General features: G+C 38.9%; 1 protein-coding gene and 1 pseudogene across 1 annotated transcript in view; one reads left to right on the top strand and one right to left on the bottom strand.

Moving 5' to 3' along the window:
* CD86 (CD86 molecule) overlaps positions 1-7,866 on the bottom strand; it is a 26,773-nt gene extending 18,907 nt beyond the window's left edge. Inside the window, exons 1-4 of the mRNA XM_036746094.1 lie at positions 7,757-7,866; positions 6,959-7,011; positions 4,535-4,876; positions 2,277-2,588 (exon numbers count right to left, since the gene is read on the bottom strand). Of these exons, the coding sequence (XP_036601989.1) occupies positions 2,277-2,588; positions 4,535-4,876; positions 6,959-7,011; positions 7,757-7,761 (712 nt within the window). The 5' untranslated portion in view covers positions 7,762-7,866. The remainder of the gene's footprint in view (positions 1-2,276; positions 2,589-4,534; positions 4,877-6,958; positions 7,012-7,756) is intronic.
* A 15,524-nt stretch (positions 7,867-23,390) lies between these two features.
* Positions 23,391-45,233, top strand: LOC118837128 (annotated as a pseudogene).
* Positions 45,234-72,089: the final 26,856 nt, after the last annotated feature.

Genomic DNA, 72,089 nt, shown 5'->3' on the forward strand with positions numbered 1-72,089 from the left:
ACATGCCTACATGAGTCAGAAGAGATAAAACTGTTTCCCCATCAAAATGTATATGTCTGTCTGAGACAGAGTGTGATGGCAATCAGGGTGTGACTTTTTGCCTTTGTTTTTTTCATTTAGGAATGTTTCTCAGCACTAAGGCAGTCAAGTACCTCTGATGAGTGTTGCCTTTTTCTAACAACAATGTTACTTGCAGCTGCTATGGAGGTGAAAGACCAACAACAAGACCAATAATACCAGCACACAGGAGGGCTGCTAGCACAGGTTCTTTGATCTGCTTTTCTAAGGAAAGCAACTTTAAGGGGTAAACAATCTTACTTTAATTAAACATACAAATTCCATTCACTTAGTTCAGGGGGGAAAGTCAGCACCTTGAACTTCAGAGCAAATACAAACAGAAATTACAAACAGAGACAATATAAACAGATCAACAGACAGATTTCTGTCTGACTACAGCATACATAGTTACCAAAGAGAGTTTCTGTCTGTCTACAGCATACATAGTTACCAGAGAGAAAGAAGCAACAACATCTGCGTGTTCAAAGCTTGGGGTGCTCCTTGATGGCTACCCAGAGTCTCCACACCAACTCTCTTCCAATGAGTGTACCCTCAAAAGGAAATACCAACCTCAGAGCTTATGTATACTTCTTCAGGGTCAGAGGGTATCACAACCATGAGACTTAAACCCAAGTGACCTAAGCCTTCCCATGACTTAAGCAGGTCATCAAAGACTCTTGATTGAAACAGAGACTCTTGATTCAAACAAAGGACTCAATCAAAGGCACTTGATCATAGTAGTACTGAAAAGCACTCAAACAAAAAACAACAAAAAGTCCCACTTTGCTTGCCATAATATTTGATTGCCTCAGTGCTGAGAAGCGCTCCAGAACAAAAGACAACAAAAAGTCCACTTTGCTTACCACTACATTGGAAAGGCAAAACTCATCAGAGGTATCTGACTGCCTTAATGCTGAGAAACACTCCTAAACAAAAAACAAAGGCAAAAAGTCCCACCCTGCTTGCCATCACACAGACCCAAAAAGGTTTAGAGTCTTCCCTTACTGTGCCTGGCTACTGATTGCCCACTTTCAGTGCCTTGAAAATCTGGTCCCCCTTTTATCAGTCCTCTTTTACTTTTTTCCTTTTACCTTTCTGAAAATTCAACATTGTTGCCCACACCCTCTTCCCTTACACAGTACTCAGTCTTTCCATAGTTTCTGTAAAATTGTTCTCTACTGGTTTTCCTTCTTCTTATCTGATTGTTCCCCCACACACTTTTTCCTGCAGCCTAAATGTGGGTGCCTCTCAAGGCACTTTCTTGTACTCTTTTCTCTTTTCTTAGTATGCTCTATTGGAAATCCTATCCACTCCTATGGCTTCAATGACCATCTCTATGCAGATGACTCCCAAATTTTTACCCAGGGCTCCAAAGCCTTATTTCCAAATACCTGTGGAATAGATATTGCAGATATCCAGAGTACTGTCTGAAATTCAACACATCCCTCTTACTCAATTGTAACCTTGTGCAGATCAGGGATTATATGTTGTTTCAGCTTTGTATCCTTCAATACCCAGCCCATGGTACTTAATAAATATTTATTAAAGTAAGCTGAGTTGAACTGTTTGCACTGATATTTTTTCACTATTGATAAGCCTAGCTCTTTACCCATGACAGAAAATTGTTAATGTAATTGTTAATATGACAGAAAATTGTTAATACCAAATGTTACTTGCCAGTAACTCCCTTAATGACACTAATAATGTCAGAATTTCAGTGAGGTCTTTATATTCCTCTCTTAAATATTCACTTTTAATTAGATTGAGCTGAACCACATCCTAAGTTCCCCCACCCAGAGATTTTACCTTGTAAAGGAACCTAGCCTAATCTGGATCTCAGCTTCTAATGTTCTTGCCCTCTTCCATTGGGATTCATGGCATGAAGGGCAAAATAGCCAAAGTGAAGTGGTTTTCCTTGCTCAGATTGCCAAGGGCCACTGAGGTCTCATGACCAGGCCTTGCTAACTCATATTACTTCTTTCCCCTCTTTTCCTAAAAATATAAAAACCTTTCATGGGTCTCTTGGTTGGGAAATCCATTGTGCTCTGCACTCATGGGACATCCCCCAGGGTGAAAGATTTGCTACCCTATTACCTCAGTTAAAGACATTTATTCCTCAACTCACAGCTTTGATTTATTTCAGGACCTGAGACCCATAATTAACTTAAACATTTATGTTTACTACTCATTAAGAATATGACGTATTAAAGGATCCTTACTTATGAGCAAAGTCTCAGAGGTAAGGAGTTCCTCTGGCCCCTGGGTTTGTAGGAAACAGGTGATGTTAATCCAGATGGTAGAATCAGTGATGGGCAGAGACAAGGCAGTGGTAACATTGTAGAGTTGGCTGGTATCATCTTGGGACAGATGTATCTCTCCAAGATACATAGTTGAGTTTTTAGTCTCTACTACCCAGTAAATCTTCTGAGGCTTTGGATAGCCTTGTTTAGAAGAACAGGAAAAATTCAATACATTTCCAATTTCTGCAGTCTTGTTGTCAAGTCGCGTGATTTCAGGCCGACTGAAAGGGGCTAAAAACAGAATTGAGACATTAACATTTTTTTTATTTCATTCCAAACCTTGATGCACGGTGGCGGTGGGGGGGAAGAGGGGAAATTTTCAGTCCCTGACCAAAGAGAAGGGAAGGTAGGGATTCTTAGGATAACTTGGGATGGATAACTGATGTTGCCATGACAACAGTGCTGGACTGGGAATCAGAGGACACAGATTCAAATCCTAGCTCTATTACTTACCACCTATGTGACCTGGGCCTCAGTTATGTCATTGGTAAAATTACCTCTAAGATTCCTTCCAGCTTGGAAACTATGATCCTAGGATTCCAGTAACCCCTCTTTGCTCTGTCCTTTTCCAGGAATGGAAGTACACAAAACTTTTTTGAGTGGGGGAGAGGTCCAGATGTGTGATTTCATCAGCACTGGGAACTCCCAGTGAGAAAACTCCCTCTCTGAATGCAGATCAGCAACTACTATACAACTTCTAGTCTTATAGAACTTTGGGAGAGTGGCGGGGGAGGGGAAAAAGAGAGACAGCATCTGAACCCAAATCTTCCTGACTCTGAGGTTTGCTCCTTATCCATCTTCTTGCCTCTCATACACAGCATAGGGCTGGATAATAAGATAGAGGACAGAGGTAATTAGGTGACATCTTGGTGGGGAAATGAATATACTGATAAACAGTAGTACTCTGGAAGTCTTATTTGCCTGGGACACTAAAGGTTTCATTTCACTGGTCTCATAATCCTCTCACTTCATATTTTCACTAAGTTCACTTTTTCTCTTTCCAAAGAAATTATTTCTATGCCTATAATCATCAAGCTAGTTTGCAGGAACTCCTCCTTAATTCAGAATCTGGAACCTCAAGAACCTCTAGAACATCACACACACATACACACATTCCCCTCTATTCCTAGAAGTCATATTCTTCGGGTCTGGAAGTCAATGGATAATGACTCTTTCTGCCACTGGCAATAATTGGTCCTTGACTGTCAATATGCCAACCCTCTTTTCCATGCTTTCTTTCCCCTCTGTAAGATTTCTTCCAGCTCTAAATTGTTATTCAGTATTTTCAGTTGTGTCCTACTCTTTGTGACCCCATTTGGGGTTTTCTTGGCAGAGATACTGAAGTGATTTGCAATTTCCTTCTCCAGCTCATTTTATAGATGAGGAAACTGAGGCAAATGGGGTTAAGCGACTTGCCCAGGGTCACACAGATACTAAGTGTCCAAGCCAGATTTGAACTCAGAAGGATGAGTCTTCCTGATTCCAAGTCCAGCATTCTATCCACTGTTGGGGCTTAATAGCTGCTTCTTTCCAGCTCTAAATGCTTAGTCCTATAAGGTGGAAATTATAATACCTTTCATTTCCTGGAGAACCTTAGAAATGTCTATAATGTCCTTTATGCTGCATAGAGCTGTATCAATAGGAGATCTTATTTAAAAACTTTTGCTTTGCCCCCAGTTATAGATGGGTAACTTCTGGCCAGGAGAGGTGCCTTTTCTGTTGCTCTCCGTTTGGGTCACATGGTGCTAATCAGTGACCTCTACCAGAAGGTGGAAAGGAAGTCTTAAATCAGTCCAATGTGCAACTTGCTAGAAGCTCCAATGACATATCTGGAAGGGTGAAAGGACTGAAAATACTGGTTCCTAAGGGGACCAAAAGACCATAAAGCATTACGCCAAGCTAAGTTGTTAGGAACTGTCTTGTCACCAAAGTGGGGATTTATTTAACTATCTGTGTATTACATCTAGCCACAAATGTTTTTGTTCATTTGACTGCTCATTTCCTAAAAGCATGTTCTCAGTGATCTTACACATCAAATGGTAAAAAGCACCATGGACTTTTGGTTTAATTGAATCCCTGAATTCACCCCCAGTGGACTTTCCAGACATCTCTCCGCTTTGCCTTTACTTTTCTAAGCCTCACCAGGTAGCACCCAAGAACCATAAGTGACTACTTACCAAGGACAGACAGCAGAAAAGGCAACTGATGGATGATAACTAGTCCTTTGGGGCTAAGGTATTGCACAAAGCATGTATATGTCCCCTGGTCCACAATCTGAACATTGAGAAGATGTAAAATCAAGGTGGTTTGGGTAAACTTGGTGCGGTTAATGTAGCTGGGGTGAACGTGGTTTTGCTTCTCTTTTCCACGATATAGCTCATACAGAACATCATCTTTGGCACCTTGCCAAAATATCACTAGGTCTTCTGGGCTGATGGCTTGAGTATTCTTGAAACCACAGGGCAGGTCTGCAGTCTTATTGAAAAAAGCCCCAACTTCTAACTTTGTGGCTATGCCACCTAAATTGGGGAAGAGACAGACAGATATACAAAAAGGAAAAAAAAGAAAACTCACTTTCATTTATCCATAATAAATACATAATCCCTCCTCACCAGTGTCAGTATAAGTAAATGAAACCAGTACACCAGGGTTTAAATGGCCCCATAGGTAGGGCTGTGCTGGGAAAAAAAATGCCCATATGGGGTCAGCAGAGAGCCAGGCACAGGTGTGTGGAGCTGCTTAACATGATACTCAGCCCAGCTGTCTTTGCTCAGGCTGCCCAGACCAACCCTGAGCACAGTTCCTGATAACAGAGGCCTTAGGACCTAAGAAAGGGAGCAGCCGCAGGAGGAGGGAAGGCTATGAATCGGAATCAGAAACACTTAATAGTAATTTCCTTTATTAACCTCAGGGATCTGGTTAAAGCAAAGAGCTGGGTTTGGGGAATTCATAGGAAATTGGTACTTGGAAAGCTGATACACACTAGAGTTTTGTTATTTGTCAAAGCAAGCAGGCAAAAAAAGCCTCCACATACACTGTATGACAATATAAACAGATATGAGGTTCAGCCCTGTAGATGCAAGAAACTCACCCAGCACAAGGGGGAGGGAGTTGTGTTAGGAAGGAAACATGTTAGAAATTAGGGTTCAAGTATCAAAGTTATATACCCTAAAATGAGTTTGGCCTAGAACAGGTAATAGATGTCAGATGCGGGGGAGGGGAGCGGCATTCCTAATCAGACCCAGATGTGATAGAGAAATTTCAGGGGTTCCTTTATAACCCCTAGGCTCTGGTGAGTTCTGGGTGGGGAGAATTTCTTTATTGCAACCAGAAACTGAGAGGGTCTGAGTTGACAATCTGAGGCAGCCGGAGGGTGGTCAGGAGTTTTATCCAATCAGAAGCTACAACCATTAAGCACCTGACCCAGGGTTAACTAGGATCAGAACAGTGGAAAAGTACAAACCTGTCTTTCTTTGCCAGTATGCTTTGCACTAGGCCCACTTAAATGACTGCACATTGTTGTTCTAGTTTTACAACAATAAACATCAAACATTATAAAGGTTACAATTATCACATAATTATTTTTTTTTAATTTTAAGAGGGGAAAATGGAAGGGGGTGCAAATCCAAGGTCAAACCAGGTAGCAACACATTACCAGCTCTAATGGGAAGGAAATAGGCAGAATCCAGAAAATCGGGAACTTCGAGTAGAGTTCAAAGCCAAAGGCTCAAAGGACACTACTGTGTCAAAATCAAGTCTCGAGGATGCAGCAGGAAGGAGCTGCTGGTGCACCAGAGCTGTTGTGCTACCAACAAGTCCTTGAATAGCTAAAGAATATATTCACAGGTTGGGGAGTGGACAGAGAACTTTGACTGGCCAGGAGGGAGGGGATAGTTCACACCTGCAGGCCCACCTACTAAGAAGAGTGACTGCAGTCCTTGACCCTTAGAACCTGCCCAGTACACACTTCTGTACAGGTGGAGATTATAAAAACTCTATGCTCTCTTCACCGGCCCCGTGGAGCATCAACACAAAGCCAAGTCTGTGAAAGATAGAGGAGTAGCAAACTCATGTTCAGACCCTCTAACTATAAAGATTGACTTCCCAGCCATTGCACACGTAAGTCATCACTCATATCTGACAGACCCTCCCCCTTCACTTTCCTTTTGTGGGATTCCTGTCTTCCTTCAAAGCACAGCTAGGGTTCCACTTCCTATGTGAGGCCTTCCTAATCTCCGTTCCCAGGTATTAGCACTTTTTCCCAGTTAAATGATTTTAAATTTAACTTGTTGGCTTACTTGCATACATATTCTATCTCTCCAGTATAACATAAGCACCTTTAGCAGAGATGGTTCTTTTTCTGTCTGTAAACTCAGTGCCTGGAACATCATAGGCACTTTATAAATGTCATTTGAATTGAATCGGGAATTATGTTGGGAAATCTGTGAGACTAATGGTTGCTTTGAGACTAAAGGTTCTTTTATTTGTCTCAGGTCAGTCAGTGTCTATGTCTTGGCAAGGAGGGGGATGTTTATAACACCCAGACTTGAAGGAGTCAGTGAAATGATGCCGAAAACCCTAGAAAGTTAGAATGTTCTTACCTGAAAACATAATCATGAACACCAGCAAACCAAGTATTTTGCAGTCCATAGTACTGTCATTAAGGAAAAGAAAATGAAAATTAGTCAGAAATTAACCATTGAATCTTCATCTACATTTTAAAAATGGAAAGAGGATGCTTGGAGCCCTTTGGACTATAAGTGGGATGGGACAAAGATAGGGCACTCTGATTAATATTTAGAAATTAGACCTGCTTGTTTGTTTCTTATTGAGTTCACTTGACTGAACCGAATAAAATATCATACAGAGCATTATAAACTCATAGCCATTGTGAGGTCTGCCTTTGGGAGTAATGAACTTCCCATCAATATTAAATCCTCAAAAGGACACTGGACAACGATTTTTCAGTGATGTTATTGAAGGAATTCATGCCAGCTAGGTCCACCAACTTTGAGTCTTTCCCAATATTAAAATCAGTCTGTTAGGTGATAATGATTAGAGTTTGGTTTTGTTTCTTGGGAGAATATCTTAATCTGTCTTTTCATCAATGTAGATATTTCCCAGTGTGGAAACTCTCTCCACCAATGCAGATTGGCCGCTTGCATATAACTTAGAGTTGTTTAGGGTACTTAGAGTTCAAGTGCCTTGTTCATGGCGATGCAGCTAAGCTGTATCAGAGGTATCATTGTTGGTAAGTCTTGTCTAAATAAAGTACTCTTCTGATACCTTATTATTGCATGGAGATGGTTTTGGATGCCTAAAGATCTGCCAACAGAGCTCTGTTGCTGGAGGGTCCTAGCAAGCTGGAGAGATCAGGAAAGTGCAGAAAGGGGACTTACACCATGTTGCTTATCCAAGGATCAATCTAACTGGGTTCAGACCAAGTGATGAGTTTTTTCAGCCAATAGAAATCCATAAAGAACTGTCTGCTTCAGCACAGAAGGAACACCTGCTCAGAGATGAAATAGGAGATACTTAAAGCTGAAGTAATAAAATCATCCTCGTAAAAAGTAATTTTATATAGAACTTTAAAATTTACCCTTTACATATATTATTTCATCTTCCCGAAAACAATGAGAGATAGGTGCTATTATTATCTTCATTTTACAGGTGTGGAAACTGAGACTAAGAGTGGTTAAGGGACTTGCCCAGACTCACAAGGCTAATAGGTCTCTGGGGAAGGATTTGAACACAGGCCTTACTAATTTCACATCCAGAGTTCTATTGGCTATGACAACAAGCTGTCTAATATAACAATACTAATTATAATAATTACAATAACAACAATAATTAATATCATTATTATGTCATTCTTCATGGAGCAAAAAGCTTTCAGTGTATAGAGACCTGACCAAGAAAGTCAAAATCACGTGGGGAACAGATGAGGTACATGAAATCCCCATTGTCCTGTCTTCTATTGGGGTTGTACCAAAGATGCTTCCGGTGGCCTTGAAGAAGATGCTTTTACATCCTAGCCCTTTTATTGAACCATAAAAAGTAGTGATGCTATTCTCCTTTGAAATAGTCCATAGAACACTAAATATATAAGAACCACAAGTTAGCTAATTAGTCCAGGATGGTTTCTATCTGAACATCATTAAAAACTAGGTGAGATAATAATAGAAGATACTTTATTTCAGGAAGAAAGACATAGGTTTAGGACATACCTCTGATACATATTAGGTGTGATCCTGGGCAAATCACTGACTTTCTCTGCCCCCAGGCAACTCTCTAAGACGCTATGGTACAGAGTAGTTGCCAATTTCTACACACATGAAATCACAAGTCCAATAACCCCACCCCCCAAAAAAGTAGAGGGTGTGTGTTTTGGGGAGTAATGGCAAATCCAGCTGGATGTAAAGAAAAAGATTCCATTGTGGGGGGCTTGGACAATGTAGCAGAGGAATTTAGATTTTATTTCTATGGAAACCAGATGATAGTGGAAGGATCACTGAATTTTGAAGTCAGAGGACCTGGGTCTGAATCCCTGCTCTGCAATCCACTTACATTGTAACACTGGGCAAACCACTTGGCTCTCTGGGCTGCCATTTTCTCATCTGTAAAATGAAGGATTTAGACTAAATGACATCATCAATCCTAAGTCTTACCAATGGGACAGGAGTCAATGAAATTCTTTGTGAGCAAAGGAAGTGACTAGATGACAACATTGTTTTAAAGGTATGAAAATCCAACTCTCCACATGGGACAGGAACCCAGGGAAGGAAGGTGCTTTAACTATCAAAGTTTGATATGGTAAAGGGCCTAGACTAGAACTGCAGTCAGGGGAGTGGAAAAGGGATAGAAGGATAAGGCAGACACTTTGAAGAACAAGGAAAAAAAAAATCTGGTGACTGGATATTTTTTTCAACAAATATTTCTTGAGCACCTACTATATACATGGCCCTATGCTAAGTACACTGGATATAAAAAACAAAAATGGATTGTCATCTTTTTTCTACTCCATTCTCTAGTCATGAGCAAACAAACTTCAGCTTTGGAGGTTTGATCCTGAAGGGGGGAATTACAAAGAAAAAAGAAAAGACAGTAAATTAAGGGGAGGGGTACTCATCAGTTAAGAAATGGATGAACAAATTGTGCTATATGAGTCTGATGGAATGTTCGTTGCAGCCTAGGGGAAAAAAAGATGTTTTCAGAGAACCCAGGGCTTATGCATTGATATAGAGGGCAGTGAACAGAAACAGGAAAACCATTTAAACAATAAGAACAAGATAAAGAAAAACAGCTTTGAAAGACTTAAGAACTCTGATCATTACACAGAACAACCCCTTCCACAAAGGACCTATGGAGACCATTGTCTACCTCCAGACAGAGAGGGGATGGACTCAAGGGAGAGGAAGACATGTATCTTTGGACTTAGCCCTCGAGTGAATTTGTTTTGCTTAACAATGCTTATTGGCTATGAGGGATTTTTTTTCTCTTTTCAAAATTGGGAGGGGGGACTAGCAATGGTGGTGACTCACTCCCCACCTCAAAAAAAGAGGGATACAGAAACATCTTAAAACACATCCAAGAATGTCCAAAGGGCTATAAAATTGTGCATATCCTTCGACCCAGAAATTTCACGACAAAAGTGTATATCCCAAAGAGATTTTAAAAAAGTAAAAGGTCCTATATGTACGGATATATTTTTAGGAGCTTTTTTATGGTGACAAAGAATTGGAAATTGAGGGGATTCCCCATCAATTGGGGAATAGCTGAACAAGTTGTGGTATATGGTTGTGATGGAATACTGTTGTGCTATAAAAAATGACGAGCAGGGTGCTTGCAGAAAAATCTGGGGAAGACTTACATAAACTGATGCAAAGTGAAATGCGCAGAACCAGAACATTGTACACAGTGAGAGCAATTTTATATGATGATCAACTGTGAATGACTTAGCTATTCTTAGCAATACAATGATCTAAGACAATTCTGAAAGACTTACGATGAAGCATGCTATCCACCTCCAAAGAAAGAATTAAAGGAGTTTGAATGCATATCAAAGCATACTTTTTCACTTTCTTTATTTTTCTCAGGTTTTTTGGTCTGTGTTTGTTGTTGTTGTTTTGCAACAAGTCTAATATCAAAATGTTTTGCATGACTGCACGTGTAATTGCTTGCTTTCTCAAGGAGGGAGAAGGGTAGGAGGAAGGGAGAGAATATGGAACTCAAAATTTTTTTAAATGCATGATTTTTACAGTAAATAATATTTTATTTTTCCAATTACAAGTAAAAGTAGTTTTCAACATTCATTTTTATAAGATTTTGAGTTCTAAATTTTTCTTCCTCCCTTTCCCTCCCTTCCCCTGTCCTGAAGACAGCAAGCAATCTCATATGGGTTATACATGTGCAATCATGTTAAACATATTTCCACATTAGTCATATTGTGCAAGAAGAAACAGAACAAAGAGGGGAAACCATGAGAAAAAAATCAAAAATCAAGAAAACAAAAATAGTATGCTTTGATCTGCATTAAAAGTGAATGTTAGAAGATGGCGGCTGGTAAGCAGGCACTGGAGTGAGCTCCGTACCGGGCCCCTCCAAAAACCTATAAAAAATGGCTCTGAACCAATTCTAGAATGGCAGAACCCACAGAACAGCAGAGGGAAGCAGGGCTCCAGCCCAGGACAGCCTGGATGGTCTCTGGGTGAGGTCTATCCCACACGGAGCTGGGAGCTGGGAACGGAGTGGAGCAGAGCCCAGCCTGAGCAGCGTGAAACATCCAGACCAGAAGCCGGGCAGAGGGGGCCCTAGCACCCTGGATCAGTGTGTTGCAGCAGTTACCAGACCCCTCGACCCACAAACACCAAAGACTGCGGAGAAGTTTAGTGGGAAAAGCTGCGAGAGTAGAAGGAGTTCACGGTTCAGCTTCCAGCCCCGGGGGCAGCGGAGGTGGGGCAGCTATAGCTGTTGTTACTTCCTGCTCCAGGCCCACCTGGTAGGAGGAATTAAGTGGCGGATCAGAGCAGGGGTGCACAGCCTGCCGAAGATCTAAGCCCAGTTCGGGTTGGGGGTTGGGGAAGGAGTAGTGCTGGTGTGGCAGAGCTGGCACCTGCCCCCCAAACGTGGAACATAGAACTCTGTAGTCTACAAGCAGTCATACCCCACTGAAAAACTCAAAGGTCAAGTTAGTTGGCTGGGAATATGGCCAGGCAGCGAAAACGCACCGAGATTCAGCCTCAGACTTTGCATTCTTTCTTTGCTGACAAAGAAGACCAAAACATACAGCCTAAAGAAGTCAATAAAGTACAAGAGCCTACACCAAAAGCCTCCAAGAAAAACATGAACTGGTCCCAGGCCATGGAAGAGCTCAAAAAGGATTTGGAAAAGCAAGTTAGAGAAGTAGAGGAAAAATTGGAAAGAGAAATGAGAAGGATGCGAGAAAACCATGAAAAACAAGTCAATGGCTTGCTAAAGGAGACCCAAAAAATACTGAAAAATACACTGAAGAAAACAACACCTTAAAAAACAGACTAACTCAAATGGCAAAAGAGCTCCAAAAAGCCAATGAAGAGAAGAATGCCTTGAAAGGCAGAATTAGCCAAATGGAAAAGGAGGTCCAAAAGACCACTGAAGAAAATACTACTTTAAAAATTAGATTGGAGCAAGTGGAAGCTAGTGACTTTATGAGAAATCAAGATATTATAAAACAAAACCAGAGGAATGAAAAAATGGAACACAATGTGAAATATCTCATTGGAAAAACCACTGACCTGGAAAATAGATCCAGCAGAGATAATTTAAAAATTATTGGACAACTGAAAGCCATGATCAAAAAAAGAGCCTAGATACCAGCTTTCAAGAAATTATCAAGGAGAATTGCCCTGATATTCTAGAGCCACAGGGCAAAATAGAAATTGAAAGAATCCATCGATCGCCTCCTCAAATAGATCCCAAAAAGAAATCTCCTAGGAATATTGTCGCCAAATTCCTGAGCTCCCAGATCAAGGAGAAAATACTGTAAGCAGCCAGAAAGAAACAATTTGAGTACAGTGGAAACACAATCAGAATAATTCAAGATCTGGCAGTTTCTACATTAAGAGATCGAAGGGCTTGGAATGCGATATTCCGGAGGTCAATGGAGCCAGGATTAAAACCTAGAATCACCTACCCAGCAAAACTGAGTATCATGTTCCAAGGCAAAATATGGACTTTCAATAAAATAGAGGACTTTCAAGCTTTCTCAGTGAAAAGACCAGAACTGAATAGAAAATTTGACTTTCAAACACAAGAATCAAGAGAAGCATGAAAAGGTAATCAAGAAACAGAAATTGCAAGGGACTTACTAAAATTGAACTGTTTTGTTTACATTCCTACATGGAAAGATGATGTGTATGATTCCTGAGACCTCAGTATTAGGGTAGTTGAAGGGAATATGCATATATATGTATATATATGTTTATGTATATATATAAGTGAATGTGTATGTATGTATATATCTATGTGTATATGTATGTGTATGTATGTATGTATATATATATGTGTGTGTGTATATATATATATATATATGTAAAAGAGAGAGAGTAGACACAGGGTGAGTTGAAGATGAAGGGAAGATATCTAAAAGAAATAAAATGAAATTAAGGGATGAGAGAGCAATATACTGAGAGAGGGAGATAGGGAAAGATAGAATGGGGTGGAGTATCTCACATAAAGGTGGCAAGAGGAAGCAGCTCTGTGGGAGGAGGGGAGAGGGCAGGTGAGGGGGGAATGAATGAACCTTGCTCTCATCAGATTTGGCCTGAAGAGGGAATACCACACATACTCAGTTGGGTATCTTACCCCACAGGAAAGAAGAGGGAGGAAGATAAAAAAAAAATAAAAGGGGGGGGATGGTGGAGGGGAGGGCAGATGGGGGTGGAGGTAATCAAAACAAACACTTTGGAAAGGGGACAGGGTCAAGGGAGAAAATTCAATAAAGCGGGATGGGTTGGGAAGGAGCAAAATGTAGTTAGCCTTTCACAACATGAGTATTGTGGAAGGGTTATACGTAATGATACATGTGTGGCCTAGGTTGAATTGCTCGACTTCTTAAGGAGGGTGGGTGGGAAGGGAAGAGGGGAGAGAATTTGGAACTCAAAGTTTTAAAAACAGATGTTCAAAAAAAAAAGTTTTTGCATGCAACTAAAAAATAAGATACACAGGCAATGGGGCGTAGAAATTTATCTTGCCCTACAAGAAAGGAAGGGAAAAGGGAATGAGAGGGGAGGGGGGGTGATAGAGGGGAGGGCTGACTGGGGAACAGGGCAACCAGAATATATGCCATCTTGGAGTGGGGGGAGGGTAGAAATGGGGAGAAAATTTGTAATCCAAACTGTTGTGAAAATCAATGTTGAAAACCAAATATGTTAAATAAATAAATTTAAATTAAAAAAATACATAAAAAAGTGAATGTTAAAAATTTTTTTCTTTACATGTAATTGAGAAAAAAATGAAATAAAAATGAAATGTAAAGAATTACACAAAAGAAAAGAAATTTCAGAAAGAAGTTTACACAAATGGGACAACTTTGAAAGTATCATGTTGAATTTATTATATATGTATATATATTATACATGTGCATATTTAAAATCAAGCGGTATGGAATAAAGATTCACTGTTTTATGATATCTTCTTTTTATGATCCACTTTGTAGGTGGAAATGCTTCCTTCCTTTGTCTACACTTAAGTTGGAATTTTTAGAAAGGAAGGGGGAAAAGACGTATTTCCTGCCATTAATAACATTACAATCTGCTTTGGAATAAAATGTGTGCACAAATAATTAACTAAAGAATATCTGAGTGGCCTGAAGGATTCATGAAAGGATGGATTGCTTGTAGTTGGCAGGATCAAAGGAAGTCTTCATGGAAGGGGTGGCACCTGATGGGGGCCTTGAAGAGAAAGATTTTTTTTTTTTTTTTTTTTTGCTTTTTGGCAGGGCAGTTGGGGTTAAGTGACTTGCCCAAGGTCACACAGCTAGTACATGTGTCAATTGTCTGAGGCCGGATTTGAACTCAGGTCCTCCTGACTCCAGGGCCGGTGCTCTACTGACTGCGCCACCTAGCTGCCCCAGAAGAGAAAGATTTTGACAGAAAGACGGAAGGAGTCTGTTCTACACATGTGTGATGGCAGACAAAGTCACAGAGGCATGATGAACTAGAGAGATAACATGCAATTTGTTTTGGCTAAAGATGAGCATAGCCAAAAGGGACACTTTAAGAAATATTTTTGGAAAGGCAAGTTGGAGCTAAATTGTGGAAAGCCTTGAATGTCAGGCTTAGGAATCTACATTTTCTTTGTTAAGTAATAAGGAACCATGGAAGGGTGTTTTGGTTTGTTTGTTTCACTTTTTAAGCAGGGAGGCAACCTGCTGAATCCTATGCATTAGGAATATTACTTGGGCATTGGTGTGAAGCACATTGGTATGAAGGCCATCTCCAGTCTTCCTGATCTAGGTCTGGCTACTGAACTCAGGTGGCTCAGAAGGACAGGGTGAGGCTGGTGACTTTGCAGCACCTTGCCTCACTTAAAACCAATTCACTTGCAAGTGAAGAGATTCCCTTCCTCATGTCATCAGACCTCTTCCAGAATGAAGGACAAACAGCATCAGCCTCAGTATGGCCTCAAACACTTACTAGCTGCTTGTTACTCTGGACAAGTTGCTCAACCCCATTGACCTCAGTTTCCTCATCTGTAAAATGAGCTGGAGAAGGAAATGGCAAATCACTCTAATATCTTTGCAAGAAAACCCTAGAAAGAGGTCATGAAGATGGAAGGAGGAGTTGAGAACTAGAGAAATCAGTTAGGTTGGCAAAGGACTATTCCCCCTTATTGCTAATCCTGACCCAAGCAAAACTTTCCCTGTGCTCCCCTAGTCTGGCAAACTGGCAAAGTTGTAGCTCCAATTCCATTTCCTCATCCTGGGGCTCTGGACCTGAAGTCAAAAGACAGCCTCAGACTCTTACTAGCTGGCTGACCCAAGGTGAGTCATTTCCACCTCTGTCTCAGTTTCCTCATCTGTAAAATGGGGATAATAACAGTATCAACCTCCCAGGATTGTTGTGAGAATTGAATGAGTTAATATTGCAAACCCTAAGATGGTACATAAACGCTAGCTATTATTATCATTATTATTATTATCAGTCCTAACTCTTAGCCCAGGTTGAATTGTATTCTTGACTTGGTTTCCCAAAATTCTAAGTGTAAGAAATGGTGGGAGCAGTTTTGTTTCCACGGAGTTGAAAGTATCCCTCTCCCCCACTTCCCCCAGCTTTAGCCAAATGTAAATCACGTGACTGATTAGAACTAGTTCTAATCGGAGCTGTGATCTAGCAGGGACCAGACTTCCGGTTGGGTGAAAGGTTAGAGGCTTGTAGGCATGCTTAAACGAGCCGTTTGAGGAGGGCATGATGTAGACAGTTGAGGGTTGCATCTGGCCAATGAAGAGCCTGGAGGGAGATTCTAAGTTGGGGGGGTCAATAAAAGGACTGGTGTCCATCTGAGTCCTGGTACTCCCCTTTCTCTGTTCAGGGGATATACCTATTTATTCAGACTGAATAAATGTAAAATATAATTAAAATGTTCCTAGCTTCCCAACGAGTATTGTTTATTCCTAGACAATGTGACTATTTTTGTAACATAAGGAACAAATCTCGAGTGGCATCCTGCTCCCAGAAACTTTCTTCTACAAACTTTCTTCTCTTTTTTGTCTCTCCCTCCTGCCTTCCCATTCACTGAGCATATTAGCACTTAATGTAAATTACACATTCTAAGCACTCAATGAGTGAATGCTGACCACATCAACACAACACAGGTTTTTGGCATTAAAAATGAAACTTTTATTTTTGTTGTTGTTCAGTGGTTTCAGTTGTGTTCGACTCTTCATGACCCCTTTCTGGGGTTTTCTTAGCAAAGATACTGGAGTGGTCTGCTATTTCCTTCTCCAGATCATTTTACAGATGAGGCAAACAGGGTTAAATGATTTGTCCAGGGTAACACACAGCTAGTAAGTGTTTGAGGCCTATTTGAATTCAGGTCTTCCTTAATCCAGGCCTGGCTCTATGCACTGTACCACCTAGCTGTCCCAAACTTCATTTACTGGCTGATAAAAGCAAGGTTTAGGATAAAATCCAGCTTTTCCTTATAGGCAATAACCATGGTTATGGATCAAAGGTATGGACTCAATTGTCCCCCTCACATCTAGTAAATGATTAACTAACTCATTCTGGGAACATCATTTATTCCTATTGTCTGGATTGCCTGGATTTAGTCTCCAATAGTTGGTTTCAGTAGGGGAGGAACACTGAAATGGAAGACAGGAGTCTAATCCTGGCTTTGTCACTCATTAATCATGTGATCTAGAGTAAGTCACCATGCTTCTGGGATTCCACTTCCCCCTCATTAAAACAAGGTGGTGGATGTTCAGCTCTGAAGATTGTAAACCCCCAAGGTGAAGAACCCTGGAGGGCTGGGCTAGATTTTATGGAGACCACTCCAGGGATTAATGGGAAAGCAATGAAAGGAAACTATATCCTGCTCTGTTCACTAAGCCTTGTAACTAGAATGGAGCAGAATTTGGCTTCTGACTAGATAGTAAAGTGAGATTCTGTAGCTAAGAACTGCTCCCACTATCACTACTTCAAAGCAGCAAGAAACATCGCAGGCAATATTAAGAAGAGAAAGGGTAGCTAGATGGCTCTGGAGTCAGTAAGATCTGAGATCCAATATGGTCTCAGACACTTAATAGCTGTGTGACCTTGGTCAAGTCACTTAACTCTGATTGCCTGGGTGGGGGGGATGGGAAGAAGAAGAAGAGGAGGAGGAAGAAGAGGAAGAAGAGGAAGAAGAAGAAGAAGAAGAAACAACTTTCCTCCAGATAATGATCAGAGGGGAGGGGAAGGGAAATGAAGGCAGCCTCATGAGATTACCATTCCTAGTTGTGCTGGCCTCCTCCCACCCTGGGCCCCATACCTCAGATAGCTGCTCTCCAGTTACCTCTCGGGTTCTCCCCTCACCAGTGATTCAGTTGGTTTTCCCCCACCTCCCAGTGAGGACAGAGAGTTGAGAATTTTCCCAGCACCAGTGATCTTAACAATGGGCAGCACGGGATGGGGGAAGGGACCAGAATTAATGCCACCTTGAGCAGAATATAACTTCCAGGAAGAACACCGAGTGAGAGGTTTTGTGTAAACTTAACTGCCCTGTCCCCACCAACAACCTTAGATACTATTTTAACTTAATCTCAATCACAAATACATACCACATGATGTATCGATCAACAACACTTCTAATGGACTCCATCATCCCTCCAAAGCTAGAAACCAATCAAAAAACTAAAAGGGCAAAAATGTTAACTGTAAGAGGGTTAAAGGAAGGGTGCTTGAATAATATGGCTGAGTGAGAAAGCATGGCTAAACCTAACCTCCTTCCATTATCTACAAATATAAAGAATACATGAGAATAAAAGAGTACCAACAACAAAGAGTAGGAAATACTCCTAACAAGAAAAATGTCATAGAAAACTCAGCAAACCGATCACAAGAAAAACGAGGGAAAACGATGAGAAAAGGCTGACGCAGAGTCCCTTGAGGAAAGAGAAACTGCAGAAGTTATCATTAACACCCCCAAATACTATAACAACAGAACTGTAAGAGCCTCCAAAATGGGTCAGAAGAGCCAGGAAAGAAAAGGTGAAAAAATGAGGGTAGAAATTGGAACTCTCAAAGAAGAATTTTTTCAAAAATAAACAGAGTGATGAATTTGGAGGAAATGATGAAATCTCTTCAAAGCAATGGCTTCTCAGAAAAAGAGAATAGCAAACCTGGAAGTCAAAATGCAATGGTACGTGAAAAGTGGACAGAACACAAGAGATTATGGGTAGGGTCACTGGGAAGTGAAAGGTATTTTTATATTATCTGGACCAGAATGGATATTTCCTCATTTGAGAACAAACATTTTGAGGCAGAGAAAGCCCAGATGAAAGTCTTTAGGGCAGGAAGAAGAGGGACCTGCCAGGCCACGTTCAAGAAGATTGAAGGTTTTTCTATCTCAAGAAGAGAGAAGATTGTCAAGTCAGCAATAAAAAGTTTTTTTTTAAGGAAGTCATAATTAGGTTGTCAAGTCAGCAATAAAACAATTTCTTTTTGAAGGAAGTGGAAAGTCATAATTAAAATGTATAAAATTTACAAATGAGAGGCAGCATAGCATAATGGATTAAAAGCTCATTTCAGCATCAAGAAGACCTGGGTTTAAGTCCTGTCTCTGACACACTCTATGTGACCTTTACCAATTATTTGATCTCTCAGTGCCCCACGCACCCCTCTTTAGGGTTATTTTTAGGTTTATATTAAGTTCCAGATCTACATTGGTAGAGGGGTTTCTTTGCTAGAAGTTCCCTACACTAATGAAAGTACATATTTGAAAAAAACTTAAAAAAAATCAAAGACATGAAGATGAGAAGAAAACAAGAGCTCTCTACAAGCCAAGGGTTTGAGAATACAATTTGCAAAATCATCCTCAGAATCGCAGATCTTCTGAAAAATAAGACAAAACTTAAAAGCCCATATACTATACGTGAGGAAATCATAAAAGTTGCTTTCAAGCAGAGGAAACAGAAAGCAGACTATAGACTGATCAGATTCACAGATTGCCGACAAAGATAATCCCCGAGTCTATCAGATAAGCGTTGTGGCCATGTTTCTGAACATTGAACAACAAATACTTCTGGCTGCCAGGAAAAAGAAAAGACAAACCATTATTAAGGGAAAACTATCAAGATAATTTAAGACTACATCTAGGTAAAAATAAATCAAAGGAAAATTTTCAATATGATATTTTGCGAGGCAAAAGAGATTGTTTCAGAACTCCAAATTACATGTCCCTGCAAAGTTCAGCTTAATCAAGAATGAAAGAAGTTAGACTTTCAGGAAGAATGAAGATTTTTAAGAACTCTTTCACAAGAAAACACAGGTGAGAAGGACATTGTCTTTCTAACTCATAAACATAAGACAAGTGAACAAGCACAGTTAGCAAAGAAAAGAGATTATGTAATAAAGCAATGCTTATATGCTGTTTAGGGCAAGACAAGCCTATTTTTAAACTAATATTTTTTGAGGCTCATTGACCTCAATAATCTATGGGAAAACTACAAAGAATGTCCAAAAAACTAGAAAGAAGGAAGGAGGGGAAATTGACTTAACATTTTCTAGACTAGATTTCATATTTCCTTTTTAGGGAACAAATATTCTGAGTGCAAGAAAGCACAGAAGAAGGTCCTTAAGGCAGGGAAAAGAGGGAGCCAGAGATGCGGTCTTGCCAGGCCAGCTTTAAGCATATAGAAAGTGAAGAGTTTTTCTATCTCAAGAAGATAGAAGGTTAAGAGTTTTTCTGCCTCAAGAAGAGAAAAGGTTGTGGACTTTTCTATCTGTGTGTGAAGGTTGAGGCTGGGGAGGGGTGGCAGACTGGAAAAGGAGCCTTGAGAGAACAGGGAAAGAGCCCTGGGAAGCAGTACCAGGTTAGGGGGAATGGGAGTTGGGTCTCCAGCCTGTGAAAGGGGGCCCTTGGGATATTTTTGGTCTCTGCCTTTAGAGAATGAGAAGATTAACCAGGGCTTTGCCAGGAGTTATGTATTGGAGGGAGGACACTTCAGAAGATCTTCTCTAAGCTGGGCTTCTATTTCTCAGGACCATCTTCCTCCCCAGGAAAGAATCCTTGTCCCAAGGGTTTTCTGGTGCTGAAGGTGGATAGACAGGGAGACATAGGTTCAGAGGGAATGAGATAAAAGTCTTTTAATAGATAGGTGATGACTAACTGACTCTATTTGCAAATGTATATATTTCTGAATGTATACTTACCTTCTACCATGTAACATGACCTCCTCATGAATTCATATTTCTGGGAATGAGACTCCATAAATGAATATTAAAAAAAATTGAATAGAGACACGAGAGAGATCAATAATCACACTAACAGCTAGGCTGGATAGAGATGGTAGTAAAATTTTCTTCATCCCACTTTGAATGAGAGAATAAAGAAATATAAAATAAGAGATTATTCAAGAGCAAGGGAGAGGAATACTGAAGAGTATGAATTAAATTAATTTTTCTTGGAAAGAATGAACAACTCTAAGGTTCCACCCATCAGATTGGAGAATTTGACACACACACAAAAAGGAAAATGACAAATGTTGGAGGGCTTTGGGAAAACTTGCTACTCACTACCTGACAGAGAGGTGATGGACTCAAGATGTAGAATAAGACATACTTTCTTGGACATGACCAGTGTGTGAATTCATTTTTGCTTGTATGCATAGTTGTTACAAGGTTTATTTATTGTTATTGTTGTTGTCATTTTTAATGGAGACAGAGAGAAGATGAATTTTTATTCATTGAGAAAAATGAAATAAAAGTTTATTGAAAAAAAAGTTACTATAAATGAGTTCTATTCAGAGTGGAGCAGGATCCTAAACTATTTTGCTGGATCTTTTCCCAAAATCTGGATATATTGAGATGCTGTTGGTAGAGCTGTGAAATGGTACAGCCATTCTGGAAAACAATTTGGAACTATGCCCTCAGAGTCGCTAGAATGTACATATATTTTGAACCAGCAATACCATTCCTAAGTCTATAAAATCAGAGATCAAAAAAGGAGGAAAAGGACTTATATTTACAAGAATATTTACAGTATTTCTTTTTTTGTGGTGCCAAAGAATTATATGGGGGACTGTCCATCAATTGAGGATTTGCTGGACAAAGTATAGTATATGAATGTAATAGAAAAATTATTGTGCCATATATAAGAAATTAGGAAAAGAATGGTTTTGGAGAAACATGAGATGATTTGCATGGACTGATACAGAGTGAAGTAAGGAGAGCCAGAAGAACCATTTATGTATTAAGATTGTAATGCCAAATAACTTTGAAACTCTGATCAAAGCAATGATGAGCCACAATTCCAGAGGACCCATGAGGAAATGTTATCCTCCTCTGGATAGAGAATTAATGGAATCAGGACACATAATTCTCCTGAAGTCTAGATCTGACCATGTTCTTCTTATACTCAATAAATTCCACTGGCTCCCTATTGCCTCTAGAATCAAATGTAAGCTCCTGTTTGGCTTTTAAAGTCCTTCACAGCCTAATCTAATCCTATCTTTCTAACCCTATTATACCATTCTCCCTTTCTTGGACTTCACAGTCTGGCCAAACTGACCTTCTTGCCATTCCCCACACATGACATTTCATCTTCTGTATCCATTCCTTGACTGTTCATCTCCTATGCATGGGATCTGATCCCTTGTCACCTCCACCTCTTAGAATCCTTTATTTTCTTCAAAAATTTGTTCAAATTGTTCAAGCAACACCTTTTATATGAACTATTTTCATGTATCTCCCCTAGTTGTAAATGCACTGCCCTTCCAAAATTACTTTGTGCTTATTTTCCTGTTGTTGTTGTGGTTCATCCATTTCAGTTTTATCCAACTCTCCATGACCCTGTATTGGCAAAGATACCAGAGTGGTTGACCATTTCCTTCTCTAGCTCATTTTACAGAGGAGGAAACTGAGGAAAACAGGGTTAAGTGACTTGTCCAGTGTTATATAGCTAGTAAGTGCATAAGGGCAAATTTGAACTCAGAAGATGACTTCCTGCTTCCAAGGCCCATGCTTTATCCACTGAGCCACGTAGTTTATTTTCTATGAACATCTGTTATATTTTTATCTTTGTTCTCTTATCCTGTCATTTGGAGGATCTACACCAGAGAATACCTTTTCCACTCGGACTCTTCAAAGAACATCCTCCGTGACAGTGTCAGACACCTTTGGTGAGCATCTGTCTCCCTGTTTTATATCCCACATGACATTAATAATCAGAAGGTCATTGAACAAAATTGTTTCAATTGCCTCCTAATAGAACTAGTTTCATTAAAATCTGAGCTCAAATATCACTTTCTCCATGAGGCCTTTCCCAATGACCCCAGCCACTAGTGCCTTTTCCCTCCTTTTGCCTGCCCCAATTACTTTGCATTTATTTTGCATATGCTTAGGATCATAGACTCAGTTCTAGAAGGGTCCTTGGAGGTCATGGAATCCCTCATTTTTCAAATGGGGAAACTGAGGTCCAGAGAGGTTAAATGACTTGCCCAGAAACTAGTAAGTGTTGAAGGCAGGAGTCATACTTGAGTATTTAACTCAGTTCTTGACTCAGATATTGTTCTACCTGCTACCCAACAATGTCACTTAATATAGACTGATCTCAATCATAATGCACCACATAATGCAACAGTGATCAGTGATAACAGTAAGGACACCGTGGCTTTGTATACACAATAACATAAGAGGTATTATGTGTGCTTGGACTGATCTGGTTAGAGAGGGTTACAATGGGAAAAAGAAACCCCCAAACTTCCTGACTGTCAATTATAATAGCCTAGAGAGAAAAATAAAAACAGCAACAAAATCTTCCTTGAGTTCTAATAATACTTGATACAATTAGATAAGGCTTCAGCTTGATCTAAACTCAAAATATCTGTGCTATAAATGAATGAGTAAATGAATGAAAATCATCCTGATTTAGTTGTTTCAACATGTAAAAATAAAAGAAGTGTGGGTTGGGGTTGGGGTGGGGGGTGGCGTGGGGAGGTGTTCCAAATGGCTACTCTGAGAATCTTCCCTGCTCTAAATTCAGAATTACTCACAGCAATGTTCCAGAGCTCCTACCCACTAAATCACTCTCTCTTTAGACTAGCAGAATTTATCACATGACTTTTTATGGTAGAGAGAACAAAAATACTGAAAAACATATTTTAAAAAACCCCAATAAATTACATATAGCACAAACTATATCAAACTCAATCACTGAGTGAATGAATGAATGAAAAGCATGTATTAAGCATTTATCATGAGCCAGGCATTGTGCTAAGCCCTGAGAATACAAATATAAAAAGCAAAACAGTCTTTGTCTTTGAGGAACTTACATTCTAATAGGGGAAGATAGTACATGTCGGGGAGTCCTAACCAGGGACAAGAGTTTTGTTTTAGGAAGTTACAGCATTGGTGAGTGTAGTCACAGAGGGATTGTCAAATGTCAAGATCTTTCTAGGAACAATAGTGTTTATATGACTCTTGTTCCCAAAGCAAGAGACCGAAAGCAGGAGGTGGAGAAGGAAAGGAGGAATGGTGCATGCATGATGGGATGACAGGAAGACGACTAGAGTGCAGCGTGGTAGGGCTGGTCTGTGAGACAGAGTGAACTTCCTCCTACGGGGAGAGCACAGCCTGGGAGCAGGAGCTATTGGAACCAGATCTATAGGTGGAGGGTGCCCTAGGAGCATGGCATGAAGATGGCTAGAGATCAGTACTGCCTAAATCTCCTAGTCCCACAGGAAGGGTTAGGTCTCCCATGCTATGTAGCTTCATGAAGCCCTGAATCTTTCCCCAACAACCATTAGTACAAGCCGAATGCTTTCATAGAAGGGTAGAACGGAATGTGGCTCATTGGGCACCCTTGTGTGGTGGGTATTCTTATTTCTCCCCACTTTCATCTTCTATTTCAGCTTAGTCTCACTCCCTCTTTTTAAAATTCCTGCACTGAAAGATATGCCCTTAGTTTGTATGCCCCATGTAAATATACACCCTCCTCACCCGCCAGAAATTACATCCAAGTTTGTTTCCCTACAAACTCATTCTCTGCCCTCAAAAACTTCTGGGAAATGTAGTCCTAGCCTACCAAGACACAGGATTGTACCCAAGGAATATAGGACCTTGATCCCAAACTATCATGAGACGAGTGGACTAGACACTCTAAAGAGATTTCTTATATCAGATTGGGTAAGGGAAGATTTTGTACCACATTTTTATCTGGACAGGGAAAGGGAAAAATAAAGAAGAATAACAAATGAACATAAGAAATTTTGGATTGGGCAGAATAACTGGGGCTGGATGGGGTGGGGTGTTGCAAGGGAGAGCCTGTGGGAGAAGACTAGGACCATATCAGAGTAAGGAAACAAACTGCAGGATTAAGTGATGGTTTAAAAGTAGAAGGGGAAAAAAACCACAATTTAATGAGAAAAATATAGTCTTAGCAATTGTAACACTAAATATGAATCTATCAAACTCCTAAATGAAATGAAAGAGAATGGTAGACAGGATAAAAAAAGGAAACCCAATAATTTACTGCACAAGCATGAGATACACATCTCAAAGAAAAAGACTGAAACTGAGGAGATGACTTATTATGTTCTAAGGGATGCCAGAAAAATCAGGATTTGCAATCATAATTTCAGACAAGGTGAAGAGAGACAGAGAGAGAGAGAGAAGAGAGAGAGAGAGAGAGAGAGAGAGAGAGAGAGAGAGAGAGAGAGAGAGAGAGAGAGAGAGAGAGAGAGAGAGAATATCATGTTTAAAGGCATTATGGACAATGAAACAAAATCATTAATATTTATGTACCAAATAACATAGTCCCTAATTTCTTTTTTTAATTTTATCTTTTTTGATTTATAAAAGCCATTTTAATTCTTTCCTACTGTCCCCTCACATTGAAAAAGAAAAGAAAAATCAAAAGCCTTGTAATGAATAAGCATAGTTGAAGAAAACATTTTCTGTACTTGCCATGTCCAAAAAATCTCTCTCTCATTCCGCATTCTGAGTTCATCACCTGTCTATCAGGGGGCAGTACCTCAGTACCTAAGTTCTTAGAGGAAAAAGAAAATGAATAGAAAAAAAATACTGACAACAACAATAATAAAGGAATTCAATTTTCAAAGTTGTATAAATCTAGAAGCAAAATAAGCAAGAAAGAATACATACATATACATATATATGAAGAATTTTTGATGACATAGTTTAGGTAATATAAATACAGGTATAATTAAAATAGTTTTGAAAAACTGGACATTTCTGAATAGGAGCATTCAAGAATATACATATTTCTCAGTATTACCTGATATATTCACAAAATGTCACTTTTTATGGTAAAAAAAATCACATATAAATGTAAAAGGCAGAAATATTATTTACAATCCATTAAATCATAAAATGGCAATAAATAAAGGAATCAGGAGCAAAAGATACACTCCTAGGATAAAAAATGTAAAGCTAGAAGAGACTTCAGAAGTCATCTAATCCAACCCCCTCGACTTTGTAAATGAAGATCAAAATATTTAAGTGACTCAGTGAAAACAAGAATTAGAAGTGCAGATCTGAACCCAGTTCTCTCACTAAAAATCCAGTAGTGGAATATAAGAAATGCCAATTGAAATAATGATAGAATAAATCATGGCAGGAGCAAAGAATTACTTTAAAGGGAGTGATGATGAAATAACAGACCAAAACTGGGGAATGCAGCTAAAACAGTCCTGAGAAGAAAAATCTTATCTCTGAGGGCACATTTTAAATAGATAAAAGAGAAGATTAATTAACTAAGCTTACAATTTTTATAGAGAGGTAAAAGAGAGATAGAGAAGGGGAAGATTAATTAAGCATACAGTTTTTAAAAGCTAGAAATCAAGACATTAGCAAGTCCAAAATAAGCACAAAGGAGACATTTTTGAAAAAACAGAAAAGTTGATAAAATTAAAAATAAAAAGATTTGATTTGGTTAGGAAAGAGCTAATTTTTAAAAGATAAATTTTTGAAAGTGATAAAATTCATAAGCCATTAGTTAACATTACAAAAAAGAGGAAATCAAATGCTCAACTTAAAAATTAACAAGGTAAATTCACAACAACCATAGAGGAAATAGGAGACATACTGGAAATTACTTGAACACAATTACATTGAAGCAAAATTGACAGGTTAAATAACATGGATAATTATCTATAAAAATAAAATAATCAAATTAAAAGAACAAGAAATCGATAACTTTTAAAAATCAGATTTCAGAAAGAGAAGTAAATTAAACTATCACTTAACTATTCGGGGAGGGGTCATGATCTGTGATTTTATTGGATGAGGAATAATCAGTAAGTAAACTCCCTCTACTGATGTAAGATCTGTAACTTAATAGTCTTAGAGACCTGCCCATGTACTAACAAGTTAATTGACTTTCCCAGAATCACACGAACAAGATGTATCAAATGGTTTACTTAAATCTAAGTCTTAATTACCACACTGTTTCTCATAAATGAACTAGCAAAGCAGAGGGGTAGAGGAGGAAACCCTTGTCCAAATGGATCTACAAATGAATTAAATTAAATATTTGAAGAGCAATAAAAATCTGTGCTACAAAAAAAAAATTGCTTTCAATAGCATAGAAAGAAATCACTCTAAAAACTCATTTTACAATGCAAATAAGATCCTAATACTGAAATCAGGAAGAATAAGGCAAAGAAATAGAACTGTAGTTCAATATTGCTAATGAATATTGATGTAAACTTTTTCAGTTAAATTTTGTAAAATTATTATAGCAGTATATTCAAAAAAGTAGTCTTTGTGATTCATTAAAAATCCAATCAAACTGAATTTATAATGGGGTACAAAGATGGCTCAATGATTCATTAGTTAGTGGAAATTAGGGCAAATTAACATAATTGTTCATATAAAATTCATGACTATTTCAAAATTGTTCACACAAAATCCAGGATTATAAAAAAAAAAAAGAAAATGAAATACAGAAGTCATTTATGTTAAAATCCTGAAAAGAATAGGTTTAGAAGGGTACTTCTTTAATAAGATCAAAAGTATATATTTAAAATAAAGACCTAGCATTATTTACAATGTAGACACACTAGACTGCTTTGCATTAAATTTGGGGGCAAAGCTAGGATACCTCTTTTCATCATTATCATTTAACACAATACCAGAAGTGTCAACTATAAGATATAAGATAAGAGAAATGAATGTAAGAAATAAACATTGGCAAAAGTCTAAATTATCATTATTTGTAGACTTTTGTGATGGCTTTTCTTAAACGCCCTAGAGAATGAATGAAGAAATGAACTAATAGTTTCAGAAAAGTAGCATAGAATACAAAAATCCTTCAAAAATTCCACAGAAATAATAAGTATTTTATATAGTACTAACAATAATCAGAAAGAAAAAAGAGAAATTACATTTGAAATAATTACAAAAATATAATATATGAGAATTAACTTCTCAAGACATACACAGAATTTGCATGAATATAACTCCAAAATTCCCTTAGCAGAAATAAAAGAAGATAAATAACTGGGGAGAAATTCAATGTTCATGGTTGGACTGTACTTGTGCCAGCAGTGGCATGATTATATGATGAAGTAATTGACACAAAAAGACAAAGACATGGGGCTAGGTGAGTCATATAGTCAAGCTATAGACTAATTTTAATGGAGTTACTGACAGTATTTTATATAGGTTAATTGCTGAGACATCCTGTCTTCTCAGAAGAGTACAATGGAACATTGGTCAATATTTTTATCTCCTTGTTCCTGGAAATGAGACTCCAGTCTTCTATGGGCTAACTGAATTGAAACATTTCTACTCTTTCCCATGTAGATAACCATACTGAAACATTTCTGTTCTTTCCCATGTGGATAATCAGCTGGGAAGGTGGGTTTTCTTTGCCACATCTTCGTATCCTAAACATGGCCTTTTGCCTTGCATAGACCCTTCCTCAATTGATCCTGTCATGCAGGATCTGCTTTGCAGAGGTCTAATAAGGCCTAAACAGGATATAGCTGGCTCCCCACAGTACTGAAATGTGTTGTGCTTTGTTCTCAAAGGGGACCAAAATGACATAATAAAAATGATGTTATTACCTAAACTTATGCATAAATTTTGAGCTTTATCAATCGAACTTCTAAAGAGTTATTTCACAGAGCTAGAGAAAATAACACCAAAATTCATTTAGAAAAATAAGATGTGCTCAAGAATTTCAAGGAAAATAATGTCAAAAGTAAGAATGAAGGAAGCTAAGCATTACCAGATCTCAAACTATCTTATTTGGTCCTGGCTAAAAATTATTTAAAAATAGATCAGTGGAACATATCAGATGAACAAGACTGAAAAACAAATTAACACAGTAATGCAGTATTCAATAGGCCCAAGAACAAACTACTGAAGGAATGTGATAAGAACTCAGAAAACCATAAAACAGTTTGGTTTAAAACATCCTCTTATAGAGTATATCATAATAAAGTTCAAATGAATACACAATCTATTTGTAAATACAAAGAATCATGGTAAAACTAGTAAAGGAGAATAAATAGAAATACATTTCCCAACTATAGAGAGGAAATTCATAATCAAAGACAAAGAAAATCATAAAAGACAAAATTGCTATGTTCAATTATATAAAATTTAAAAGAATTTGCATGCATGCAAATCGATGCAACTAAAATAAAAATTAACAATCTTTTTGGGAGGAGGAGGAGCACCTTTTATAAATGTCTGCCATCCAAGATACATAGATAATTGATAAAAAATATATAAGACTGAATCATTGTTGAATTGATAAGTAATCAAGAGATATGGTTTCCAAAAGAAATAAATAAAATCCATCAATAAACATATGGAAAAACTCTCCAAATACATAACAGAAATGCAATTTTTGAAAAATTTGCACTAACAATAATTTTGTAATAGTTCTTTATAACTCAATAATTTTATATCAATTGAAAAGCATCTATTAAACTCTTGCTATGTGCCATGAATTGTGCTAAACATTGGCGATACAAAAAAAAGGCAAAAAAAAACCCAGTCCTGACTGTGAAAGCTTACATTCTATTGGGTGAGAAAACATTTACACATTAGTACATACAAGATAAATACAAAGTACATGGGAAGTTACCTTAGAAAGTATAAGCAGCTGTAGGGGCACTCGAGCTATCCTAAAGGAAACCTGGGATATGAAGAGAAGAGGTGAAAAGGAAGAGCATTCCAGAATGGAGGACAGACAGATGGGAGAGAGGAAATGAAATATCATTTGTAAGAAATAGAAAGTAGGCTAGTAAGACTCAGTCATAGTATATGTGTGTCTGGGGGGAGGGGGTAGGTGGGGAGCAATATACTAAAATACGAGAAAGAAAGGAAGAGGCTACGTTATGAAGGGCTTTAAATACTAAACTTTAAATACTAAAAAAAATCAGAGGAGAATAGAGATACTTAACTATGACTGGGAGAAAAATTCTTAATTTAATTTAAATTTTTTTCAGTCAGCAAAAATCTATCTTTTCTCCATCCCACCCCACCCATCCCCCAATAATAATGAAAGAAAAAGAGAACCCCTATTACAAACATGTATTATCCAGCAAAACAGATTTCCACATTGGCAATGTCCCAAAGGATATATGTGTGCATGTAGATTGTGTTTATATATACATATACACATATATACATATAAACATACAGGTATACATACATGTATATTATATATTCAACATATTATATATTATATAAACATAATGTTTTTTATTTTTAATTTATGGAATAAAACAAGCATTTCTATAACATAGTAGAATAAAAAAAGATTGCACATGAAACTACAAATCTATTATGTACAACTTGCTATTCCTTTTTAAGTTATCAGATAAATTTTTCTTTTCCCCTTTTTCCTTTTTTCTGTTTATAATGTTTTAAATATTTATGCATAAACATATATATCAATATATCTATATTATTAAACATAGTTAAATGTATATTATGTAAATATAAATTCGTTATAAATTTTATTGTATAGCTCAATTATATACTTAAATTTTAAATGTGGATATATATGATTGTATTTAATAATATATAAAATATATTTGTGTATTAATGTATTTAATAATACATATCTGTACTTATAAATATATACTAAATGTATTTAATATATGACCTTGGGATCGTGTCACATAATAACAATTATTATTATGATTATTGCATTTATATAGTACTTTAAGATTTTCAAAGAGCTTTATATACACATTAACTCATTTGATCATTATATGAGGATTATTTGAAGGAAGTAGTGATGTTTAGCCTGGAGAATAGAAGACTTACTAGGGACATAATAAGGTTTCCAGATATTCGAAGGCCTAATCTGAAAAGCAATTCAACTTGTCCTCCCTTGCCCCAGTGGGCAAAACTGGGGGTAAATGGGTAGAAGGTGCAGAGAGATGAATTTAGGGTTGATGTAAGGAACACCTAAACATTAGGGCTATCTGGAAGTGTGGTGGACAGCTCTGAGAGGTAGAGGGACTCTCTTACAACACCTCCTATGAAGTCCTCAGTAAAGGATGGATGACTTCTTTTGGGAGATGTTGGAGAAGGGATTCTTGGTCCAGAACAAAGACTAGATAGTCTTTGATACTTTTTTCTAACTTTGAAATTCCATGTTGAGGTGATCTCAAGGTTCTTTCCAATTCCAATATCCTATGAGTCTATTATTATTCTACAGTTTCATATAAGACCCAAACTGTATTGTTTCACTTTCATTCATATGTTGACTACAATCCTCCCCTTTTGTCTCAGGGAGAACCAGACTCAGAATTTTGCAAAGTGCAAGAATCACAGAATGTCAGAAGTCACTGGGGACTTGAAGATTATCTAGTCCAGGCTTCTTATCCTGAGGTCCATGGAGCACCATGGAATTCATGGATAGATTTCAGGGGGTCCATGAACTTGGAGGGGAAAATTACATCCTTATTTTGACCAGCTTCCGAGATTTGGCATTTCCTTCAATTACTTCAAAATATCCTGAGAGGTGGTCTGCCCAAAGGTTTCACCATACTGCCAAAGGGATCCATGACACAAAAAGAGGGTAAGAATCCTTAACCTGGTCCAACTCTTATTTTATGGGTTGGGAAGCCAAAGCTCTGAGAACATTCATGATTTACATGTAGCTGGGGCCTAGAATCATAGATCATGGAACCTAGAACTGGAAGGAACCTTAGAGATCACATAGTTTACTACCTTCCCTCCATTTCACAGATGAAGAAATTGAACACCAGAGAAGTCAACTGTTCACCCTAAGTCATCCAACCAGTAACACAGACACAATGAGAACCCAAGTGTTCCAGCTTTAAATTCAGAATTCTTTCCATCATACCAGAATACAGTCTTCTCTGCATGTCCTCATGTGGTGAATGACATCTTCCCTCAATTATAACTATATCTCTCTACATTCTAGAATATCCCACTCTGGAGCATAAATCACAGAGATCACTAAGGGCACGTCAAAAGGGAAGGAAGTCTTGAACATAGCAACCATTTTGGGGTAGAGAACACTTCCTTATTTGCTCAGAAACAGATATATTCAAAACTATAACCAGAATCAGGCTGCCTTGGAGGCAGAGTAAGCAACCACTGACTCATATGACCTGAGGAGCCTCACTCAGAAATGTCTTCTGTAGTCCAGATACTATTTCTAGACTTCCAGTTATCACTCCTAGATTTTGGCTAAGGCATTGAAAGTCACTTTACCAGTGAATTTTTTTTCCCCGAGAGAAACTTGTGAAATAATTTGCAGCTATTAACAGCAGAACACTAATTATGGAAATAGTCCCTTAGCAGCAACGTTGGAAAATGGGACCAAAGCTTATAAATAAGAAATAGGGGTGTTTCCTCTTGGCAGCCCCAGTTCCCTGAAAAGGACCGTGGAGAAGAACTGAAGGCAAACAGCTGACTTCACAACCACAGTTTCTCAGAATTACTCCCACATTCCCACACCTTAAAAACAACCATCCTTAGCCACCAATCTGTGAAGTGGGAATAGGATGAATGGACAGCTGAGAATATTGCTATTAATATTACTATTACTGAGAATATTATTATACTACAAGGGCACCTGGGCTAATGATAAAAGGGGTGGGAACTTCGGAAAATAGTTGTTACGAAGGATTTCTCTTTCAAATCCAATCTGCTCTCTTAATATTAATGTCTGCCAGAACAAGAAAATCCAATCCTATTGGATTGGATCTTTATTATATTATTAAGTATCTATTGTGTGCAAAGCAAAGAGGAATATCAAATCATCCCCGTCCTCAGGAAGCTTATATTCTACTCAAAGAACTAATACCTGGTATTTATATAAGACTTCAATATTTGCAAAGTCCTTTACATATGTTTGAGCCTCATGGCAACCCTGAGAGGTAGATAATGATGATAGCTGTAATAATAGCTAGCATTTACAGAGCATTTTAAAGTTGGCAAAGAGCTTTATAAATATTATCTCATTTTATCCTCACAACAACTCTGGGAGATAGGTGCTATTACAATCACCATTTGACAGACGAGGAAACCTTTTCTGCTACCTTCTATATGTTGCTTTTCCCATTAGAAAGTAAGCTCGCCTGACATATTTGATGTCCTTATTCAGTTGCTTCACTTGTGTCCTACTCTTCATGACCCTGTGGACCTCTGTCCATGGGGTTTTCTTGGCGAAGATACTGGAGTGGTTTGCTATTTCCTTCTCCAGTGGGAAATAGAGATTAAGTGACTTGCCCAAGGTCACATAGCTAGGAAGTCTCTGAGGCTGGAACTAAACTTAGGTCTTCCTGACTCCAAGCCCACCACTCTATCCACTGTGCCACCTAGCTGCCCCTCCCCTTGCCTGGCACATAATAAGTAGGTAATAAATGTTTTCTGACTGACTAGTAGCTAACACAATACCTGGCACATAGTAGGTGCCTAATAAGTGCTTGTGGTTGATTGTTTAATGTTGGGCAAAGTGCTTTACATAAACTATCTAATTTGATTTTCCAAGCAACCCTGGGTGGTAGGTGCTACAAGTCATAGACCCAGAGCTGGAAGGGACCTCAGAGACAAAACTAATCCCCTCACTATATAAGGGAAGGGAACTTGAGCCCAGAAAGGTTCAGTCACTGGCCCAGGTATTAAGGATCAGAGGCAAGATTTGAAGTGAGATCTCTCAACTCCCAATTCTCTGCCTTTTCACATTATGCCAAAATGGATTTGGAGTCAAGAGACTCAGGTTTGAATCCAATCCTGATCATTACTTGCTGTTGGACCACGGACAAATCGCTTAACCTCTCTGACATTCAGTTTCCTCCTCTATAAAATGGGTATAATAATCCTGTGATAACTAACTCACATGGCCATTCCAAGTAAAATGCTTCATAAAACTTAAAGTGACTCAACTATAGATTATTATTAGTCATCCCAGGTTCGTGGTGTACAGTGGGTCAGGATCCATTCAAAACCTCAGCTCACCAACCAACTCTGAGGTTTCCTTTTATTAGACCAACATAAACGCTAAGATGAATTCAAAACAAAAGGCATGTATTTCAATAACACAGAAAAATAAATGATTAGGACAGGGGTGGGGAGCATGCGGCCTTCTACGTCCTTAAGTGTGGCCTTAGAATTCAGTGATAAAAAGGATGCACGTAAGGACTTAGAAGGCCACACGTGGCCTTAAAGCCGCAGGTTCCCTAACCCTGGATTAGGAAAATCCTGCCCTACACACGGAGGAACACTCTTCCATAGATTCCCACAGCAACCCTTCCCCCCTCACTTCCCTATTGTAAGTCTAGTCCCCATCCCCACCCCCACTTCCTCTAACCACTGGGGAGAAAGTCTTCCCAGAAGGGCCCGCAGCAGTTATGGCTTCACTGCGTAGCAGGCTGCACTCTGGGACTTTTCCATTATTCCCCCAGAAACCTCTTCAACCTAGAAGATCACGTCAGCCCATGAACCCAAAGTACCTTCTGTCCTTGTGGCCCCTCCCTCTGATTGGAGAGCTCCTCCATCAACCTCCATGTAAGGAGGGACCCAGACCAGCCACCTCTTCATTTCTTACCAGGCTGCACTCTGGACTTCTCCACTATTCCCCAGCGCCGGGTATCTTCATGCCCCTCCCTGCTTTCAACTTCCTTTAATATATTATCTTCCTTTTCTAGAATATAGGCTCCTCAGAACAAGGACTGGCTTTTATTTTTTTTAATTGTTGACTTATATTAATATTCCCAGGGCTTAATAAATGTTTGTTGATTGATTGATTGATACACATAAAAACGTTAACTTGGAAAGAGACCAGGCAGTTGTACCACCTCCGGGGTCATTTTTTTGCCTCCGCAATAGAGTGAGAAGAGGAGACTTCAGTCACTTAGAATAGGAGGTGGGAGACCTCGTTGAAAGTCTCACAGTGTGTTGAGAATCTCGGGAAAGGAATTGTAAAGAACTGAAGCTTGCTATGGTTTCTTAGAATAGGAAGAAGAGCTGAGGGGGAAAGCCTCGTGGTGAGCCAAATCTACCATCTTACTTCCCAGCACCTTCTGCAGTGCTAACATAATCTCCTTATCTCTTCTACTGTACAAGTCTCAAACACTGAAAACCAGCGGCTGTCTAGCAGAGACATCTTCCATTCATGTCAGAACAAACTGATCTACCTTAGTTCTGTGTTTCTGAGATTCTCTTGTTCAAAGTCCAATAGTCTACATATGTGTGGGTCACACATGTTTTCACTTCCCTACCATTGGTATTGATGAGGCAAATGGACTTCAGGGCTCTATGATGATGTCATTGACTAACGGTTCCATTTTAAGAAAGACAATTTTTCTGAGACTGTTCATGACAATCCAGGAATCATTGTGATAGATTGTGTGCAGTGGCTTTTGTGCATGCATATGTTTTCCTTCTTAACTATGTATTTATTGTTATAAGCATTTATTCTCTCTCCTTCCCACTCCCCCCTCCCATTGAAAATTTTTTTAAAAACCCTTATAATAAAGATGGTATTCATCTTTCCTAGAGTACAACCCACAGCCATTTAGAATGGGATCTTGCAGTATTGATTGAAAGCAAGGAAATGTGTTTTCTCTGAGCTTTGTAGCACCTGGAATAAGGAGAAAAATCAGTGGAGGGAGCATTGGCGTTCAATATTGTTGTTGTTGATTGGTTTTGCTGATTCCCCCCCCTCCCCCTCATCTTTCTTTAAAAAACATATACGTTTCCGTATGTGTGTATATATATGCATGTATATACGTGCACATATATGTGCACATATATACACATATATGTATATATACATATACACACGGCATGGTTCTCTAGGAGGGGAGAGGAGGAAAGATACAGGCAGAAAGGCAGAAATGTAGGTGAAGGGAAAATAAAAGATATTAATCAAAATCTACTAGGTCTGGAGTCAGAAGAGCTGGGTCACCTGTGTGACCATTCACAAGTGACTTCATTTCTCTGGCCCTCAGTCTGGTCATCTGTAAAAGGGAATTAGCCTAGAGGACCTCTGCTATTCTTTTCAGCTCTAGATCTGCACTTCTAAGACAGATTAAGACAGACAGACCTGTTTGGTCTTCCCACAACAGGTTCTGTTTTACATGAAACCAGTTTATCCTCAACCTCAGCACAGTAAACTAGACCTTGAGGTAGCCAGAGCAAAAAGCCATCCAGGTGATAAGATTCGAGAAGTTTAGAAAGGCTCTCTCTATGCCTCGCAAGAAAACTCTATCTGGGTCCTGCTAGCATCAACACCTGAAGCTGTTGTCTTCTTAATCGTTCCCTTAAGCCCTTATTAAACTGCATCTGTTTTATCTGGTAGGGATGATATATTAACCCACTGGCACTCATTATATATAATATTTCAGTCCCTCAAACCCTTATTAAACTGCAAATGTTTTATCTGTTAGGGGTAATATATTCATTCACTGGCATTATATACATATATGGTTTGCACACATGTATATATATACACACATGTATAGACATGTGTGCATATATACATATATGCATGTTTGTGTATACATATGTGTGTGCACATATGTATACTATGGATATATGCACATGTGTATGTATATATACACATGTGTGTGAATGTGTGTGTATATGTGTGTGTGCATATATATATATATATTTTTTTTTAACAGTGACTGGGTTATCAACCACTCACGCCTTCAGGAAAAGGCGCCTTGGCAGGTTTTGATTGGAGCAGGGGATGGAGAAAAGTTTGAGGAAGAAAATAACTGAGAATAACTAGCTGTGTGACTCTGGGCAAGTTAATTCCTCTCCCTGGGCCTCAATTCCTCCCCCCCCCAACCCAGAGAGGCAGTAAGGTACAGAAGAAAGAACACAAGATATTAAGTCAGAGGACCCAGGTTCAAACCCTGACTCTGCTATTTACTTTCTATGTGGTCATTTCACTCAATCTCTTTGAACCTCAGTTTCTTCATCTGTCAAATGAGGAGCTTGGGCTAGATAACGTTTTGAGTCCCTTCCACTGTAAATCTAGTATAATAAAAATAGCTAGATTTATGTAAAATCTACATACAATTATCTCATATGATCCTCCCAACAGTCCTGTGAGGTAGGTGCTATGATTATCCTGATTGATACTAAAAAGGTTTCTAATATTCTATGAAGTCTATGGAGTCTATGAAGGAAGGTCTGGCTGGGGATGGCATGGATAATCCTGACCAGCCTTAAGGACTAGCTGTATGTGATGAGGGAAGGGAGGTCAAGAGCTAGGGACAGAGAAGGTGGCTAAGGGTAAATTCTCTTTCCTTTTCTCTTTTTTTGCCCAGAGGATAGCCTTAGTTCAAGTTTTCTTTCCAAACAAAGGATCCATGCTTAATCTGATTTCAGCCAATGCTAGAAGCTGTCCTCATCCAAATGACTCCTAGGAGCCTTAATCAAAATGCAAACTCTCTTACCACCATGTTGCCTCTGGCCCATCCCCACAGCCATGCTTGGGCCAGGGAGAGCAGTAGCTCAGGAGCAGCTATCTTAGCATACCAGGGAAGGTGCCCACTTCTAGTTATATCTCTAGTAGTCCTTACTTGCCAGCTCTATTTAGTACATATGAACAAATTAGGATGTTCCAGTGCGAAGTGGCTGGAAGAGAAGAGACGTATTTTATCGTGTCCTACTTCCAGGCTGGCCAGTATAAATCTCAAGACAGGGAGGCCTGATATAATGTAGGGGCGTGGGTTTAAAGCCAACAGGGCCTAAGGTCAAATCCTCCATCGCCTGCCACTTACTTCTAGTTGTGGGTTATTGGCTAAGTTGCTTCAAGTCTCGGACTTTGAGTTTCCTCATCTGTTACAAAGGGTTAGAGGAATATCTGCCCTATCTCACTGGGCTGTTGTAAGAAAAATTCTTCACCAGGCTTAAAGCTCCTATATACATACTCTACTTATGATTCAGTCTGATTGTCACAGTTGACAAATGTTTTAATTACGATATCATATAATTATAGCAGTTAGCATTCATATAGTGCTTTTAGGTTTGCAAAACATTTTATGAATATTATCTCATCTTTGCAAACACCTTAGAAGGTACTACTATGATCCCTATTATACAGATGAGGAAACTGAGGCAGACAGCAATTAAGTGACTTGCCCAGGGTCACACAGCCAGAAGGAGTTTGAGACAGGGTTTGAATTCAAGTCTTCCTGACACCAGGTCCAACACCAGCTAGCTGTTACATAGGGAAATATAGATCTCCTTACCTTACCTGGTTCTGTACAACATCTAACCATCCACAGGTGATACTGCATCACAACGTGCTTCTCTCCCTCCACTTACAAACTTCATAGGAACATTTCTGCTGACAGAAGCACATCCCTTATTGACCCCAGAAAACCCAGATGTCTGTCCCAGTGATATTTCTGAGGAACGCACAGGTAAAGGGTTCAAAGATTGAGTAGCTGGAGCCTTTGAGAATCGCTCATCACCCTTCTGGCCTGCAGAAAAAGTGTAATGCTACCGAGCTAGATAATGAATTCAAAGATGCAGAAGAAAGAGGAAACTACTTGGAGCAAAAGATCCCCACAGAGCTTGCCCAGAATGCTTGCTCCTCTCGGCCCAAGCAAGCTTATGGGGACAGGTGGGCATTTCCACTAATCAAAATGACTAAGGATTTGACTTCAGGGAGCCAGTGAATGAAAAGTACAATGGAAACCCCCTTAATGTCATGACATCAGTATCATATTTTTAGTTCATGTCACAGTAAAAGGAGAGATGAACTTGTCAGGATTCCCTTCTGCATATGGGGAAACCCACATGCCGAGGTTCACTTAATGCTGGTTGTGAGGCCCAGACATAAGGGCCTTCACTTGTCTTATCATAAGTCATTACAGAATTGGTAAAAAGGTACCAGATATACTTCTCAAATGTACTCAAAAAATACTGAGAACAGACAGTTCTCCAAAAAGGACTTGCAAACTATTTACAAGATGAAAAATTATTCTAGATCACTAACATTAAGAGAAATGCAATCAGAACAACCCCGATTTTTTTACTTCACACTCAGCAAATTGTCAAGGATGATAAAAGATATAAATTAGTTCTGGAGGGGCTGCGAAATGATAGGCACACTTTGGAATTATGCTAAGAAAGTGACTAAAATAGACATACCTTTTGGCTCATAGCTCCCCCTACCAGGCCTATACCCCTAGGAGGTCAAAGATAGTAGAAGAAAAACATCCCATCATGCCAAAACACTTATAATAGCACTTTTTTGTGGTAGCAAAGAATGAGAAACAAGATTCTCATCAAAGATGATCACTGGAGAATGGCTAAACAAGTTGAGGTGCACGAATGTCATGTAATATTACCATGCTATAAAAACGGTGAATATGACAAATACAGAGAAACATGGAAAACCTTATATTAATTTATGAAAAGTGAAGTAACTAGAATGATGCTGACAGCAGCGTAGACTAGAAAGAACAACCACCAGAAAACCATCAAGTTAAATGCTGCAAAATTACAAAGACCCCAAAAGAAGAGATATGAGAGAATGCCTTGCCCCTCTCCTTCGCACAGGTAAGGATTCATGCATGTAGTGGAATATTGCATAAGTTTTCAGATTTTTTTTGATGTACTGATTGGTTTTACTGACTTTTTTCTCTTCTTCCTCTTATCTTTTAAAAGTTTTTGTTGTAAAGGATAGCTCTCAGGAAGAAAGGAAGAGGAGGGCAACAAATAGGCAATGTAAAAATAAAAGATGGGGACAGAAAAGACCTGGGTACAAAGCAGACCTCAGACGCTATCTCTGTGTCCCTGGGCAAGAGGCTTAACTCCTATTTGCCTCAGTTTAGTGAAGTGGGGACACACTGGAGAAGAAAATAGCAAACTCTCCATTGTCTTTGCCAAGAAAACCTTGTCCATGGTTCACAAAGAGTCGGACATGACTGAAAGAACAACCACAAATAAAAGATATTGGCCAAAATTTGTATTCAACTAAAGGACACATACGAAGAATTCAAAGAAGCAATGAAAGATATGAACTGATGCAAAGTAGAACCAAGAAAACAATATAATAATTACAATAATGTGAACTTTTAAAAAATGAACTGAATATTATACAAGTATAATGACTAAGCACAGCTTTAGAAAGCAGATGAGAAAATGCACCTTGCTCTGTTGATGAGCTACAAATGCAGAATATTACATTTACCATTAGCTAGCATGGTTCAATACGGAAGCATAGATTTAAAGGTAGAATATGCTTTAGAGGCCATCCAGCACGACCCCCTAATTTTACAAAAGAGGAAACCGAGACCCAGAGAAGTAAATTGACTTGATTTGAACCAGGTCTGGGCTTTAATGGAATTCCTCTGATTCCACAACCCAGCATCCTTCCCACTGTACCACATCCCCTCCTATGCATTGGTTGGTTTTGCTGAGCTGTTTTTCCCTCCTCTTTGCTTGCCTTTATTACAGAAATGGCTCTCTGGGTGGGACAAATACTTATCATAGACTATTAAAAGTGGAAGGGCCTTCATAAGTCACCTAGTCCAAACTCTGTATTTTATAAATCAAGCCAACAAGCAATAAACATTTATTAAGTGCCTGCTGTGTGCTACAGGGTCTAAGCACTGTGTTAAGTGCTGGGGATACAAAAAAAAAGTCAAAAGACAGTCCCTGCCACCAAGGAGCTTACCATCTAATGATTATAATGAATCATTGATTTAGAAGTAGGATATACCTTAGAGGACACAGAGGAATAAATTAAGAAATGAATGTAGTATAAAGGCAAAAGATATCAATAAAAAAAGAACATTTTAAAAAATAAATTTTAAAAATAAAGTAAGATTGAGGGGGAGGTGATATGGAGTGGCATTGTTGAGAAAGGCAGATGAAGGCATCCTAGTTCTGCTACTTACTGACAGCAAGTTAATCTACTATTCTGGACCTCATCTCTCATCTGTAAAATGAGGGGAATTGTGCTAGATGACCTCTAAGGTATATTCCACCTCTAAATCCATGATTCATTATAATCATTAGAGTGGAAGCTCCTTGGTGGGTCCTTACTTTTGCCCTTTTTTCCCACTCTCCAGCACTTTTAGCACTGTGTCTAGGCCCTGTGGCACATAGTAGGTGCTTAATAAATGTTTATTGCTTGATTGATTGATCTATAAAATATGGAGTTTGAACCAGGTCACTTATGAAGGCTCTTACATCTTTAATAGCCTATGATACATATTTAAGGACTTCTCTGTGAATGGTAGGTGATTTTTCAGGTACCAAATAAGGATAAGAATCTGATTCTCACCTCTGCTAGCTACATTCAGCCCCTAAGTTTTGGAGTTTCTGAGCACAGGCCCTGGGGGTGGGGAGAACTTTGAGTTCTTGGGAGAAACCAGAAGCACATCTGTGAATGATCTTATCTATTCTCTTGCCCCAACCACTGGACACTTCCTGGAAAAGGTGTGGCAGGAGAGAAGAGGAGTGTGGTCAGAAGTGGTACATACACATATAGTACTAACCCAGAGACGGGACTTTTTTTTCTTACTCAACCAGATGTAACCGAAAAGACCTTTTCAAAGGGTAAGTCACGTTTCTCAAGAGTCAAGAGGGTTTGATGTCATCTTTTCACTCTAAAGTTTCTGAACATGGCGGTGCTTTCCTTACACACACACTTTGCCCTAACCTAACTCACGGAGGATCAACTAAGAAAATTTAAGCAAAAGCACTTCAAAACCATTAAAGCACTATATAAATATAAGGCACCATTATTAATGATATTATTTATTAATTAGAGATAATTGCTACCACTAATAATAATAAATGAAGTTTGTGAAAAACAACATGTAGGATGATCACCCAAATAGAAATCTTTCTCCCAAGGCAGCTAGCTCCAATGGAATTATAGCTACCAGGTTTTGTATCAGAGGATCTGGCTTCCAATCACACCTCTGTTAATCACTATCTGTGTGACCTTGGGCAAATTTCTTAAATTCTCCAGGCCTCAGTTTCCTCATCTGTAAAATAAGGAGAGCTGGACTAAATGACCTCTAAATGACTCCAGATGTCCCTTTCAGTCCTAAAATCTGTGAAACTTCCTTTCATCTATCCCCTGATTTTCTTTGGTCTCCTTGCTTCCTTCCCCAACCTGTGTTCTCTTCTTAAAACTACTCTGTAAAATCCCTCTGACCTCCCACTCAAGGCCCTTCAAACCCACAAGGTTCTTGGCTACATCCTGAGTCACTGCTGCCTCACTTCCCCTCAGCTATACAGTGGTTCGTGTGTCCTTAAAACCTACTCCTTCATGAGGATTTCAACACCTGGTGGGGAGCAGGGTGGTTCCCTCTGGGTTTTATGATCACTTATCTTTTGATTCAGAAGGATCTCTTTAGTTTCCTCATTTTGAGAAACAAAGTCACCTGCCTGCCAGATTTTAAAGAAGTAATTCTCATTTTACCTTTTCTACATCAATAAGAATCATTATGAAAAAGCCAAAAGAAGCCTTAGACAACATCTGATCTTCATTTGGTTTCTCTTTCCTTTTGTTCTTCAGTCTAATGATGTGATCTTAAATATTAGAGAAGGCGCATTCCCTAATAGAAACATCACTGGACCTAATAATATCAGGAGATCTGGGTTGAAGCACTTATTCATTTCACTAGCTGTGTGACCTTGGGCAAGTGACTTAACCATTCTGAGATTTACTTTACTCTCCTCCTTTATCACATGGGGATCATAATCTATGTACAATACAGAGTTACCATGAGGAAAGTGCTTTGTCAGATTCTAAAATTCAGCTCCATATTAATTATTATCAGCAAAACTAGCTTCCTTTACTATTCCCTAGCTTGCTATTCCACTCACCACCTCACCTTTGCCCCAGCTGTTCCACATGCCTGAAAGTAATTACTTCCTCACTTCTACCTCTTCAAATCCTTAATTTTCTTCAAGACTCAAGTGCTATTGTGGTCTAAGGGTGATAGGAACCCTGAAATACAAGGGTACAGGGCAGGGGTCTACCTCAAAAGAATTCTACCACTCAAGCCTTCTTTCAGTCCAAGTAGCAAGTTTTTTAAGACACCAGCTCCCAGCTGGGCAGGATTCCTAGTGAGTTTGTGGTATTTGTGACACCAATATAAGTGGGCCAGATTCTAAGAATCTGGACATGTGATGAGGATGGGACTGATATTTTTATACAGAAAAAGACCAAGAAAATCTGGCAAGTAGCCTGGGGTGGGGCCAGGTGCAGACAACGGAAGGAGTTAAGTTGGGGGAGAGCCCTAGTGAAAGGGCAGTTAAAAGGATCATCAACTGGGATGGGCAGAATACTGCAGGAGAACTCTGGGCTGCTGAAATTTGTGGAAAAGTTCAGGGGCTTTTCCTTTGAGGGATCCAGATCCCAAAGACATGGTCTTTTCCTTTTAGGGGTTCAGGTCCTATCACTGCCACCTCCTACGGGAAGCCTTTCCTGAGTTGTCAATGCTCTTGTTGCCTTCTCAAATTGTATTGTGTTTGTCTGTCTAAATGTTGTATTGCTTTAATAGAATGAATGCCTTTGGGATAAAGACAGTTGTTTTTTTTTTTAAATGTTGTCTTTGTATTCCCCTTGTCTGATATGGTGCTTTGAACACACAAGCACTTAAGAAATGCTTTTTTTGAATGAATAAATGAATCATTAAAATACACTGCCTCAAATAGAGAGCCAATATATATTATTTACATGACTGGGTCCAAACCCAACAACCAAACAACTTCATTGAGAATCACTTTTTTCTCAAGTTCAGTAGATGATTTGCTTTCATTTCTTACTAACAGAAAGTAAATTAATTTTCAGAAATCGACAATATGATTGTGTAGCAAATCTTCAAGGAGCAGGCAAGAAGTATAGCTGACGATAATTAAAGCTGATAATAATTAGAGATCATCTGGATTAACTTCCTCATTTATAAGAAGAACCTAAGGCCCAGAAATGTAACGTTTAGTTGCTTGCCTAAGGAAACAAAACTCCTAAGTGTCTGAGTTGGGACTACGGTTTAGGTCTCCTGCCTTTTAGTTCTAATTCTCCTCACCACACAGCCATATAGAGACAGAACTGTGTGGGGAGGGAGAAGAAAGAAGCCTGAGCCCTAATATATCTCGTCTAATTTGTTCTCTGTGAAAATATATGGCTTCTCATAGTTGATTTTTTTTTGGAGGCAGTTGGGGTTAAGTGACTTGCCCAGGGTCACACAGCCTGTAAGTGTGATCTCTTGACTCCAGGGCTGATGTAAGTGTGATAAGTCAGGTCCTTCTGACTCCAGGGCTGGTGTTCAATCTACTCCGCTACCTAGCTGCCCCACAATTGATTTTTTTAAATAGTACTTTGGTTCCCTCCCCCGCCCCCGCCCCCACGTTTTACAAGATTTTGAGCTCCAAATTTTTCTTCCCTCCTCCCCTCCCCTCTTCCTAAAATGGTAGGCAATTTGGTATAGGTTATACATGCGCTATCATGTAAAACGTATTTCCATATTAGTCACAGTTGTGAAAGAAGAAACGGATGAAAAGGACAATAAACGCACACGCACGCGCGCGCACACACACACGAAAGAAAAAATAAAGTGGCGCTGTCCGCAGCGGTCCGAAGCTCAGTGAAGAAGTGGACGGCTGGGGCTCAGACTCCAGCTCGGATTCCACCCGAAGGGAGGCCCCCAAGAACGAGGATGGACCGACCGCCGGGACGCCCGCGGACCTACCGAAAGCGGCAGGGAGAGAGACCCGGGCTCGCAAAACTTGATTCTCGGAGCGGAGGGGAGGTTCCCGCTCAGGGAACCCGAACAGCGATGTCCCGAGGGGCCTCAGTTGATTACGAAAGATTCCCACAAAAGTAACACTTCAGAGACAGCACCACAACCAAGAACAGTACAGGGTGCTCATTTCTCTCACATTGCTCAACAGATGTCACTAAGAGGAGCTGCACCAGTGACAGGTGTACATCTTTCTGGAGAACAAATAGAGTCAGAGGGTCATCCAGACTGCTTAAGTCATCTTCAGTCATCCACCCCCATCCCCGCAAGTACATCCAGTGCAGGTGTCATCCTGGTCAGATAGGGAAGATTCTCGTGATTCATCTGATAGCATAGGCTCAGGCTATTTGTAAGAAGGCGCTCGTCTTACAAAAAAAAAAAAAAAATCTTGAACGATCTTTCTTCAGAAGACACTGGAGATAGGAAGGGAGACCGAGAAAACCCTGGAGTTTCAACAGTCACATCTATGTCTGTCCCAACTATCTCCCAGACTAGCACTGGATAATACGTTGCCATTGCCCCAAATGGAACATTACAACTGACCAGTCCAAGCACAGATGGAGGCAATACTCAACAAGGAACAACAATTCTTCAGTAGGCACAGAGGTCTGATGGACCGCAGATAATTGTCCCTAGCAACCAAGTGGTTGTACAGGATTCATCAGGAGATATGCAGATACATCAGATTCGTGCCAGACCGGCAAATGCTAACATTCCACAGACGGTAGTGATGACATCTCAGACAACCAAAACAGATGATCCACAGTTGAAAAGAGAAATAGGATTGATGAAAAATAGAGAAGCTGCTCCAGAATGCCATAGAAAGAAAAAGTAATGTTAAGTGTCTGGAAAATCGAGTTGCAGTCTTAGAAAATCAAAATGAAACTTTAATAGAAGAATTAAAAACTTTAAAAGATCTCTACTCCCATACAAGTGTCTAAAAAGAAGATAAATTTTATGGACTTACCTAAAAATTAAATGGATTTTCTTTTTATGTGGAATTTTATAAACTAAAAGGTCAAAAATGAAACTTTTGAAACTAGAAATTGCGACATAACGACTAAAAATTTTATTTACAAGATGCTGGTGATGGTATCTAATAGAAATAAGAAGACTTCAAAATCCTGGCACAACTGGAACTTCTCTTTTTTTAATTAATTAATTTTTAGTTTTCAACATTCATTTGCATAAGATTTTCAGTTTTAAATTTTCTTCTCCTCCTTCCCCTCTCCTTTCCCCAAGACAGCATGCAGTCTGATATAGGCTCTACATATACACTCACATTAAACATATTTTCATGTTAGTTGGTGTTGTAAAGAAGAGTTAGAACCAATAGGAGGAACCGCAAGAAAGAAGAAACAAAACAAAAAAAAGAGAGAGAGAGAGAGAGCAAATAGTATGCTTTGATCCACATTTAGACTCCGTAGTTCTTCTTCTGAATATGTACAGCACTTTTCATCAAGAGTCTTTTGGGGTTGTCTTACATCCTTGCATTGCTGAGAAGAGCTAAGTCTATCAAAGTTAGTCATCGCATAATGTGGCTGTTACTATGTACAATGTTCTCCTGGTTCTGCTCACTTTACTCAGCATCAGTTCATGTAAGTCTTTCCAGATTTTTCTGAAGTCTGCCTGATCATCATTTCTTATAGCACAGTAATATTCCATTACATTCATATGCCACAATTTGTTTAGCCATTCCCTAATTGATGGGCATCCCCTCAATTTCCAATTCTTGGCCACCACAAAAAGAGCTGCCATAAATATTTTTATACATGGGGGACCTTTCTCCATTTTCATGATCTCTTTGGGATACAGACCTAGACATGGTATTGCTGGGTCAAAGGGTATGCACAGTTTTATAGCCCTTTGGGCATAGTTCCAAATAGCTCTCCAGAATGGTTGGATCAGTTCACAACTCCACCAACAATGCATTAGTATTCCAATTTCCCACATCTCCAACATTTATCATTTTCCTGTTTTGTCATATTATCCAATCTGATAGGTACGATGTGGTACCTCAGAGTCATTTTGATTTGCATTTCTTTAATTAATAGTGATTTAGAGCATTTTTTTCATATGACTATAGATAGCTTTAATTTCTTCCTCTGAAAACTGCCTGTTCATAGCCTTTGACCATTTATCAACTGGGGAATGACTTGTAGTTTTATAAATTTGATTCAGTTCTCTATGTATTTTAGAAATGAGGCCTTTATCAGAGATACTGACTGTAAAAATTGTTTCCCAGCTTTCTGCTTTCCTTCTAATCTCGGTTGCATTGGCTTTGTTTGTGCAAAAACTTTCCAATTTAATGTAACCAAAATCATCTGTTTTACATTTCATAACGTTCTCTATCTCTTGTTTGGTCATAAATTCTTCCATTCTCTATAGGTCTGACAGGTAAACTATTCCTTGCTCTCCTAATTTGCTCATAGTATTACCTTTTATGTCTATATCGTCTACCCATTTTGATCTTATCTTGGTATATGGTATAAGATGTTGGTCTATGCCTAGTTTCTGCCATACTATATTCCAGTTTTCCCAGAAGTTTCTGTCAAATAGTGAATTCTTATCCCAGAACCTGGAGTCTTTGGGTTTATCAAACAGTAAATTACTGTAGTCATTCACTACTGTGTCTTGTGTACCTAACCTATTCCACTGATCCACCACTCTGTTTCTTAGCCAGTACCAAGTAGTTTTGATGATTGCTGCTTTATAATACAGTTTTAGATCTGATATGGCTAGGCCACCTTTCCTTGCATTTCTTTTCATTAGTTCCCTTGATATTCTGAATCTTTTGTTCTTTAGATGAATTTTATTATTATTTTTTCTAGCTCTATAAAATAATTTTTTGGTAGCACAACTGGAACTTCTATTGGAATTAACATTAACAATGGTACCTGATCAACAGAATGTGAATTTTCAACAGTTTGAATTTTCCACATAGTAGTCATCAACAAAGTTTGCAACTGAGACAATTTGTTAATGGAAGTTTGATGGGGGCAGGGTTTAACCAACATTTTATTGGTATAGATTTTTATTACTTACCAGGTTCTGAAATATGCCCTTTGTAATTGTTTATATAAATATTTTTGTCTGCCAATATTCTAAACTGCAGATTTAAAAGAAAATCTAATGCTTTGTAAAACATATAAATTATGGGTACTTTGCTCAAAATGATCTTTTAAAAATATTTATTTACAAGAGGTTTAGAAAAAAACCCAGAGCATAATCATTTTTCAAGTTTTTGTTTTCAAGATGTCCAAGTCACATGAACTAAAAAATGAAACTTTCAAAGAAGTATTCCAATCACTTTATAGAAACATTTTAGTAAACTGGACAGAACAGTATAAACATTTGAGAGTTTTTAAAAATGGTATTGATTTGATTTTTTGGCTGTGGTAACTTTCTCTAAATGGATCATAATAAATCATGTATTGATTCTATATGCAGCTGATATGCAATAAGTGCCTTAATAGAAAGAAATATTTATAAGCCCCTAAAATTGTTTTATAGAGTGTTTTAAAAAATCAACTCAAGATACTTACAAAAGTATTTTTCCAATAGGGTTTTTCTAATCAAAATCTAATGTAGGGCTTATCAGTTTAAAAATAATACAATTCTAAAACAATTATTCACACAGAAAATATTTTGTGAGGTAATACCTAGATTCTCACCTTTGTAAGAAAAAAAAGAATGAAGTAAGTGGAAAAAAGTATGCTTCAATCTGCATTCAGAGTCCATCAGTTCTTTATCTGAATGTGGGTAACATTTTCCTTTCTGAGTCCTTTGTACTTGTCTTGGATCATTGTGTTCCTGAGAAGAATTTAGTCATTCACAGATGATCATCACACAATATTGCTCTTACTGCGTGCAATGTTTTCCTGGTTCTACTCATTTCATTTTGCAACAGTTTGTACAAGTCTTTTTCCAGATTTTTCTGAAATCTGCTTGTTCATTTCTTATTGCACAATAGTATTCCATTACATTCATATGCCATGGCTTGTTCAGACATTTCCCAATTGATGAGCATCCCCTCAATTTTCACTATTTTCCCACCACAAATAGGGCTGCTATACATATTTTTGCATTTATAGGTCCTTTCCCCCTTTTTATGACCTCTTTGAGATACAGACCTAGTAGTGGTATTGCTGGATCAAAGAGTATGCATAATTTGGTTGCCCTTTGGGCCTAGTTCCAAATTGCTCTCCAGAATGTTTGGATCAGTTCTCAACTCTACCAACAATGCATCAGTCCTAATTTTCCCACATCTTCTCCAACATTTATCATTTTCCTTTTCTGTCATATTAGCCAATCTGCTAGGTATAAGGTGGTACCTCAGAGTTGTTTTAATTTGCATTTCTCTCATCAAAAGTGATTTAGAGCACTTCTTCATAGGTCTGTAGATAGCCTTGATTTCTTCATCTGAAAACTGCCCATTCATATCCTTTGAACATTTATAAATTGGAGAATTATTTATATTCTTATAAATTTGACTCAGTTCTCTAAATATTTGAGAAATAAGACCTTTATCAGAGGCACTAGCCGTAAAGATTGTTTCCCAGCTTTCTGCTTTCTTTCTAATCTTGGTTGAATTGGTTTTGTTTGTGTAAAGCCTATTTAATTTAATATAATTAAAATTATCCTTTTTACTTCCCTTTATTTCTTGTTTAGTCACAAATTCTTCCCTTCTCCATAGGTCTGACAGATAAACTATTCTTTTCTCTCTTAATTTGCTTATGTATCACCCTTTATATTTAAATCATGAACTCATTTAGACCATATCTTGGTATACAGTGTAAAATGTTGGTTTGTACCTAGTTTCTGTCATGCTGTTTTCCAGTTTTCCCAGACTTTTTTGTCAAATAGAGAGTTCTTATCCCAGAAACTGGGACTAATTATTTCTTATTGCACAGTAATTTTTCCATCACTACCACAATATGTTTAGACCCTGGATTTTTGAAGGTTAAAAGCCAGCAGATTATAGACTCTAGCAGGTTTTAACATGCTGAAAGGGCTTCAGGTATGGTCCTAACACCAAAATGGGTCTGTGTAGGAAGGCCAATTTAGCTAATAATAGAGGGGCTCATTTCCAGTGTTCTGGCCTCTAGGTGATGGATTCTTTGGCTTGGAAGCCCCAAAATTGAAGAAAAACTTTAAAATGTATTCAAACCTGTATAGCTCCTTTCTGATTTCACAGTGACAGTGATGGAGTGGCTAAAAAGGGGAGAGTATGTTAAAAATTAGATAGTTCTTAGACCACCTATAGGACATTATCCTAACTACAGGTATAGTAAAATGTGAATTTTTAAATAAATTGACATATGATTTGGAATGCTGAATCACATCCATCTTGATATTTTCATAATAAATGAAACCAGAAGACCAAAGAAATAGCCATCTAAATGGAAGGGTGGCTTGAAGTTTCTCCTTGGAGAAAAAAAGGAATTGACTTGCTAATTTTTATCCTGTGCTCAGTCAATAAATATATTTATATTTCATAATTTCAACATGAAAGGTAAAAATTACAAAATGTGACTCATTTTTGAGACACAAAAGAGGTGGTAGCTCTATGAATAACTCAGAAGTTTCGTATTACATATTATGGATATTCCCCAGAAAAAATGTTGGAAGGTAGTGGCTGTGGTAAGGACTGAACAAAAAATTAAATGAATTGTTTTTAACCATTACTTAAAAATTATTTTAAAAATAAAATGAGTAGTTACTGATGTAGGAATCATATGAGCATCAGCTGTCTAGATGCATTCAATTATCAAAAAGGTCAAAGGTAAAATCTAATCAAATTAAAGCCTAAAGGTGGGAAGAAAATACTATGAAGAGTTACAACAGCTATATCCTGACATGCCATTCATGCTGAAAAGAGAGAAATTTAGAGGCAAAGATATTGATCTTGGTTACCACCATTTCCTGCAGAAGTTTAACCACCATGAAATGATCTCCACAAGGAAAAGGTCAAAAGATCCCAGAACCCTCCTTAGCCAACATACACTGGCAACAGAAAGTAATGGATGCCAAGACTTTTTTTTTACAATGCCTGAGTTTTACACATGCATTTGTAAAACACTGTGGAAGAAGATGGTAAGAGATTTCAAAGAAGCAAGGAAACAGTGGAAGTGAAAGTAAGTCTTAAAAAAACTTGGTGGGAAACAAATGGCCACATCATGCCAAAACCATTTGCAGATGAAACCGATGAGAGAAAAACATAATGGAAAATGGAAAATTTGTCAACATTTCTATGCCATCTATTTTTTATCTTCAAAGACTGAGAATGATCCAAATTTGGGTTCTAACAGTCAAAATCTATTATGTTTTACAGACAAGTAGAGCAAACACTTTGACAGACAAAGTTGTGAAGAGCAGCTAGAAGAGACACACCAAGGGCATCCTTGCTGGAGGCTATATCATCTTAAAAATGTTGTAGGAATCATTTTAAAAGGTATCATAGTGACCAAAAGCTATAGATAAGCAGTTGCGTATATGAACAAACAGTTCTCAAAAGAATTGTAAACTATTAACAACTATATGAAAGAATGTTTTAAATCATTAATAATAAGAGAAATAAAAATCAAAACAACCCTGAGGTCTCACCATACAATCAGAAAATTGACAAAGATGACAAAAGATGGGAATAGTCGATGTTGGAGGTGTTGTGGGAAGACACGCATATTAGTACACTGTCAGTGGGGCTGTGAACAGTACAACTATTTTAGAAAGTGATTTGGAATTACATAAGTAGAATAACTAAAATGTCCATACTCTTTAACTCAGAGATTTCATTATTGGGCTTATGCCCTAAGGAGGCTACTGAGAAGAAGATAATCCCCACATATACCAAAAAATTTATATCAGCACTTTTTGTAATAGGAAAGAATTAGAAACAAAGTAGTTGCTCATTGATTGTGGAATGGCTAAGCAAACTATGGCACAAAATTCAAATAATGTGACACCTTTGTAGAATTCATCATTCACACTAATAGCAACTTAACTGTACATGAAGGTAATGGAATCTTAATGTGCTGTAAGAACTGATGAATATAATGAATACAGAGAAGCATAGAATGATTTATATGATCTGATGCAGAATGAAGTAAGCAGAACCAAGAAAACAATACAATAATGTCAGCAGAAAAAACAACCACAAAAAAATTAAAAGTCAATGTTGTGAAATTACAAAGTACTAGCGTAGATCAAAAGAAGAGCTATAAGAAGATACCTCACCTCTTTGCAAAGGCAGGAGGTCCAAAGGGATGGTACACCACATATATTTTCAGATTTCTTCCAAGAATTTATTGGTTTTATAGATATTTAAATATTATCTTTTTTCTTTAAAAATATTATTTAGATAGTTCCCTGGGATGTACAGGGGAGAGGGATACTAGGGGAAATTTTTTGTTACATAAAGAAAGAAGGAAGGAAAGGAAAGGAGAGGAGAGGAGAGGAGAGGAGAGGAGAGGAGAGGAGAGGAGAGGAGAGGAGAGAGGAGAGGAGAGGAGAGGAGAGGAGAGGAGAGGAGAGGAGAGGAGAGGAGGAGAGAGAGGAGAGGAGAGGAGAGGAGAGGAGAGGAGAGGAGAGGAATAGAAAGGAAAGGAAAGGAAAGGAAAGGAAAGGAAAGGAAAGGAAGGAAAGGAAAGGAAAGGAAAGGAAAGGAAAGGAAAGGAAAGGAAAGGAAAGGAAAGGAAAGGAAAGGAAAGGAAAGGAAAGGAAAGGAAAGGAAAGGAAAGGAAAGGAAAGGAAAGGAAAGGCAAACAATATATCATTTACAAGAGGGCTATGCAATCTAGCTTATACTTTTTCTCTGGTTGAATTCTGCTCCCAATACATTATTCACATGCAATATTTATTCAAGATATATATACTGATGGGCCAGTTCTATGGGTTGTTCATCTAGTTGAAAATCATAGTCTGGGGGTGGAGGAGCCAAGATGGCATTTGGAAAACAGGGACTCACTTAAACTCTCCCCAAATCCCCCCAAACACCTGTAAAAATGACTCTGAACAAATTCTAGAGCTACAAGACCCACGAAATAACAGAAGGAAGCAGGTCTCTAGCCCAGGACTGCCTGGATGGTTGCTGGGAAGGGTCTATCACACCATATTGGGAGTGGAGCACAGCCCAGCATGGACCACACCAGGAATGACTGGTCCAGGAATAGATCAGGCAGAGCAGTCCTTAGGGCCATGAATTACTGAGCTGTGGCAATTACCAGACTTCTCAACCCACAAATGCCAAAGACAACTTAGCAGGTCAGTGGGAAAACTGCTGGATCAGGGTGAGAGAAGAGCAAGGTTGGGCTCAGCACCAGGGCAGCAGAGGTGGTGCGGCAGTAGCAGCAGGAAGCTCAGACAGCTGCTTCCAGAGCTCAAGCTGCAACTGCTTCTGGCCCCAGGCCCACCTGGTGGGAGGAATCAAGAGGCAGATCAGAGCAAGAGTGCAGGGAGAGCTTTGCTGGCACAGAGGCAAGGTTCTCTTGCTTTGCCCTGCTGGGATCTGGGTCTCTGTCCTGGTTGGTTGTTCTTGGGGGAGGAGGAACTCTGGTGTGGCAAAGCTTGCTGTGTAGAAGTAGCCCTGAAAACACCAGTGCAAAATCCCTGAAGCTTGGGACAAAGCTCTTGTCATTCTGAAGGCAGTCATACCCCGAAAAAAAGCTCAAGGGTCAAGTAGTTGGCAGGGAACATGAACAAGCAGTGTAAAAGGACTCAGACTATAGAATCTTTTTTTGGTGACAAAGAAGATCAAAACATACAGCCAGAAGAAGTCAACAAAGCTAAGGAGCCAACATCAAAAGCCTCCAAGAAAAATATTGATTGGTCTCAGGTCATAGAAGAGCTCCAAAAGGATTTGGAAAAGCAAGTAAGAGAAGTAAAGGAAAAATTGGGAAGAGAAATGAGAGTGATGTAAGAAAAGCATGAATAACAAGTCATTGACTTGCTAAAGGAGACCCAAAAAAATACTGAAGAAAATAACACCTTAAAAAATAGATTAACCCAAATGGCAAAAGAGTTCCACAAAGTGAATGAGGAGAAGAAAGCCTTAAAAGGCAGAATTAGCCACATGGAAAAGGAGGTCCAAAAGACTATTGAAGAAAATACCACTTTAAAAATTAGGATGGAGCAAGTGGAAGATAGTAACTTTGTGAGAAATGAAGAAATTATAAAACAAAACCAAAAGAATGAAAAAATAGAAGACAATGTGAAATATCTCATTGGAAAAACCACTGACCTGGAGAACAGATCCAGGAGAGATAATTTAAAAATTATTGGACTACCTGAAAGCCTAGACAAGCCTAGACATCATCTTTCAAGAAATTATCAAAGAAAATTGCCCTGATATTCTAGCACCAGTGGGTAAAATAGAAATTGAAAGAATCCACCAATCACCTCTTGGTAAAGATCCCAAAAAGAAAACTCCTAGGAATTTTGTAGCCAAATTCCAGAGTTCCCAGGTCAAGGAGAAAATATTGCAAGTATCCAGAAAGAAATAATTTGAGTATTGTGGAAACACAATCAGAATAACACAAGATCTAACAGCTTCTGCATTAAGGGATCAAAGGGCTTGGAATGTGATATTCCAGAGGTCAAAGAAGCTAGGATTGAAACCAAGAATCACCTACCCAGAAAAACTGGGTATAATATTCCAGGGCAAAATATGGATTTTCAATAAAATAGAGGACTTCCAAACTTTCTCAATAAAAAGACCAGAGCTGAATAGAAAATTTGACTTTCAGACTTCCGGGGCCGGAGCGAAGATGGCGGCAGGAAAGTAGGGACTAGCATGAGCTCCCCGCCGAGCCCCTCCAAAAACCTATAAAAAATGGCTCTGAACCAATTCTAGAACTGCAGAACCCACAAAACAGCAGAGGGAACCAGGGCTCCAGCTCAGGACAGCCTGGATGGTCTCTGGGTGAGGTCTATCCCATACGGAGCTGGGAGCTGGGAGCTGGGAGCTGGGAGCGGAGCGGAGTGGAGCAGAGCTCAGCATGAGCGGCGCGATCCAACCAGACCAGGAGCTGGGCAGAGGATGCCCTAGCGCCCTGAATCAGTGAGCTGCGGCAGTTACGAGACTTCTCAACCCACAAACACCAAAGACAGCAGAGAAGGTTAGTGGGAAAATCTGCAGGAGTGGAAGGAGTTCGCAGTTAGGCCACCCTTCCCCAGGGCAGCAGAGGTGGGGCAGCTACAGCTGCAGTTGCTTCCGGCCCCAGGCCCACCTGGTGGGAGGAATTAAGTGGCAGATCAGAGCAGGAGTGCACAGCCTGCTGAAGATTTAAGCCCAGTCCGGGTTGGGAGTTCTTGGGGAAGGAGTAGTGCTGGTGTGGCACAGCTGGCACATCCCCCCCAAACGTGGAACATAGAACTCTCTAGTCTACAAGCAGTCATACCCCGCTGAAAAACTCAAGGGTCAAGTTAGTTGGTTGGGAATATGGCCCGGCAGCGAAAACGCACCCAGATTCAGTCTCAGACTTTGGAATCTTTCTTTGCTGACAAAGAAGACCAAAACATTCAGACAGAAGAAGTTAACAAAGTCAAAGAGCCTACAAAAGAAGCCTCCAAGAAAAACATGAACTGGTCCCAGGCCATGGAAGAGCTCAAAAAGGATTTGGAAAAGCAAGTTAGAGAAGTAGAGGAAAAATTGGAAAGAGAAATGAGAAGGATGCGAGAAAACCATGAAAAACAAGTCAATGACTTGCTAAAGGAGACCCAAAAAAATACTGAAAAATACACTGAAGGAAACAACACCTTAAAAAACAGACTAACTCAAATGGCAAAAGAGTTCCAAAAAGCCAATGAGGAGAAGAATGCCCTGAAAGGCAGAATTAGCCAAATGGAAAAGGAGGTCCAATGGACCACTGAAGAAAATACTACCTTAAAAATTAGATTGGAGCAAGTGGAAGCTAGTGGCTTTATGAGAAATCAAGATATTATAAAACAGAACCAAAGGAATGAAAAAATGGAAGACAATGTCAAATATCTCATTGGAAAAACCACTGACCTGGAAAATAGATCCAGGAGAGATAATTGAAAAATTATTGGACTACCTGAAAGCCATGATCAAAAAAAGAACCTAGATATCATCTTTCAAGAAATTATCAAGGACAACTGCCCTGATATTCTAGAGCCACAGGGCAAAATAGAAATTGATAGAATCCATCGATCGCCTCCTCAAATAAATCCCAAAAAGAAATCTCCTAGGAATATTGTTGCCAAATTCCAGAGCTCCCAGATCAAGGAGAAAATACTGCAAGCAGCCAGAAAGTAACAATATGAGTATTGTGGAAACACAATCAGAATAATTCAAGATCTGGCAGCTTCTACATTAAGAGATCGAAGGGCTCGGAATACGATATTCCGGAGGTCAATGGACCTAGGATTAAAACCTAGAATCACCTACCCAGCAAAACTGAGTATCATGCTCCAAGGTAAAATATGGATTTTCAATAAAATAGAGGACTTTCAAGCTTTATCAGTGAAAAGACCAGAGCTGAATAGAAAATTTGACTTTCAAACACAAGAATCAAGAGAAGCATGAAAAGGTAATCAAGAAAAAGAACAAGAAAAAGAAATTGCAAGGGACTTACTAAAGTTGAACTGTTTTGTTTACATTCCTACATGGAAAGATGACTTGTAGGATTCATGAGACCTCAGTATTAGGGTAGCTAAAGGGAATATGCATATATATATATATATATATATATATATATGTATATGTATATATACATGTGTGTGAATGTGTATGTATGTATATATGTATGGGTATATATATATATATATATATAGAGAGAGAGAGAGAGAGAGAGAGAGAGTGGACACAGGGTGAGTTGAAGATGAAGGGAAAATATCTAAAAGAAATAACATCAAATTAAGGAATGAGAGAGGAATATATTGAGAGAGGGAGATAGGGAGAGATAGAATGGGGTGGATTATCGCACATAAAGGTGGCAAGAGGAAGCAGTTCTGTGGGAGGAGGGGAGAGGGCAGGTGACGGGGGAATAAGTGAACCTTGCTCTCATCAGATTTGGCCTGAGGAGGGAATACCATACATACTCAGCTGGGTATCTTACCACATAGGAAAGAAGAGGGAAGAAGATAAAAAAAGGGGGTGATGGAGGGGAGGGCAGATAGGGGTGGAGGTAATCAAAAACAAACACTTTTGAAAGGGGACAGGGTCAAGGGAGAAAATTCAATAAAGGGGGATGGGTTGGGAAGGAGCAAAATATAGTGAGTCTTTCACAACGTGAGTATTGTGGAAGGGTTATACATAATGATACACATGTGGCCTGTGTTGAATTGCTTCACTTCTTAGGGAGGGTGGGTGGGAAGGGAGGAGGGGGGAGAATTTGGAACTCAAAGTTTTAAAAACAGACGTTCAAAAACAAAAAAAAAGTTTTTTGCATGCAACTAGAAAATAAGATACACATGCAATGGGGCGTAGAAATTTATCTTGCCCTACAAGAAAGGAAGGGAAAAGGGGATGGGAGGGGAGTGGGGTGACAGAAGGGAGGGCTGACTGGGGAACAAGGCAACCAGAATATACACCATCTTGGAGTGGGGGGGAGGGTAGAAATGGGGAGAAAATTTGTAATTCAAACTCTTGTGAAAACCAATGCTGAAAACCAAATATGTTAAATAAATAAATTTTAAAAATAAATAAATAAAGGGAATAGGTTAGGAAGAAGCAAAATATAGTTAGTCTTTTACAACATGAGTATCGTGGAAGGGTTATGCATAATGATACACACGTGGCCCAGGTTGAATTGCTTGACTTCTTAGGGAGGGTGGGTGGGAAGGGAAGAGGGGAGAGAATTTGGAACTCAAAGTTTTAAAATATAGATGTTCAAAAACAAAAACAAAAAAGTTTTTGCATGCAACTAGAAAATAAGATACACAGGCAATGGGGTGTAGAAATTTATCTTGTCTTACAAGAAAGGAAGGGAAAAGGGGATGGGAGGGGAGTGGGGGTGACAGAAGGGAGGGCTGACTGGGGAACAGGGCAACCAGAATATACGCCATCTTGGAGTGGGGGGGGAGTAGAAATGGGGAGAAAATTTGTAATTCAAACTCCTGTGAAAATCAATGCTGAAAACGAAATATATTAAATTAAAAAAAGTATGCTATGAGTAGGTGACTTTGGAAAAAAAATTCTGTGATATTGATATTAAATTATAGATTTTTTTGCTGGAGAAGCCATAAAATTCCTTAGGATACTCTGTGTAGAATAAAATAAGACTTTTCCCAAAAAAAACTGACTTTCAAATACAAGAATCAAGAGAAGAATGAAAAGGTAAGCAGGAAAGATAAATCATAAGGGACTTCTCAAAGTTGAACTGTTTTGTTTACATTCCTGCATAGAAAGATGATATTTGTAACTCATGAAACCTTTCTCAGTATTAGGGTAGTTGAAGGGAATACATGTATATATAGACAAACGGCACAGGGTGAGTTGAATATGAAGGGATGATATCTAAAAATAAATAAATACAATTAAGGGGTGAGAGAGGAATATATTGGGAGAAGGAGAAAGGGAGAGATAGAATGGGGTAAATTATCTCACATAAAAGTGGCAAGAAAAAGCAGTTCTATTGGAAGGGAAAAGGGGGAAGGTGAAAGGGAATGAGTGAACTTTGCTCTCATCGGATTTGGTTTAAGGAGGGAATAACATACACACTCAATTGGGTATCATACCCTACAGGAAAGTAAGGGGGAAGGGGATAAGAGAGGGGGGATGACAGAAGGGAGGGCAGATCAGGGGAGGAGGTAATCAAAAGTAAACATATTTGAAAAGGGACAGGGTCAAGGGAGAAAAGTGAATAAAGGGGGACAGTATAGGTTGGAGGGAAATATAGTTAATCTTTTACATGACTGTTATGGAAGTGTTTTGCATAATGATACATGTGTGGCCCATGTTGAATTGCTTGCCTTCTCAAGGAGGGTGGGTGGGGAGGGAAGAAGGGAGAGAATTTGGAACTCAAAGCTCTAAAAACAAATGCTCAAAACAAAAAGATTTTGCATGCAACTGGGAAATAAGATATACAAGCAACGAGGTATGGAAATTTATCTTGCCCTACAAGAAAGTAAGAGGAAAGGGGATGGGGGGCGGGGAAGTGGGGTGACAAAAGGGAGAGCAGACTGGGGAAAGGGGCAATCAGAATATATGCCATCCTGGGGTGGGGGAGGGTAGAAATGGGGAGAAATTTTGTAACTCAAAATCTTGTGGAAATCAATGTTGAAAACTAAAAAACATTAAATAATAATACTCCAAAAAAAATCACAGTCTGGGTAATAATTATTCTTCATTCACTGGTGTTTTGTTGTATAGATAATTAAACCAAATGATTTTGAGTGATTTTGGCTTTCATTTAATAGACACTACAATATTCTGCAATTTGGTGCAATCAGTACAATTCAACTGCAAACTTCAGGATTATCTAGAGGACTTCATCATCCATAGGGAGAACCTCTTCCACTTGGATTCTGCACAAGACATTCTCCATAACAATGGCAACTGTCATGCTCTGGTGAGCATCTATCTTTCTGTTTTATGCTCCTCTAGGTATTAAAGATCAGATGATCACTGATCAGTTATTTCTGTTGACTCCCAGAAGCACTACTTTCCTTAAAAGCTCAGTTCAAACATCCCCTTCACCATAAGGCCTTTTCCAGTGGCCCCAGTTGCCAATTCCTATCCCCTCCTCCTCCCCTCAAAAAAAAGAAATGACCTTACATTTATTTTATATTTAGCATCATAGCTATCTTGTCCAGTCCCTCCTCCATTTTTTGTAGAAGATATTACTGGACCCAGGGAAGTTAGTGGCTTGCTTAGGGTCGCTCAGCTTAGTAAGTCTGAAAAGCAGTTTTCAGACATAGCTCTTCCTAAATATAGGTCCATCATGTATCCACTATGCCATATTATCTCTCCTGATAGAATTCAAACTTCTTTAGAGAAGGTACTCTCCCATTTTTATCTCTATCTCCCTAGTGCCTGGCATATAAAAGGCACTTAATAAATTATTGTTATCTATTTGATTCACTGTTGAATCTATCAGGGAATCTCACATGATCTTAATATGTGTATTAGAGATATCTTGCTGAAGGAGAGCCTATACAGCTACATTTTGCTCTGCCCAATTAAACGCTAATTTATAACTATCAAGCAATAAACATAGTGGGATCTAATGTGTTCTGCATTGTTTTGTCAATCGTGAGAAGGATGTGGTCCACAATAAAATATGGTTTGCAAAATCCTTTTCTGTTCCCCCTTTCTCACTGAGGATGTCCTTGATATGTGTGTAGATTATTTGTTTAAAGATTTTGTAGAGATGATAATATGAGCAAATGGGTCAATAGGTACTGATATCCTCTTGATTGGTGATGTCAAACTCACCCAAACTTGTCATATGGCCTACAATATCCCCAAGTGTGGTCCAGAACCAGATTAAAATGTAATTGGAAAATATTTAACAAAATAAATAAAAATATGATAAAACATAGGTAATTATTATTTGTGGTTTTCTAAATGACCCAGCTCCATTTCTATTTGAGTTCGACACTATTGGTCTTGATCAATTCTTTTCGATAATAATAATATTCTGTGATTTTTCCCCATCATTTTGTATTTTCCCCTCTTTCAAATACACTGAAACTCAATCCTTCAATGTCCTCAAAATTGTTCTGCCTCCAGCACAGACATCATCTGTCTATGTTTGGTCTGGTCCAATTGCTCTTCCCGTATTTGTTTACTTCAGTGCTATTCCCACTTCCTCATGTAAGTATATCAAGAACAGTATGAGGAAATGATACCAGTTCAGGTCCTTTTCACCTCTTTCCTGGGATATTGTAATATCTTCCTAACTGGGCTCTCCAATTTTAGCCTTTACGCTATGCAATCCATCCATCCGATAGCCACCAAAATAATTTTCCTAAAGAGCCTTCTGACCATGTCACTTCCCTGTTCAGTAAGCTTCAGGGGTTCCCCATTGACTTGAGGATAAAAACAAATGCATACTCTAGTGCAGTGGATAAAGTGCTGGACCTAAAGTCAAGAAGACTCATCTTCCTGAGTTCAAATCTGTCCACAGACACTTACTAGCTGAGTGACCCTGGGCAAGTCACTTAACCCTGTCTGCCTCAGTTTCCTCATCTGTAAAATGATCTGGAGAAGGAAATGGCAAAAGATGCCAGTATCTCTGCCAAGAAGACCCCAAGTGGGTTCATGAAGAGTCAAACATGACTGAAATGACTGAACAACAATAAAACTCTTAGGTAAGTTATTCAAAACCTTCCTCAGCCTAACTCCAATCTTATTTCACTTTACACCCATTAACATGTTATTCCAGACAAACTGGCCAACTGGCTTCAAATTCTTCAAACTTAGCATTCCTTCTCCTGCCTCTGTGACTTTGCATGGGCTCTTCCCCTGCCTGGAATGTACTGCCTCCTCTCCTCTACTTCTTAGAATCCTTAGCTTCCTTTATAGCTCAGCTCAGGTACCACTTCCTATGAGAAGCCTTTTCTGTTCCTTTTCAGTTGATAGCATCCTTTCCCTCCTCAAATTATCTTGCATGTACTTATCTGCCTATATAATGTACCTCCCAGAAAGTGTAAGCTCTTTGAGGGTAGGGGCTGCCTTCCATTTTGCCTTTATAGCTCTAGCACCTAGCATGGTGCTTTGCACATAGTGGTCACTCGACAAATGTTTGTTGAATTGAACTTCTTTAAGTGAAATTATATTACATGGATCACTGAGAGAGAAAATGGCTTTTTTAATGGAAATCTTAGCAGATCTTTTCCATTTTTTCATTATTTGTTGCCTTCACAATTTGATCTTTTCCCAATCTGTCTCAATTAGGTTTCTTTCTTGGTTTTCCTTCTACTTCTTCCATATATACACCTAGAGGTTATTTTAGAGTAACCCAGGCTCGCTATAGGTAATTCTCACTTAACAAAATATATGAGGTCACTAAAGCTTACTTTGAAATTAACTTTTGCTAAATTAGTTTTATCTTTACACTAGCTTCCATTATAAGTTTACCTATATGTTATGATTCACATGTAAGAATGCAACAAACCTTTTAAGACCAGTATTTAAAGGAAAATGGTAATTTTCTGGTAAATACTATAATATATATTATATTACATATATAATATATAACAATAGCTTTCATCATATTAAGAGTAATATTGCATTGCACACAAAATAAGAATACCAAAAGGAGAGTCGGACACGATTGAAACAATAACCAGGAATCTTGCAGTATCATTAAGTGCTTTCTTCTATCTCACATATTATTCACTCTACTCTACAGAGGTAGCAATACCTAAAGTAATTTGGCTAAGTTTTTTACCTCCTACAAACCATATACAATTATAATGTTACACACGACGGAATTTCCCCTACCCATATGGTTTTACTATCAATTCATCTTTCGCACCAAGGTCAGATATGAACACACAATCCATTATCCAATCTTCTGATAACCTTGTACTCACAACGGAATGAAGGACAAAAACCAACCACCTACAATAGCATGGGATTTGGAAATTATGCAGTTGGTGCCTGATGAGATAGAGGAAAATAGCTGACAGCCAAGAAGCACCTATGGGTGTCATATATGTACAACCAGGGCACATCTATTATAGAAAGCTTGCTGTGTAGGGTCAAAGAGCTCTAGATATCCCTGAAGCCTCTGAGTATGTCCTTATGCCATGATGAAGGCACATCAATCCTAGCTTGCCTCTATAGTCTGGAGGGGGATTTTTAGTGAAAGAGCAAATAAGTCTGACTCATTAGCAACCTCACTATATTTAGGTGGTGCCTCACATAAAGCGTATGAGGCTCGATAGTTTCAGCTATTTATATGTGTGGAGGGGGGAAAAGGGTGAGATGAGGGTTGCGGGGGTGAAGCTAATCTTCCCTTTGAGGTTTTACGGAGCAGAGTATTATATATGTGTAGCAAGTAAGAACGTGGACTCATTTTAGCAACATCTGTAAAAATCAATTCTAAATTTTCATCGATACAATGATCTACCACAATTCCAGAAGACTCAAGATGAATCAGGCTACCCACCTCCTAACAAAGAGCTAATAGAGTCAGAATGCAAATAGGTGTATATATATATATATATATATATATATATGTCTATATAGATATATATATATATATATATGTCTATATAGATATAGATAGATAGATATGATATGTGTATGTATATATATGTATGTGTATATATACACATAGGTATATATGCACATACCTGTATGTAGAGAGAGAAAGAGAGAGAGAAATGGAGAGAGAGAGATAGATAAAAGATTGATTGTAGTAGATAGACAGACCTGGCCAATATTGGAATTTATTTTGTTTAAACTATAAATGTTTGTAACATAGGTTTTGTTTTTCTGTCTTCCTCAATGGGAGGGGGAGGAGGAGGGAGGGTAGGTGGATTTTTATTGATTGAAAAAAAATTAACCTAAAAAAATGAATTCTAAGCTTCCTCTAGTGAGGGGCAAAGGACATAAGAAAAGTCTGCTAACCTGAAAAGGGAAAATGGAGATGTGGAAATTCCATGTGGAAATTCCACAAAAAGGAGAAGGAAGAAAATGGGGTTTGGATGAGTATGGTATTATCTTATCAATGGTATCATGATATCGAAACCTACTAATAAAAAAATGATATCAAAACCTAGCTTAAAGAATCCTGGCAGAATCAATGTCCATTAAAATCCTTGAGCTTTGGTTTAGTGAGCAATGGTGTTATTAATAGAAATGGGGCTACTAGAAGGAAGGAGATGTTTTGAAAGCTTGTCAATCAATCAGTAAGCATTTCCTAAGTGCCCACATGTGCCAGGCCCTCACCATGCTCAACTGGAGCAATTAGATGATGTTGATGATTAGATGATATGAATCAGATGTTCTGATTTCAAGTTCAATGCTTTTTTTTTCCTATGATACCAAACTGAACTAGGAACTAAAGAAGAATGCTGGAATTCTGGTGCAACTTTTTGGCCCAATATATCCTTGTGCCCACTTAAAAATGTGATGGTATTTCAGAAGCAGTCAATTTCTCTATGCCACTCACTAGATTCATTGAAGTGACAGGATCATTCCCAAAAGGTCATGTAAAAGAGCAGCATTTGACAATGCCTTCATCACTGTAGTTTCCAGCTCCCTTGTGGCTCCCTGCTTCCTCAATTTCTAAGACAAGTAGCTTTCTGTCTTTCTTATTCAAATGATTTTAGCCTTGCGAATTTGGTCAGCCAAAGGAAAACTCCCAAACATTCCAACAGGGATTCCTGCAGCTCTTCCTTACAGTCTTACTCTGACAGCTCTTTCTCTTTTAGGGAACAGGCTAAAGGAGTTTCATGTAACTGCATTTGGAGGGTTAGAATGAAATCTTTATTCATCTTCATCCCCAGGATCTTAGAATCTCCAGGCATTTGGACTCTAGGAAGGAAAAGTTTATCAACTCACTTCTTTCACAGCATTCAGGATTAGATCCCCTCTTGTCCAGTGGGGTGAACAAATTCTAATACAAACACTAATCTGTTCCTGCTCTTAGGGAGCTTACAGTTCAATATTCTGAAAATAGCATATATACAAATGATTACAAGACAAGATAGAATAGATTGAGAACAAAAGAGATGTCCAGACTATTGTTATGAAAAAACTTGAAGGAGAGAGAAGGTTTATCAGGGGGAATCAAGGATATGGAGGATATGGTGCCTGAGCTGGGACATAAGGAAAAGAAGAATTTTGAAAGGTAAAGATGAGAAGGGAGTGTGTTCCAAAAACAGGATAAGAGAGTACATGACATGCTCAAATAATAACTAGTCTCCAGTTGGAGTGAGAAGGAAGGAATGAAAAGTACAGAAAGGACAGTAATAATAGTTAACATTTATGTGGCACTTATTATGTGCTAGACATTGTGTTCAATGTTTTACGGATATCTCATTTGATCCTCGCAACAGCTCTGAGATATAGGTACTATTTTTATTTCCATTTTACAGATGAGGAAACCGAGGCAAATAGAGGTTAAGTGAGTTGTCCAGGGTCACATAGCTAGAAGCCAGATTGTAGAAGATTAACCAGTTTGTTTCTGATCCTGTTAGCCAGGGGGGAGAGACAGAATCTATTAATAAAAAAAATGATATCAAAACCTAGCTTGGGTTGTTGACAAGGCAGTGGCAAAGTCAGACATGCAATAGCAAAATTAATTTGGCAGTTTTGTGAGAGATTTGTAACCAATTAAGGGACTATTTCGGTAGCCTGAGCACACATCCAATAACTCACCCAAGTCTTGCTAATTATGCCTTAGCAATATCCTTCAAATTGGTCTCTTCACCACTGTTCCTTTTGCCACCTCCCTGATTCACTCTCATTAACTCTCATCTGGAATACTGCAATATCCTAAGCTGTCTCCTTTCCCTCCTCCTAGAATATACAGACAAAATTAAAATTTTGTTGTCCCCCCTCCCTGCTCCTCTTCCTGGACCCAAACACACAGCAGACACTTAATAAACAGTTGTTCAATGTTGAACATCAATTTGGACCCAATATTCCAGCTTGTCAAACTAATCTTTCATCTTGGTTCCGGTATCTCAGGCCTAAAGAATCTCAAAGACCATCTTGAAGGCTTAGGTCAATTGCCACTTCTTTCATGAGGCCTTGCCTGATTCCCTAGCCAAAAAGACACCTCAGCTGAAAACCTGCAGCATTCATCTATACCTTTTGGGGGTTATTTATTTTATTGTGACACATTAAAGCTGTGTGTAATAATAATAATAATAAATAATAACAATAAGTAATAATCTAGTATTGATGTGGTGCTTTAAGGTTTGCAAAGCACTTTAGAAATATTATCTCATTCGATTCTCACAACACCTACCCAGAAAGTAGGTGCTGTTATTATCTCCACTCTACAGAAGTGGGGCAGACAGAGGTTAACTTGCTGTGATGGCAAGCAAAGTGGGACTTCTTGCTGTTTTTTTTCTTTTGGCATGCTTCTCAGCACTAAGACAATCAGGTGCCTCTGACTGAGTCTTGCCTGCTTTTGAATCAAGAATCTTTGATTGAATCAAGAGTTGGAAACAGTATATATAGATAGATATAGATATAGATACAGATATATAGATATAGATATAGATACTCTGAGGTTAACAATTTGCTTTGGGGCTCACTTATTGGAAGCATGTTCGTATGATTTGGCCAGATGAGACTCTAGGTAGCCATTAAGGAGCCCCATTTGAAAACTCAGATGCTGGTACTTCTCTGTCTCTGGTAACTATATGTACTGCTATAGTTGGACAGTTAGAAGCCTGTCTGTTGATTTGTGCTATTTTTTCTGTTTGTAATTTCTGCTTGTATTTGCTCTGAAGTTCAGGGTGCTGACTTTTTCCCCTGAACTAAGTAAATGATGTATGTATGTTTAATTAAAGTAAGATTGTTAACCCCTGAAACAGCTACCTTTCCTTAGTAAAGCAGATCTAAGAATCTGCACTGGCAGGACAATGTGGTTGTCATTACACTTGTCCAGGGTCACACAGCCAGGAAGTGTCTGAAGAAGGATTTGGACTCAAATCTTCCTGACTCCAGATCCAGTGCTCTATCCACTGCCTATATTTAGCTGCCTATATTATCTCACCCCTACAGAATATAAGGTCTTCAAGGTCAAGGATCATTTCTTATTCACTTTTTTTCCCCCTCCTCTCCGCAGACCCAAGTACACAGTAAGTACTCAATAAGCAGTTGTTCATTGTTGAATATCAATTTGGACCCAATGTTCCAGCTTGTCAAACTAATTCTGTATCTCGATTCTGGTATCTCGGCACTAAAGAATCTCAAAGCCAGAAGGGAGTTCAGAAGCCATCTATATAGTCCAACCTGTAGCAGAACAGAAATTCCTTCTATGGCAAACTCAAGGGGTCATCTGGCCTCTGATGGAAGACTTCCAGAAAAGAGAAACCTATACCTGCCCAAGGCACATCATTCCATTAGAGGCTGCTAAGAGGAATAATAGATAAAGTATTGGGCCTGGGGTAAATATGACCTGAGTTAAATCCTGCTTTATAAACCTCTTAGCTGTGTAACTCTGGGAAAGTCACTTAAACTCTCTGGGATTCGGTGTCCCCATCTGTAAAACAAAGGGATTGCATATGATGACCTCTATGGTCCCATCTAACTCTATGATTCACTTTTGTATGGCTCTAATTTTTAGGAAGTTCTTCCTTACATCAAACATAAATCTGCTTCTCTATAACTCTCAGTCAGTCAATAAACATTTGTTATAGAAAACATTCTATTATCATAGAAATCATATATTTATTATGTGAAACACCAACTATGTGCCAGGCACTCTACTGGGGATACAGAAAGATGCAGAAGACAGGTCCTGCCCTCTGAAATCCACCTGCTCATCATTTCTTATGGCAAAATAGAATTCCATTACATTCATATACCACAACTTGTTCAGCCATTCCCCAATTGATGGACATTCCCTCGATTTCCAATTCTTTGCCTCCACAAAAAGCTACTATAAATATTTTTGTGTATGTGGGTCCTTTTCCCTTCTTTATAATCTCTTTGAGATACAGACTTAGAAGTGGTAATACTGGATCAAAGGGTATGCACAGTTTTATAGCCCTTTGTGCATAGTTCCAAATTCTGGAGAGAATGGTTGGATCAATTCACCATTCCACCAACAATGCATTAGTGTGCTGATAATCTATTGAGGGAGACAGCAAGCAAACAAAAATGTACAAACTATATACAGGATAAATAGAAAATAATTTTTAGAAGGGAAGGCACTAGAATTAAGAGGGTTTGGGAAAAACTCCCTGTAGAAGATGAGATTTTAGTTAGGACTTGAAAGAAGCCAGGGAAGCTAGGAAGTAGAGATAAGGAGGGAAAACCTTCTAGGGATAGGGGACAGACAGGGCAAATGCCTAAATTAACTCCACTGCTCCTAGTTCCAGCCCTCTTCTCTGTGGCAGTTCATCAGACACCTGTACAGTGTGATTACATCCACATTTGATAAAGTAAGGGACTTTATCAAATACTTTGCTAAAACCAAGTCAAGTCTAGACCTCTGTTTCTTAAGTGTTCCTTACCTGGCATAAGACAGAGCTCTTTGGCAGGGCTCTGAGGTCACATTTCAGCCCTGCCATTTTGATGTTGAGTAAGGTGTGTTTTGGGGTGCATTTTACAAATGAGAAAAGTGAGGTCCAGGAAGCAACCAAGGTGTAATTGAAAAAGCACTGAACTTGGGGTCCTAGGCCCAGAGCTCAAAGCCCAGTCCTGGCAATTAATCCCCGCATGAACATGGGCAGTTCACTTAACCTTTTAAAAGGATCCTAGATCTGGAGCTGAAAGGGACCTCAGAGACCACCTAGCCCAACCCCTCCATTGTATAGACGAGGAAACTGAGGCCCAGGAAAGTTAAATGTCTTGCCTCAGGTCACATAGATAAAGTATCAGAGGTAGGATGGCTGAGTCCTCTGATTACAATGCTCTTTCAACCGCCTGACACTGCCTCAGTTTTCTCAAGCTCTAGAACTATGATCCTATGGTTCTAAGGGGTCATTTTGGCTCATCTGGGGACAAACCAGACTACTTCTGAGTTATCACATGTGCAAAGTAAGATTCCCTGACTCCATATGATCCTTAGCCAGTCAGCACAAAACTGGGGGTACATGGTGGGTGGCGTGAAACACAACTAGTGAAGGTCTTAACTTAAGTGGTACGCATCCCAGCTTAACTCCTTGAGGCTGGGCGTCTCCAGGGAAAGAATAGCAACATGAGACTGGAGCTCAGGAGAGAGTATATCTAGGCTAGAGAGGGATTGCCAGATTGTAAACCCCCATGACTTCTGAGATTCCTTCTAGTTATAAATCGTTGATACTTGAGGAGGAAGAAGAGGAGAAGGGGAAGGGAGAGGAGGAGGAGAAGGAAGAAGGGGAAAGAAAACAGGACCACTTATATACTAATTATCTTTTTATTTCCCTGTGCCTAACAACAATGCTACACAATAGATACTTAATGGGTATAAAATGACGAAATGAAAGCATATTTGGAAATCATCCATATAGAGGTGACTGATTGAGTAAAGCTCAGAGAATAGACGAGAAAGGAGAGAAAAAAGCGTTTGGGAGTAACCACAATGGGAGGAAGGAAGGAGTCTAACTCTACTTACCAACTTACTCTATGACTTTGAGTAACTCACTATCCCACTCAAGCCCTCAATATCCTGATTTATAAAATGAAGGGGTTAGACTAGAGCAGGGACCTTTGCCTGGGATCTGTGAACTTATTTTTCAAAACATTGTGACAACTGTATTTCAATATAATTAGCTTTGTTGCTGTAATTCAGTTGTTTCCAGTCATTGCTGACTCTTCAAGATCTCAATTTGGGGTTTTGTTGGCAAGGATACTGGAGTGGTCTGCCATTGCCTTCCCCAGCTCATTTTATAGATGAGGAAACTGAGGCAATCAGGGTTAAGTGACTTGCCCAGGGTCACACAGCCAGCAAGTGTCTGAGGTCAGATTTGAACTGACTGCTGCCTGGCACTCAGTGCATTATGGCACCACCTAGTGGACTATTTCCACTACTCTGGAGTTAATCACTGCACACATCCAACCAATGATTCACCCAGTTTTGATAAGAGGCTTTTTGCATTACCTCTGACAACAATCTCCTTAAGTTATTTGCAATGGGTTTTTGCCCCCTACACTCTTTTCAAAGTTATGGTGCTAGAGCTCTCCTGCCACAAAAGTAGGAAGCTGATTTCTGATAAAGTGACTAAGTGTAGAGTATAATATGATAACAGTAGAACGAGCAAGTCCCTGAAGACCTAAGTTGAAATCTCTCCTCCGATGCTACTTGAGGTCAGGCAAGTTACCTAACCTCCCTGGGCTTCAGTTTCCTCAACTGTAACAAAGCAGGGAGATGGATGGAATGGCCTTGGAAATTCTGTTCAGCTCTACATACCAAGTGTTTTTGTTTAGCAAAAAATGGTAGCATTGAGTTCATTTAAAAACTTACACTAACTCATAATGCCCCATCTCTGTACATACACAAGAAATTGCTATGAAAAAATTAAAATTTCATATTTCTGGCCTCTGGCTTTAAAATTTTAGTTGTAGTTATGCAGAATAATAGATTTCCATGATCAGCACCCCAGGTGATTTAAAGGAAAAGTCCCACAATTTCCTAAGTGACAAGTTGAAGAAAAAGAAACTCTCAGTTCCATGTTTCTAGAGGAACATTCTTAGAAACTTAGTAGGTTTTCATATCATTGGACTAGGAGGGGATGATATGCTCACAAGCCCTTAAAATTTTCACCTCAAGGACCCTTTTTATTTGTTTAAGTCTAGTTTCAGATGTTAGAGGTCTAGCTTTTTCCCACTGACTGGGAACAAAAATTCTGAAGCCAAGATATTTGCATCATCTTTTCCCCCAAACCCACATCTCTTTAGGACTTCTTTATTTCTGTCCAGGACTCCAGCAGTCTCAGGGGTCTGACCACCCCCAGGTCATCCTACACTCCTCATTCCTCCTTTCTCCGCACAGCCGATCAGTTGCCAAAACTTATTTCTACCTCCACAAAATCTCTCAAATCCAATCCCCTCTCTCTATTCACAGTCACTACCCTAATTCAGGCCTTGATCATCCCTTACCGGGTTTATCGCCATACTTTCCTATCCCTACCTCAAGTTTCTCACCTTGTGCATCCACCCTCCACACAGCTGCCACAGTGATTTTCCTGAAGCATGGGTCACTCCCCTACTCTGAAAAATCCTTTGTTCATTGTCCGTAGAGTCCCATATAAACTTCTCCACTTATTGTATAAATAAAGCCTGTCACAGTGTGTCCCCAAAATTACCTTCCCAATCTTATTGCATATTACCCCCCTTCACACACACACACACACACACACACACACACACATCCATATACTGTGGTCCAGGCAAACTGGCCTTCTTTCTGTTCCTCATACATAATACTCTTCCTCCAGCCTCTGCTTTTGTGCTGTTCTGTCCCCTCTGCTTGGAATTCACTCCATCTTCTCTCACCATTGGAATCCCTTGTTTACCTCCCAACTCACAGATCAAGCAGTACCTTCCATATTACATGAAGCCTTTCCTAATCTGCCCTCCACCTTCACTCCCTTTCAACAAATCAACAGATATTTATTGAGTGCTTTGTGCCAGGCACCATGCTAAGTAAAGAGGATTCAAAGAGACCCTACCCTCCAGGAGCTTACATTCTGATGGGGGGCGACAACATATAAAAACATTGCATATAAAAGATCTATACAGAAAGTAATGAGATAGGCATTAGCTGCTAGAAGAGATCTGAAAAGGCTACCTGCAGAGGAAAGGATTTGAGCTGAGTATCAAAGGAAGCCAGGAAACGGAGGTGAGTAGGGAGAGCTTTCCAGACCTTTAGCATAGCCAAGAAAAGGTGAAAGAGTCAGGGGATGGAGCATCCTGTGTGAGCAACAAGAAGACTGTTGTCACATGCCTGGAGGGGAATAGAGTATAAGACTGGAAAGATGGTCGAGGGACAGATTGTGAAGGGCATATAAAGTATACATAAAAACCAACCTTAAAACCCTTCACAATCTGTCCCTTTAGGAAGTTTTCCCTATCAATGCAGATCATTAATTGTTCTGCAACTTAATGGTCTTAGAACGTTGCCTGGGCACACTGAGAGTTTAAGTGACGCCTATGGTTACTCAGTCAGTAAATGTCAGAGGCAGGCCTTGAGTTCAAGTCTTCCTGAATGGAAAGCAAAGTCTCTATTCACTATATCATATTAATTTTAAATTATTTAGGGGTGGGGAGAGGATTCAAACCTTCATCCCCTTTCAGCCAGTCATTCCATTACTGGGCATATATCTGCAAGGAGGCCAAAGACAGAAAGTTCTAATAGATACCAAAATATTAACAAGGTAATGATACCATACATTTTATGATAGAATTCAAACCTGTTTTTTCAATTCTAATTTACTTCAAATGTGATAGCATTTGCAAACCTTAAACCACCCTGCCACCACCATCAGCAGCAGCAGCATCACCATCATCACCACCACCACCATCATGACCACCACCACCCCACTACCATTACCATCATCATCATCATCATCATTTTACTCATGTTCCAAGTAAATGAGGGAAAGGCACTGGAAGCTGGGGGGAATGGGATAGTCCTCCTACAGAAGCTGGAACTTGACCTGCTTCTTAAAGGAAGTGAGAGAAATTAAGAGGCAGAAGTAAGGTGGGAGAGCATTCTCAAAGTTGTGTAGTCAAGACTTCCAGGTCATATGAGCAACAGTAAGGAGTAGATGTTTTCTCTAATCTCCATAACCCCTCAGACCTCTCCAAAACAGAAATTATGAACCAAAGATAAAGCACCTTCAGCTATCTCCATGGTTTAGGACACATAGAATCCAAATGGAAGTTTTAAAAATGAAACAAAACAAAATTTGAACTGACACGTATTGACCCTGAGCTCACTCAGTGTTCCTCCCCCACCTCCCACACTGCTTGTTCTTGACCACAATAAATTACTCTATTCTGTTTTCTTTCTATACTCTCTCTTGGAATGATCTCATCAGCTCCCACGGACTCAATTCTCACTTATGTTCAGATGACTCCCATATGCGTAGTTGTCTACAGATATACACCCAGCTGTGTTCTCTCTTCTGACATCTAGCCCCTCATCACCAACTTCTCGAAGGCTATTTCCCCATTGGAAGTCTCATAGGCATTTCTAATTCTTCATGTTCTA

Source organism: Trichosurus vulpecula, chromosome 2 (assembly GCF_011100635.1).
Source record: "Trichosurus vulpecula isolate mTriVul1 chromosome 2, mTriVul1.pri, whole genome shotgun sequence".
Classification (NCBI taxonomy): Eukaryota; Metazoa; Chordata; class Mammalia; order Diprotodontia; family Phalangeridae; genus Trichosurus; species Trichosurus vulpecula.